At 37.6% G+C, this 72,089-nt stretch overlaps 3 protein-coding genes across 3 annotated transcripts; 1 reads left to right on the plus strand and 2 right to left on the minus strand.

Moving 5' to 3' along the window:
* Positions 1-37,454: 37,454 nt before the first annotated feature.
* On the minus strand, positions 37,455-37,805 carry LOC138910197 (uncharacterized). Its single transcript, XM_070201418.1, has one exon. It carries the CDS (start codon positions 37,803-37,805, stop codon positions 37,455-37,457), a length of 351 nt encoding a protein of 116 aa, XP_070057519.1.
* Positions 37,806-41,610: 3,805 nt separating this feature from the next.
* LOC104113430 (somatic embryogenesis receptor kinase 2) lies at positions 41,611-50,286 on the plus strand. Its single transcript, XM_070200043.1, has 11 exons — positions 41,611-42,232; positions 42,692-42,824; positions 42,952-43,023; positions 44,645-44,788; positions 45,698-45,769; positions 45,892-45,963; positions 46,052-46,164; positions 48,175-48,306; positions 48,438-48,779; positions 49,241-49,635; positions 49,788-50,286. Exons 1-11 carry the CDS (start codon positions 42,136-42,138, stop codon positions 50,100-50,102), a joined length of 1,887 nt encoding a protein of 628 aa, XP_070056144.1. The 5' UTR covers positions 41,611-42,135; the 3' UTR covers positions 50,103-50,286.
* A 1,321-nt stretch (positions 50,287-51,607) lies between these two features.
* On the minus strand, positions 51,608-55,658 carry LOC104088390 (uncharacterized). The gene is made up of 7 exons (XM_009593050.4): positions 55,550-55,658; positions 55,311-55,399; positions 54,957-55,089; positions 54,710-54,813; positions 53,106-53,277; positions 52,866-53,006; positions 51,608-52,794 (listed from the first exon to the last, which is right to left on the minus strand). Exons 2-7 carry the CDS (start codon positions 55,349-55,351, stop codon positions 51,793-51,795), a joined length of 1,593 nt encoding a protein of 530 aa, XP_009591345.1. The 5' UTR covers positions 55,352-55,399; positions 55,550-55,658; the 3' UTR covers positions 51,608-51,792.
* Positions 55,659-72,089: the final 16,431 nt, after the last annotated feature.

The following is a 72,089-nucleotide window of genomic DNA, read 5'->3' on the forward strand; positions in this document are numbered from 1 at the left end:
ATCGCGAAAGCGATGAACAATCTTCCACTGGCCCAAAATTCCTCCTTCGCGAACGCGAGGAGACTCTCGCGAATGCGTACCTTCCACTGACGGACCCTTCGCGAATGCGGGAACCTCTTCGCGAACGCGGGAACCTCTTCACGAACGCATAGGCTTAATGCCCGAAGCTTCCTCTGCCCCGTTCCTCTACGCGAACGCGAGGACCATATCGCGAACACGTAGGCTTAAGTTCCCACACCTTCGTGAATGCGAGAACAACATCGCAAATGCGAAGAACAACTTCATTGCCTTTCCCAGATGCTCTACGCGATCACGAGGCACCTCTCGCGAACGCGATGAAAGATTTTTCTGCAATAAAACACCAAAAATCTGCCACTTCTCTATGTCCTAAGATGACTCGTTGAGCATCCGAAACACACCCGAGGCCCCCGGGACCTCGACCAAACATATCAACCAATACTAAAACACCATACGAACTTAGTCGAGCTCTCAAATCACATCAAACAACGCTAAAATCACGAATCACCATCCAATTCAAACTTAAAGAACTTGAAACTTCAAAATTCTACAACCGATGCCGAAACCTATCAAATCACGTCCGATTGATCACAAATTTTGCGCACAAGTCATAATCAACATTACGGACCTACTCCAATTTTCGGAATCGGAAAACGACCCCGATATCAAAAATTTCACTACCGGCCCAAAACTCCAAAAATTCGACTTTCGCCATTTCAAGCCTAAATGAGCTACGAACCTCCAAAACACAAACCGGACATGCTCCTAAACCCAAAATCACCTAACGGAGCTAACGGAGCCGACGGAATTCCATTCCGGAGTCATCTTCATACAGTTCCAACTACGGTCCAAATCCTAAGGTTTAAGCTCTCATTTAGGGACTAAGTGTCCCAAAACACTCCGAAACTCAAAACCAATCATCACGGCAAGTCACAATAGCAGAAAAAGATTTGGGGAAAGCAGTTAATAGGGGATCAGGCTATTACTCTCAAAACGACCGGCCGGGTCGTTACAGGCCCGATCCAAAGTGTCGTGTACACTATCGAGGGACGTGCGGCATGATCCATAAATGCATCTATACTGCTGAGGCGTTCGACCCGCTCCACAAGAAAGGAGGACATTCTCTTATGAACCTCTGGAATGAGAAGTTATTATAAGGCTAACACATAAGGATGTACAATTTCTATTAACAGTCAAATAATTTGCACAAAATTTCAAGTATACGAAATTTCAGTCTTTTACTATTTCCTCTAACAATTTACAATATAATTCCAATATTTTAGTTAAATAAAAGATGCAATTATCACAAGTAATTCATGATTTGAGTCCTAAACTATCGGACATTAGCATAATTAGTAGCTATGTACGGACTCTCGTCACTTCGTGCGTACGTAGCCACCACAATTATCAACAGTTATTAATTTAAATCACCTAGGGGGTAAATTCCCTCTTACAAGATTAGACAAGAAATTTACCTTGTCTCATAGTCCACTTTCCAATCACAACGTCGCGTTAAAGTCTCAATTCGGTGCCGAAAAATCAGAAACTATCCAAATGTTATATAGAATAATTAATACATGCTCAAAAATTTGAAATTAGACTATTAAATTAATTACCCAACCCAAAATGGTAAAATTCCTAAAATTCATCCCGAGCCCAAGTGCCCGAATTTCAGAAATTTTTGAAGGAAACCGTTACTCATAATCTCAAGAACTCAAATATATGATTTTTACCAAATTCCATAACCATTTTCGTGGTCAAAACCCATTTTTATCCAAAACCTAGGTTTTTCATCTAAACCCTTGATTTCACCAATTTTTACATGTTAATCTACCCCTAATCTATGTATTTAACTCATGTTTTGTAGAAATTACTTACCTCAAAGTGCTAGGTGAAAACCCTCTTCCAAGAGCTCCAAAAATCGCCCAAGAGATGAAAGAAATGAGCTAAATGGCCTAAGTCCTGCATTTAATAAGTTGTGCACAGGTCTCAGATGTCGCATTTGCGACATCTGGTTCGCAAATGCGAAGGTCGCAAATGCGAATCTGGGCTCCCACTGCCAAGGTCGCAAATGCAACCAAGGACTCGCAAATGTGAACCCTGTCAAGGTCGCAAATGCGATTGATTTTTCGCAAATGCGAGCTATGCTCAGATCAGGCTTTTTCGCAAATGCGAACTATTTCTCGCATTTGCGACACCTGCAGCATCAGCAAAGAAAACACCAGAAAACTGAAGCTTCATCCTTCCGAACATTGTCCGAAACTCACCCGAGCCCTCAGGGCTTCAGACCCAACATCTACACAAATCTTAAAACATCATACGGACTTGCTCGCGCGATCAAAACACCGAAATAACATCAAAATCCATGAATCGGATGCCAAAATGCATGGATTAACTCATGAACTCCAATAACTTCTAAAATACTTCCGCGCGTCCGATTCCTATCAAATCAACTCGGAATGATACCAAATTTTGTGTGCAAATCTTAAATGACATTACGACACTATTCTCGGTCTCAGAATCCTATTTAGACCTCGATAACACCAAAACCTTTTCCAAACCAAATTTAAAGAACTTCAAAAGCCTTCAAAGAGCCAACTTTCACTATTAGGTGTTGAAACGCTCCTGAGTCATCCAAAACCCGATCCGAACATACGCCCAAGTTTGAAATCATCATACGAACCTATTGTAACCATCAAATCCCAATTCCAAGGTCATTTTTACAAAATATTGGCCAAAGTCAAACTTGGCCTTTTAAAGCCAAACTAAGGAATCAAGTGTTCCGATTTCAATCCGAATACCTCCAAATCCTGAACCAATCATCCTCGCAAGTCATAAATTAGTAAAAGCACATACAGGGAGTCTTATTCAGGGGAAGAGGGTTCTAAAAGTCAAAATGACCGGTTTGGTAATTATATAAATGACCTCGGAATCGAGATTTAAAGGTTCCAATAGATTCATATGACGATTTCGGATTTGGACGTGTGTTCAGTTTGAGTATCGGGTGATCCAGGAGCATTTCGATGATTATTATGGAAAGTTGGCATTTTGAAGGTTTTAGAATTTCATAAGATGGGTTAGAAGTGGATTTTGATATTATCTATGTCCGTTTGAGTTTCCAAGACTTGGAATATGTTATTATTGTTATTTGTGACTTGAACACAAAATTTGGCATCATTCCGGAATGTTTACGTATGAATCGGACGTGTTCGTCGAAGTTTGAATGTTTGAAAATTTAAAGAAGGTTTCGATAGTCGATTCATGGTTTTGATATTGTTTGGTATGATTTTAATTCTCAAATAGATCCGTGTTATGATTTGGGACTGGTTTGTATGATTGGACCGGGTACCGGGGGCCTCGGGTGTGTTTCAGATGTGTTTGGATGGTGTCGCGCTCTTATTTGATGTTTCGGCGTCATTTCTTTGGGCATAAAGGGCACTATATTGGTCAAACGACCTTTTGTTTGTGATTTGATTAAATCATTAGATCCATATTGTAATTACGGATTCATAGCAACATGAATCATTGAATTCCAATGTCGTATGAGAGAGTTATGCCCATTTCCGTGTTGGACATAATTGTTGGGTTTTGGTGCGAAGCTTTGTTCTTCGCGAACACGAGAGAGGTTCTGCGAATGCGAAGAAAGATTTTTGGGTTGACCGGTCAACGCAAAAAATTTCTCTTCGCGAACGTGAAGGTCTCCCGAGAAGGCGATGAAGAAAAATCATCTTGACAGTATTTTAAACCGAGAAATTTAGTATTTTGGACATATCTTGAGTTCTAAAGCTCCGTTTGAGGTGATTTTCGTGGTGTTGTTCTCATCTCAACAAGAGGGTAAATATATGACCTTTGTTTTGATTTTTCTTCATTATTATTTTCGTTGGTTATTATTTTTATTCGTGTTTGGATTGTAAAAATTGGGATTTTGCGCCCCAAAGTTGAGAAATGGTAAATCCTTGATTTGAGGGTCAATTCATGAACGAAATTGGATGATTTTCTGGATATAGATCATATGATTTATGGGTAATATTTATTTTCAATAACTTTCGAAATTCGGGCACGTGGGCCCGAGGGTTGACTTAATTGACTTTTCGAGCGGAGTTAGGAATTATTATAAATAAATTAATTATGATGTTGGAGTATATTTTTTATTAGTTTTACATGATTGCTTCACTAGTTCGGATCGATGGACATTTGGTTTGAGGTGTTAGAAAGGCGTTGGAGCCGGTTATGAAACTTCGGAGCGACGCAAGTCTCCTGTCTAACCTTGTGAGGGGGAAATATCCTCGTAGGTGTTATATTCTTATGTGCTACATGTTGTGGGAGCTATGCACGTATGAGGTGTGCGTATGCTATAATTGTACTATTGGAGTTATCTTTGCTCGTTTAAATTCCTTTATTTCGCGTTACGACTTGAGACTAGACTTGCATAGGGTGATAGACTCGTTATTGTAGAGATGTGATGAGCTACTTGATAATCTGCGGAATAATTTGTGCTTCCCTTATGAATTTCTCCTGCATTATGTGTATTCATCGCAAGGTTTTCCTTCAATTCATAACTCACATATTTATTCATGAGTGGGGTTAGGGATCCGTTAAAGCTTCTTATTCTGATGGGATCGTGTCGTTCGCCTCAGAAGGATTATGTACCACACTCTTTTGGGAGCGGACCATTCTCCTCGGCAGTATAATAGATGCATCTATGGTTCGTGTCGTTTGACCCTCGGCAGTACACACATTATGATGGGATCGGGTTGTTTGTCACGGCATTTCTATAAAATACTCTTATGGACTGGGTCGTTCACTTCGGCAGCGTGCATAATATTTGATAAGAAATCAGCGTATTCGTGTGTTTTTTTCCCGATTTGAGGGTTGACGACCTATCTGGTGAGGTCCATTTTATATATACTCCGGTTGAGGATGTTACTACTAATTGAGAGCTTGAGTTTACCGTTAAGAGGAGGATTGTACCTCATATTTATATTGGTTTATAGCGTTTGTTTACTCTTCCTCATACTTGTTTACTTCTTACTATACATGATTTATTGGACCACTAGCAAGTGTCGATGTCGACCCCTCGTCACTACTTCTCCGGGGTTAGGCTAGATACTTACTGGGTATGCGTTGATTTACGTACTCATACTACACTTCTGCACTTATTGTGCAGGTTTATATTTTCGGTGGTCTCTTGGGCGCAAGGCGCAGCTATTGCGGGGACTTTACGGTGAGCTGCATTCTATATTACGATCCGCAGCATACAGAGTCTCCATCAGCGTTATTTATATTCTCCTGTTTAACTTGTATTCCAGACAAATATTGTACTTTATTATATTTCCTAGTTGATGCTCATGCACTTGTGACACCGGATTTTAGGGGTTCCTACCGGATGTTTAGTATGATAGTTCACATAATTATTATCATTTCACCCTGGAATATTCATTTTATACTATTTAATTAATGGGAATTATGATTTTAAGTAATAAAAAGGAGTAATTAATTTGATCAATCACTGTTGTCTTGCCTGACGGCGATGTTAGGCGCCATCACGACCTATAGTGGATTTTGGGTCGTGACATATATGATTTTATTGTTGTACGTATATTAATATGTGACTTTATTCTTGTTTGGTGCCCTTTAGTATTATGTTGTGCCCTTAATTATTATGTAGTGCCCTTTAGCGTAGTAAAACTGATAATAAATTTTAGCTTATGGTAGTTGACTTTGTTTATGGCCATTTAGAGTAATGTTACTTTAGCGCTCTTTAAGATTCCGTTGTGTAGAATAAAAACTACGTGCTCTCCTTAACAAACTCGGATAGAGTACTCAATTATGGATTTAATGTATTGGTAGTTAATTATCAAATATTAGATATGAATCATAAGATAGTCAGTTGACATTACAAAAGAGACGTTGCCGAGAAATCTAGGCAAAATATGAAGTTAACAAACAAATCGTTACAAATGAAATAAATTCAATATTATTTACTAATAAGTTTGTACTATTTTTTATGTGAATAATTATTGAATATATCTTGATTACTTAAGAAATTTTAATATTTAATCTTTGTTATAATTCAAAAATAACTTTAAAAAGATGATAGTTCAAACAAAACCATGTAGAATTTTAGTAGAAAAATGTAGGAAACTAACATATAAAATATTAATATAGGAAATTTATCAACCTAAGTATTTGTTATATGAATAATTACTAAAATGTCTTTTTAGTTATTGAAATTAATTATTTAACTCTCTGTTAACCTCAAAATATCTGGGGAAAAAATGATAGTTCAAATAAAAACCCTCTCGAATTTTACTCAAAAAATGTAAGAAAATATCATATAAAACAACAATATAGAAAATTTGTCAACCTAAGTATTTTTATATGAAAACTTATTAATTATATCATGTATAGTTTTTGAAAATTAATTATTTAATTCTATTATACCCAAAAATAGCTGAAAAGATGATAGTTCAAACAAAACCCTGTCGAATTTTAGTCAAAAAATATAAGAAACTAACATATAAATTAATAATATAGAAAATGTATCAACCTAAGTAATAATATAGAAAAACTTTTGATTAAATATTAATATAAAAAATATTGCAATATATTTAAAGATGATAAATAATTAAACAGAAAAATACTTTAATTAATATTGTTCAATTTACATACATCGTCATGGAGCTTCCCCCTGTGCATCCCGGACCTGCATCTCGAGAACTAATGTTGCTACAGGGCAACCATAGGTCTTCACACATCTGGGATGGGCAGTGTCTGTCCTAGAAAATCCGCCCCAGACATATAGACAATATGTGGGAGTTCATTAGGGACCACCCACTGCAACCCCATATAGTTAGACGCCTTTAGGGAACGGGTTTTTATAGGATCATAGAGATCAGCTGGTTGCAGTTCGACTGGGCGTTGATCACAACTAATTTAGAGCGGTGGCAACCGGAGATGCACACATTTCATCTACCCATCGGTGAGGCTACCATCACGCTATAGGACGTGGAGGTTCTTTTCGGGCTTCATGTTGATGGTATACATGTAGCTTACCCGCATGCTCTTAGAGACTATACGAGAGAAGATTAGCTTCATATGTTGCAGTGGCTCACCGGTTTCCAGCTTGCGGAGCCAACTACATTCAGTGGGGCCAATCGATTGCAATTGACGCCTGTTCGGCAGCATCTGGTAGCGATGGACGCGGAGATTAATGATGATTCACTGCCAGAAGATATCGACTGGCACACGAGGTTGTTGTTGCTGATGATGTTTGGTGGTATAATGTTCCCGAACACTTCGGGAAACCTAGTCAGCTTGCGATTTCTACATCATCTAGAGTGTCTAGACGATTTATCTAGTTACAGCTGAGGTGCAGCTGTTCTAGCTTACCTGTATAGGCAGATGTGCCTGGCATGCATGGGCACCTAGAGAAACCTTGCCGGTTTATTACAGCTGCTGCAGGTGAAAACATAGTCAATTCTTTTCATGATTATAACATACATAGTAAAAAATGCCTTAAATTTTATGTCCATAATCTATATTAGGTTTGGGCCAAGGAGCGGATCTTGCAGTTCCAGCCACCTCTGCCACTGATAGCTCCAGATGAACCACCTCCACCATTTCTCCCTCTAGCTAGGAGGTGGGTTGATAGGCGAGGATACGACTGCAAGGTCAAGGCTTGACATCATCTCCCTTATTACAGGGATTTGTTGGATTTACTAGAAGGTCCTCAAATACATATATACTTAAGTTTACTTGGCCTTACTTAATATGTGTTGCGTTTACTCACGATTCTTGTGTTTAATAAATAGTTCTTATGGAGGCCATACAGCGACGCGCTCATAGCTAGATTGCCAGATTATTGCTCTCGCGGTCGATCTATGTGGAGCTCTTCTGTCCCACTAATATGTCTCGATATTGTCGAGCATTATGCCATCGAGCGAGTCCTTCACCAGTTTGGTCGACCCCAGCTTGTACCTATGCTGCCCACTTGGCACATGACACATTACCAGCGGGATGATCGCTGCAGGGTCGACCAGACATACTTGGCCTGGCTAGAGGCACAAATTGAGGATTGGGACCAGAGTTATGGCCTGATTCCTCCATACCCTCCACCTGAGCATATGGAGGGAGAGCATGATTACATGGGTTAGTATCGCAGCGTTACCCCACTTCTCTTCAGGAATCCCATTCATCGCGCTGGTGGTCGGTACATTCTATACTCCGGGAGGCATGAGGCACTGGTATGTTATTTGTTATACTTACTTATAATGTTACATTAGCCTTCCGTAATTAATATTTTATATGTTATTGGCTTACACCAGTTCTACCAGTTGGGACTGGAGATACTACAGCATACAGGCGAGGAAGCGGCAGTTTTGCATGGGCTTGGCTGTCGGGTTACTGACCTTGCTGCTGCCACATTGAGACGTGCCAGAGAGGATGCGCGCTTAGGATACAAGGCTGCTTATGTGCCGCTCGAGGAGTACCATCATGGGCCACAAGTGGCCCCTGAACGTGGTAGGCATGGCAGGCATGGCCAGAGAGGAAGGGGTGGCCCACGTGGTCGTGGTGGTCGGCAAGGATGGGGTCCCCAGCAAGGGGCGTTGAGGCACCCGTGGAGGATATTATAGATGATCGATTGGGTGACCACCCTGAGCCACACGATGCTCCTCATGATATGCCGCCATTCAGCCTTCATCTATTACCAAGGACTTAGCAGGTGCATAGTGGGTGACGACTGAGTTATGTCTCATCACCGAGGGATGCTGAGGATCTTTCACATACTTCATCTACTCCAGTGCACCTCAATGTTCCGACAAAGCATTGTGGTTCTACTCAGGCGCAGGTTTGTTTGTATTACTATTATTTCAATTTGTTTTTACCTTATAGATTAGTTAGTGATATCTAAAGAGTTTTTATTTTTTTAAAGATTTCATCATCGCCCATCACGGAGGCCACATTGTGTGATACTAACTTGCCGGAGACGGATGATCTTATTCAGGAGCCCGCTGAGACCATGGTATGACCATTAAAAAATTTTACTAACACGTACGTTAATATTTTATATTTCATATACTAAAACATCTTATTATTCTGTAAGTTACTGCTGGCCCAACGACTGCTTATACCGAGCCTACCAGCTTTATTGACCAACATGTTGTTGCGCATGCTCCGATAAAGAGGCGACGAGATGAGGATGATCCCGATAGCGTAGCCGGGCGGGATGGGATGCGCCATAGGCCAGCCAATACTTTAAACCATACATGCTATGGGACTCATTGATACGTATTCTTAGCTGTATATATGATATTTAATATATAATCGCAAAATTATTTATGTTTTACATAATTTGCGCATGTATTTTTATTTTTTGGGTTATTTATTAGTTTAACACTAGAACACACAAAAGAATAAGAAAACTTAACATAAATTTAAATTTGTTACCAATTAAATATAATACATGACACGTACAATATAAAAGTAAAATACTACACTAAACGCATCAATGTATTTGTTTAGTCATTATCGCCCATTATTCTATGCTTCAAACACTTAAATTTCTCTTCCAACCGATTATTTTCTTCTTCTGCCTCTTTTAGTTTCTCCTTCTCTGCCGCAAGTTGTTCTTGTAGTTTCAAGATCTGGAGTTCATACTCATCGGTCAGATTCCAAATGTTTAGCAAACATGATTTGTAGTATTCCTGATTAATGGGTTCATCATACCATTCATCAAAATCACATTTTTTTCGTCCTACCAATGAGAGAATAACACAAGACTATTAATTACGATGTTATATAAAATGTATTAACAAACATTTCATCCAAGAATAATAACTTACAACTTGTTTACACATCCAACGTCTGCGCCCCAGATTGTAATTTGACCGACATGGCTTCAAAATCGCCTGTTTTCCACAGTAACACCTTGGTACGTAATTGCGTCCAAACAAGTCGTAATGCTTGAAAGTGAAAAATTAATGGAAAGTTTTTCTATCCATTTCGTTACGACGCAAATAATAACTAAAATGCGCGAGGTTTTTATAGGCAGTTAAGAGTGATTTTAGGTTACATAACGCATATTGAGTTTGCTCTACTGAGTCATAAGCTCTACTGAGTTTGCTACAAAAACCTCTAAATACAATTGTTTCAAAATAAAGATAAAACAGTTCAAGTACAATAACAGAAAGTGACTCTGAGGCCTGTGAATACAGCAGCAGGTTTACCTTGATTCTCCACATCAATATCCGTATAACTAGCTAGCGATCAACCAACTCTGAATTTCCTAGATCTGCACAAATGTGCAGAAGCGTAGTATGAGTGCACCACAGCGGTACCCAGTAAGTATCAAGACTAACCCCGGTGGAGTAGTGACGAGGGACAGTCAAGACACCTATTGGAATAAATAACCTAGACATGTATAGGTGTAGAACTAGCAGGGTACCATATCTCTATAAAGCTAGGCATGATAACAACAATAGTACGATTCTTGCAAGAGGAACTAGAAACAACAATTAGCAACTGGGCACAACAAGTAATAACATTGTAGAGTAAGCTGGACACAGTTTAAATCCAGTGGAACCAAATAAGGGAAAAGCTAGTGGCAACTCAGTAAGAATAACCGCTCTCACACAAGTCTATCCAGTAATCTCCACGAGGTACCAAACATCAAAACTCAATCCACGGGTCCCAATTCGTGAACCCTAATCACTTGGCATCTTGTGCCCTCATTACAACTGATAATTGCACGGATGACTCGCATGCCAATAGAACAATTCTCACAGAGGAGACAAGTAGACGGAGTACGCATAAATGGTCAGTAACATCAGTGTTCATTTTCTTAAACCGATAGGGTGATAAAGTATGTGTATGCTTGTGCAAGTGTTCTATCACAGTTCGGGCTAACGAATAAGATTAGAGAAAAATAAACAGCAAATAAGAAATGATCCCCACAATTTGTACAAAGTAAAACTCACACAAGTTAGGCACGACACTACACAAATATCAAAAATAACAATGCCCCTAGGCCATCCTAAGTCATTGCAAATCAATCCCTGATATATCCCACCTTGTCTTGCCACGTACGCAATAAATATGAAAATGCCCGCCTTGTCTCGCCGCACGCGCATATATATGTTCCCACCTTGTCTCGCCATATGCGCAAACACACAGATATAGCCCGCCTTGTCATGCCGCATGTGCATCATCAATAGTAATAATAGCACGGCAGAAACCTCGTGCAAAACACCCGAACAAAACCTCTCAACAATATCACATGCCAAAAACACAACATCATAATAGAATGAGTTTCACAACATGTGCCCATATTCCACAACATTTCCTCTAAACAATGCCAATACCACAACAGTGCATAGCCCTCGGCTCAATAACTTGAGTACAACAGTAACAACAACAACAACAACAACAACAACAATAATAATACGAGAATACGGCAAGTAAATCAACTCAAGAGCTTTGGATCACAAAGAAGCAGTCGAACGAGGTCACAAAGAATAAACACAATAGGTAATACTAGTCTCAAAAGGAATAGCTAAGCAAGGGAGAAATAATATGTAACAAATGATTCCATAAAAGTACAATTCGACAACAAGGGAGATACCATAAGTCAATAATTCCAAATAAGGATGAGGCAACTACGATAAAGGATAACTAAACTTCATCTAGGGTTGAGCAATTGAGAAGAGATAAAACAAATTCAATTAAGGATAAGCAACGAAAAAGATAATCATAACCTCAATTAAGGATAGACAATTACAGAAGAGATAATAATAATTTCAATTAAGGATAAGCAATTAGGAAAGGATAGCATGGCAATCGAAGAGGCAACCACTTCGATTAAGGCACACAAGAGTCGAATAGGCAATAAGAGTGGCACATGAACCAATTAATTCCAATTAAAACACGTAGAGGTGAAACTAGTAAATGGGGAAACTTAACATAACAAACAACTTCATATCTAATGAATATAAAAAACTAAGAGCCCTAAAAGGTCAACTTTCCACAAATAAACCCGAGCACGTACTCGCCACCTCGCGTACACGGACTTCACATGACACTATTAGCACCAAAGACTCGAATCCTAAGGGGTAGTCCCCCCTCCCCCCACAAAGTTAGGCAAGATACTTACCTCAAAGAAGCAAGACTTATACTCTAAAATGGCCCTCTCAAGCGAAACAACCTCCGGACGGCTCAAATCATGCCAAAATAACATCAATCCATAAATAAAACTCATAGAAAATAATTCTGGATAATAAAATTTCGATCTTTAATTAAACCTAGAAGGTCAAAGCAAAAGTCAACTCCCCGGACCCGCACATTGGAACCCGATAAAATTTACAAAACCCGAACACCCATTCCGATACGAGTTCAACCATGCCTAAATTATCAATTTCCGACATCAATTTGTCCTTCAAATCATCATTTTACATTTTGAAAGGTTTCTACAAATTTTTCCCAAATTTCCAATTTAATTCACTAATTAAATTATGAAAATAGCAATGAGTTCATGAAATATAATCACTTCCAGGTATAGAACACTTACCCAAGTCAAAGCCGTGAAGAAATCCTCCAAAATCGCCCAAACTCAAGGCTTTCAATCTCAAAAGAAAATGAAGACAATGGTCAATTTCGACCCCTAAATGTTCTGCCCAGTTCCACTTCTGCGAGGATTTCATCACACCCGCGGAGTCACTTTTGCGACACAAGCGTCGCTTCTACGAAGTACACTGACCAGCAGCCCCATCACACCTGCGGCAGTGGCTCGCTTCTGCGCACGCACAGGTGCGTTGATGGATTTCACTCCTGCGAGCACACGCCTAGCTCACCCAGGCCCGCTCTTGCACCTTCTCCTCCGCTTCAGCGAGCCCGCACCTGCGGTCCCTAAATGTGTAGGTGCAAAGGCATCAGCAAGCAGAAATTCTAGCAGTTTCAACAAGGCGCCAAATGATCTGAACCCCGTCCGAAACTCATTCGAGCCACTCGGGACCCCGACCGAATATACCAATAAGTCCCGTAACATAACGCGGACCTACTTGGGGTTTCAAATCATATCAAACAACGTCGAAACTATGAATCGCACCATGAATCGAACTTATGAACTTTCGAATCATCTAACTTCCAAAACTCGTGCCGAAACATATCATATCAACCCGGAATGACGTCAAATTTTGCATGCAAGTCCCAAATGACATAATGGAGCTAATCCAACTCCCATAATCGAAACCCAACCCCGATATTACCAAGGTCAACTCTCGGACAAACCTCTTAACCTTCCAAAAACTTTAACTTTCCAATTTTCGCCAAAATGCTTCAAATTACCCTACGGACCTCCAAATCCAAATCCGGACGCACGCCTAAGTCCAAAATCACCATATGAATCTATTGGAGCCATCGAAATGCCATTTCGGAATCGTCTATACAAAATTCAAAATTCCGGTCAACTCTTACCGCTTAAGCTTCTAAAATACGAATCCTTCTTCCAAATCAATCCCGAATCATCCAAAATCTGAACTCGACTACGCACCCATGTCATAACACATAATACGGAGTTGTTCGAGAGCTTAAACCACTAAACGGAGATTAAATACTTCAAACGAGTCGGGTCGTTACATTCTCCCATCTTAAACAAACGTTCATCCTCGAATGTGTCAAGAATCGTCCAGAAGTCACCAAATCACTGAATGCATTCATCCTACATATACCGCGGGTGACCCCACGTCACCCCAATCCACATGAGCCCGACGACACCGCCTCAACTGAAAATTTCCTCTTCCACCAATATCAGTAAGCCTTAGAACCAAAATTCTCACCATCCAATCATCTCCAAAAGACTTGATTCCTACATCCACAAGGTACAACCACACGACGTAACACATCACACATATTCCCATAATAACATCTCTGATCACCATAGTTGCCCGTAATCAAATCGAGTACCAGCAATTAGCCTCATATCCGTTAGAACCCTATTTCAAACCTCCACAACACTAATAACGATGCAAGAAACATGAAGACCTCATAAATATTTACCTGAATCAATAAGTCATATCTAACGCCACCAGGGCACACACCTCGCAAGCTAAAACTCAATAAGCACAACACGAATACGGCTAAATATGCAATGAGGAACATATAAGAGAAATATCAAACAAGCCCGATAGGAACAACCCCCTATCAGTACCATACTACGAATCAATTACACAAGGGAGAATCAAAGCATATGAATAAATCACAAGGATCTCATCCTAATATAACTCCACCACGGCCCCCATCCCGATTCAAACATATCAATCATATGAAGATACGGGGATCCCATCCTCAGCTTTGAATCGCAGGTAGCATACACATCATACCAATCGAAACCTTCCACTAATTCAATTCCGCCGAAAAAATCACAACACATACTGAACTCTCACACTGGTAGAGCATCTAAATCACAAATCGTAACCCCTCACACAGAAATCACATCAAAACTGCCGAAATGAGGAACAGAAAGTCACTCAAAATCTCATAACTCTCAATAATGAAATAAAACAAAACGGTAGACACGGGTTACCACTATAGAATCTCTTAACAAGGATAAACACATAAGCAGAGTGCTAAATCACAAAACTCACTCACATGTGAAGCAAAATAGGAGGACGCATCCCGATAAGAAGAACCGAAACAAAATACGAATGATGCTCCTCTATAGAAAATCGAAACTATACATGTACGACATCATCTGGTGCATCAGCCTCAGGCCTACTATAGGAAACACATCAACGGGTCGGGCCTCCCCCTCCTGGGCTCCCTCTACTCGCCTGACATGTACACCACTTTGGCGGTGCAGGGATATTAGTAGCTGGAACCAAACTCATAGCCTGAGTACCCCGTTGTGACATATCTGTCCGGAGTCTGGGACAATCTCTCACCATGTGGCTGGTATCTCCACACTCAAAGCAACCTTTTTAGTGGCGTGGCTGTGGAAATTATGCAATACGGGTACTCTAAGACACATGGGTACCTGAAACACCGTGCGAAGCCTGAAGTGAAAACTGAACTGGCTGACCCACAAAACCTCTTCCATGCCATACCATGCCTCCAAAATAAGGACCAGCATATCTCTCCAGTTTGTGAGACCTCTTAGCCTCCTTGTCCTCTCTCCTGACCCCTTGTGTCCTCTCTCTCCTGGCCCCGTCTCTCCTCTCTTTCCTGGTCCCACATACCCTCTAATTGGTGGGTGATCTCCACCACTTGCTGAAATGGAACATCTGACTCTACACCCAAACTATTTTGAACTGGATGTCGTGTCTAAGACCCTCAATGAATCTACGGACTCGCTCTCTAACTGTAGCGACCAAACCACGTACATGTCTGGATAAATCACTAAATCTAACGGCATACTCTCACACGGACATAGTGCCCTAGAGCATTAGCTCAAACTCCGCGGGCCATGTATCCCGAAGGGTCTGAGGAACAAACTCTCTCAGGAATATCTCTGAAAACTGAACCAATGAAAGTGAAGCTGCATCGGCCGGGCTACCCAACTCATATGCTCGCCACCACTGATATGTCGTTCCTTTAAGCTGGAACATAGTAAAAGCAAACCCACTTGTCTCCACAATACCTATAGTGCGGAGAATGCGGTGGTACTTCTCTAGAAAACCATGTGCACCCTCTGAAGCCAAACTACTGAAAGTAGGAGGGTCAGACTTCTTGAACCTTGCAAGTCTAAGCTGCTCTTCCTTAGATGTTGCAGTCCTAACCATGGGCTGAAATAGGACCACAGGCTGAGTCGCCATGACACCTGGAGCCTGACCAATATGGACTCGCTGCTCGAGAGTAAAGTGCGGTGGGAGTCTGATTCCCTCCCCCAATTTGTGAAGTAGATGGTGCAACCGGAATCAACCCCGCCTGAGCCAATGTACCAAACAAGCTCGGGAACTGTGCTAAAGTCTCCTCGAGTCCGGGGGTAACAACAGGCGCCACTGGTAACCGTCCCCCAACCAGAGCTACTGGCAGCTTCTCAATTGCTACTCTGGTAGGTGCCTTAGCTATGGCATGTGCTCCTCCTCGGCCTCGGCCTCTACCTCTGCCCTTAGTGACACCTACTCTGCGGTCAGCGTCATCAGTAACTATAGCTCGTGTCCTCACCATTTGTGAGAGAATAGAATGATAAAAGCTCAAACTTCGGGATCAATAAACTCGCACGATAGGGAATGAAGAAGTGAAACTGTCCTAATAGTTTCGTAGCCTCTCGAAGATAAGTACAGACGTCTCTGTACCGATCCGCAAGACTCTACTAAACTCGCTCATGACTCGTAGCACCTATGAACCAAGAGCTCTGATACCAAATTGTCACGATCCCAATTTCCCTCTGTAGGATGTCGTGACGGCACCTAGTCTCTAAGACTAGGTAAGCCTAACACTTACTGAATTAATAGAAGAATCAACCATCAACGAAGAATATGGGATAAAAAATTATACACAATTTCAATTCCCAAAACCGGTAGTACAAGTCATAAGCTCTTCTAAGTTTGCTACAAAAACCTCTAAATACAATTGTTTCGAAACAGAGATAAAATGGTGCAAATACAATAGCAAAAGGTGACTCTGAGGCCTGTGAACACAGCAGCATGTTTACCTTGAGTCTCCACAGCAATATCCGTACAGCTAGCTAGCGATCGACCAACTCTGAATTTCCTGGATCTGCACAAATATGAGAAAGCGTAGTATGAGTACACCACAGCGGTACCTAGTAAGTATCAAAACTAACCCTGGTGGAGTAGTAATGAGGGACAGTCAAGACACCTACTGGACTAAATAACCTGGACAAATATAGGTGTAGAACTAGAAGGGTACCATTTCTTTATAAATCTAGGCATGATAACAACAATAGTACGATGCTTGCAAGAGGAACTAGAAACAACAATTAGCAACTGGACACAACAAGTAATAACATTGTAGAGTAAGATGGACACAGTTTAAATCCAGTGGAACCAAATAAGGGAAACGCTAGTATCAACTCAGTAAGAATAACCGCTCTCACACAAGTCTATCCAATAATCTCCACGAGGTACCAAACCTCAAAACTCACAATTCACGAGTCCCAATTCGTGAACCCTAATTACTTGGCATCTTGTGCCCTCATTACAACTGACAACTGCACAGATGACTCACATGACAATAGAATAATTCTCACATAGGAGACAAGTATACGGAGAATGCATAAATGGTTAGTAACATCAGTGTTCATTTTCTTAAACCGATTGGGTGATAAAGTACGTGTATGCTTATGCAAGTGTTCTATCACAGTTCAGTAATAAGTAAGAGTAGAGAAAATTGAACGGCACATAAGAAACGATCCCCACAATTTATACAAGGTAAAAATCACACAAGTTAGGTATGCCACTACACAAATATCAACAACAATAATGCCCCCAGGCCAACCCAAGTCATCGCAAATCAATCCCCGACATAGACCACCTTGTATCGCTATGTGCGCAATAAATAAGTAAATATCCGCCTTGTCTCACCGCACGCGCATAAAAATGTTCCCACCTTGTCTCGCCACATGCGCAAACACACAGATATAACCCGCCTTGTCACATCGCATGTTCATCATCAATAGTAACAATAGCATGGCAGAAACCTCGGGTAAACACCCGAACCAAACCTCTCAACAATATCACGTGCCAAAAACACAACATCACAATAGAATGACTTTCACAACATGTGTCCATATTCCACAACATTTCCTCTAAACAGTGCCAATACCGCAATTGCGTATAGCCCTCGGCTTAACAAGTTGAGTACAACAGCAACAACAACAACAATAACATAAGAATACGACAAGTAAATCAACTAAAGAGCTTTGGATCACAAAGAAGTGGTAGAACGAGCTCACAAAGAATAAACACAATACGGAATACTAGCCTCAATAAGAATAGCTCAACAAGGGAGAAATAATATGTAATAAATGATTCTACAAAGTACAATTCGACAACAAGGGAGATAACATGAGTCAATAATTCCAAATAAGGATGAGGCAACTACGATAAAGGATAACTAAACTTCATTTAAGGTTAAGCAATTACGAAGAGATACAACAAATTCAATTAAGGATAAGCAACGGAAAAGATAATCATAACCTCAATTAAGGATAAACAATTACAGAAGATATAATAATAATTTCAATTAAGGATAAGCAATTCGGAAAGGATAGCATGGCAATCGAAGAGGCAACCACTTCAGTTAAGGCACACAAGAGTCAAATAGGCAATTAGAGTGGAACAGGAAGCAATTAATTCCAATTAAGACACATAGAGGTGAAACTAGTAAATAGGGGAACTTAACATAACAAAACAACTTCATATCTAATGAACATAAGAACCTAAGAGCCCTAAAAGGTCAACTTTTCACAAATAAGCCCGAGCACGTACTCATCACCTCGCGTACACGGATTTCACATGACACAATTAGCACCAAAGACTCAAATCCTAAGGGGTAGTTCCCCCACACAAATTTAGGCAAGATACTTATCTCAAAGAAGCAAGACCGATACTCTAAAATGGCCCTCTCAAGTGAAACAACCTTCGGACGGCTCAAATCTAGCCAAAATAACTTCAATCCATAAATAAAACTCATACAAAACAATTTCGAAAAATAAAGCTTCGATCTTTAATTAAAACTAAAAAGTCAATCCCTGGGATCTTACCTCGGAACCCGATAAAATTTATACAACCCAGACACCCATTCCGATACGAGTTCAACCATACCAAAATTATCAATTTCCAACATCAATTCGTCCTTCAAATCATCAATTTACATTTTGAAAGGTTTCTACAAATTTTCCTCATATTTTCAACTTAATTCACTAATTAAATGATGAAAATAGCGATGAGTTCATGAAATATAATCACTTTCGGGTATAGAACACTTACCCAAGTCAAAGTCGTAAAGAACTCCTCCAAAATCGCCCAAAACTGAGGCTTTCAATCTCAAAAGAAAATGAAGACAATGGCCAATTTTGACCCCTAAATGTTCTGCCAAGTTCCGCTTCTGTGAGGATTTCATCGCGCCCGCGGAGTTACTTTTTCAACACAAGCGTCGCTTCTGCGGAGTACACTTGCCAGTAGCCCCATCGCACCTGCGGCAGTGGTTCACTTCTGTGCAAGCACAGGTGCGTTGATGGATTCCGCTCCTGCGAGCACACACCTAGCTCGCCCAAGCCCGCTCCTACGCCTTCACCTCCGCTTGTGTGAACCCGCACATGCGGTCCCTAAATGTGCAGGTGCGAAGGCACCAGCAACCAGAAATTCCAGCAGTTTCAACAAGGCGCCAAACGATCTGAACCTTGTCCGAAACTCATCCGAGCCACTCGGGACCCTGACAGAATATACCAATAAGTCTCGTAACATAACAAGGACTTACTCGGGGTTTCAAATCACATCAAACAACGCTGAAACTACGAATCGCACCATGAATTGAACTTATGAACTTTCGAATCTTCCAACTTCCAGAACTCGTGCCGAAAGTAATGACATCAAATTTTGCATGCAAGTCTCAAATGACCTAACGGAGCTAATCCAACTCATGGAATTGAAGCTCGATCCCGATATCACCAAAGTCAACTATCGGTCAAACCTCTCAACCTTCAAAAAACTTCAACTTTCCAATTTTCGCTGAAATGCTTTAAACTACCCTATGGACCTCCAAATCCAAATCCGGACGTATGCCTAAGTCCAAAATCACCATACGAAACTATTGGAACCATCAAAATGCCATCTCGGAGCCATCTACATAAAAGTCAAAATTCCAGTCAACTCTTACCGTTTAAGCTTCTAAAACATGAATCTTTATTCCAAATCAATCCCAAATCATCCGAAATCCAAACTCGACTATGCACGCACGTTATAACACATAATACAGAGTTTCTCAAGATCTTAAACCACTGAACAGAGCCTTAATACTTCAAACGATCGGTCGGGTAATTACATGGGTCGATAGTTTTTCCAAGTCGACATGACAATATATATAACGCATATTGGCGGTGCGCGATGTTTCACATGATAATAACTCTTTAAAGTACAAGTGGGTGCAGCTTTTCAGATCGACTGCTTTTTCAGGTCGATAACTTTTTCAGGTCAACATGACAATACACATAATGCATATTGGTGATGCGTTATGTTTAATATACAAGTTCGTGCAGTTTAGTTCTTCTTAAGTTGAACCAAGAGATCAGTATTCAAAGACCATTTCAAGAACCATTACAACATCCATTTTAGAAATGCCACTAACATTTAATAAGTGGTTTAAGAAGAGGCAAAAAGATGAAGGTAGTTTAACAGATCCACATGGAACGCGTCATAACATAATCGATCCCTACCTTGAAAAATATATGCTAGGTTGCTATAATGATTTGGTTGATGACAAGTAGTATGGTGTTCTAACTTCTACGTCCCTTGGAAAAGCGGCCTATCAATATACACATTGTTCTCAAAGTTGCAGGGCACATTATTGAGGGCGAAGCGCATTCTACAAAGCCTGAAGGTATGCGAATTTGAGGAGAAAAACTACAATGGGTTCCCCTTTACTCAAAACGGTGTGATTATGAAGTACTATGCCACTGGCATGGGCTAGTTGTACCACAAGCACTATCTGCAACCTTCCAAAAAAAACACATAAAGATGAACCATAAGTGATTCGGCATTTGGTACATGAGATTTTAGAGATTTAAAAGGCACTAGGCATTCATCATGCACTAGATGATCTTAACTACCTGCAAGGAACTGAGGATCAATATTGAGATTTATTAGAAAATAAAAAATTACATATCGACATTAATTATCCTATTTTCCCAACAGTTGTCGAGTGGGAGGGACTACCTAAGTTTCTACCACAGGCGATGGACGTAGGAGTCTCATATTGTTGTAGAAATCAAGCAAGTGGTCTTATTGATGATAGCAATAAAATACAAGAAATGTGTGTCAACTGGGGCCTAGATTACGATGCCCTCGGTCCAAAAGGGTGCATACAAGATGTTGACGAAGAATATGAAGACAATGACAATGAAATAGTGCTAGACATTGATGATAATGGCGAATGAAAATTGTTATTTATTTCTTGGGGGATATTTTAAATTGTTGTATTGAATCTTTAATGCTAAATATCAATTAGATTTAACCTTATTGGAAATATAATTTTATTTCAGAAATTTTTGTAAACTGAACCTTTATAGACATTTAGTACAACAAAAATACTGCAATAAAACACTATGTTTATCCTTGATAATTGGGCACATTGGATAAATTACCACCTGGAGTTGACCTACCATTGCTTCCCAAACTAGCTGAAGGACATTTATGGCAATCGTGTCCTGTTTGGGAACATATGCCACATTTACGCGCATAAACCGTTTCACCAACATCCATTTGGTTTCGTATTTGCATTTTTTTTTTTGCACTTGCCGTTGACGCGCATAATCCTTGTTACACACCATTTTAAATAGTTTCGGCGGCCAATAATGCTCATCACCCACTAGCTACAACTGTCCACTATACGTGTTTACATATGCAGCAACATTATATTCTTTATCAACGTACCTCGTTGCCACGAAACATGTATGTTGAAAGCACTTCAAGGCATGTGAGCATGGAAAGTGATAGATTGACCATTTTCCACACGAGCATAATCTTCTAGATTTATTGATGTTGTGTGTATTATTCTCGCGGTTGTGATACAGACCAGTGTGAACTTCAAAAATATTTCACTCGTTGCAATACTGCAAAAATGTATGGCGTTGTGCTCGCTTCCTATATTTCTCAAATCATTTCATTGTCTGTGGCATAAATTCAACAAACCCTTTCCATCAATGACGATGCACCTCTAGATCTTTGAACAAACCTCTCTACTTGAATGACATTCGTACCATGGCAGTGACAGGCAATCCATGTGCAGACTTCAACAACCCGTTGAAAGACTCTGACACATTTGTAGTCAAAATTTTCCATCTTCTACCACCATCCTTATGCAAAGTCTACTTGTCAAGCTCATGTCACATCAACCAACAATAGGCTTATGGGTCTTCTTGCCTAATCAATTCCATTCATCTCCTGAATTTACACTCTTGGTGATCTATTGCAGCCATCCACATTAAATCATGTAAGTCCTTGTTCGGATGAGCCCTCTGAAAGTTGGCCTTCAAGTGCCTAACACAGTAACGGTGGTAGTCATATGGTTCCTGCCATGCACGCAAATTATGTACAGAACTTAAAATACCGCCATGCCGATCAAATATTAGACAAATACTTGAACGTTGTATGACAACGTGCTCCTTCAAGTGGTTCAAAAACAATGTCCACGTCTCTTGATTTTCATTGGCAAAAATAGCAAATGCGAGGGGAAATATGCTTCCATTAGCATCTACTACAACGGCGATTAATAACTTAATATCATACTTTCCATAGACATGAGTGTCGTCAATGGATCAACAATTTTAAATGCCCAGAACACATATCTGAATATGAATTCTTGTATTCCCGGAATCCGCTCAAGGTTTCATTCAATAACAGTCTCGGGGTTAAAGTGTTGCAATACAACCATGTACCTGGGTAAAGTGGCAAAGGACTTATTCCAATTACCATAAACAATCTCAAACGCACGTTTATGCCCGATAAATGCCTTTCTTTTGGTAATGGTACATCCATATACCTGGTGGACAGATGTTATACACTCTTTAATCTTGTACCTTATGGACGATTCTATGTGTAGAATCAAGACAAGAGAAATCAGGTCAATATTCAAGTTAAAAAGATTCCCACTGAATGTGCTCATTTCACAAGTGTGGGTGCCAATGTATTTCCCATAATCCACATATTTGTTTTTCAACTTTCTTGCACACAGCATCCATGTACAACCTTGAAACCATCGCACAACCTTGTATACTTCTGGAAATGACTCATGAACTATGATCTCATGACACTCTTTTATGATGTTCATTCGCACCGCCCTGCTTAGAGGTGCTTTATCAGCAAAAAGCATATTCTTTACAGCACCGTTGATCTAGATTCATCCCACATTGTTGTCCGAATGTCGTCAAGATCTCTTGTTAGGGCATCCACATCCGGCATACTGGACAACTGATCAAGGTAAGGAATCTCCCTTGAATGAAACGGCATATATGACTCGTACACTTTCGGTCTAACGGGAGGTGGAGTCTGCATATATGGAGCATGCTCATTAGTGGCATCACGTTCTCTCGTCAAATCAGGTTCATAATCCTTATCCTCAACAGGGAAGGGTGTGTCATCTCCAAAATCATCAGCATTGTTTTCATAATCACTATCATCTTCCTGACTCTGCGCATCTACCAAATCCCGATTAAATATATCGTCTTCGGGAAATTGAGAGTAAGGACAGGACCTTCAAGTTGCTCGTTTGCACTACACAACCAATAAAATAATGAGTTTCTCAAATTCATCCAAACATTACATATAGACTTTATCACTTAACTTACAAATCATAATTTATTGATATCATATTATGCACATTATCCTGTTGATGATGACTCCCGAATTGACCACCATGATCCAACACACCAAAATTAGGCATATTCCAACTATCAGTTAGTTCATAACTTGTAAAATTCATATCTGGGTGATAGCCCCTTTGAAATATATGAGTGTTAATACAAATATAATACATAAAAAATATCGTAATACAAAGAAAAAATAAAATTTACCACTCGGCTTGTGGATTATGTAAACTTGGGAAAAAATTATGTCCTCGTTCCTCGTTCGCCCATGGAGATAAGTTTAGATCTGGCCAAACTCTTTCAAACGGAACCTGTTCGGATAAAACTGCTCCAAAAAAACCACCTGATGATTGAGGGTTATCCTTATTTTGCGAAACCTCAATATTGCGATTGTCTTCAGCCTTGACGTACATTTCCAACATTTTTATCACAATAAGTTTCCGGTGTTGATCTGGAGTCCTCAAAAAATATGTCAGAGTTTCATCATCTTCGATGTTAAACTCAGCATAATAAGCTGCCCCTTGCGGAGTAACAGAATACGGATATCTTCCAGTTACTTTAATATTAACTGAATGTTTCCTCGCACTCATTTTTTACAGATGCCAATCTATCATACTCCATTGTAAGTGGCAACTTAACATGACACTGTGGAGAACAACTATAGCGTACTGAGTTATTTTCTACCACAACCTCACCTTCCCCAATATAATGCAACCCTAATTTGTCGCTCTTCGGACGTTATGACAAAATACAAAATAAGTTAAGCAAACAAATATTTCGGAAGACCTGAAGGATCCTGAATGGATTTTTACCGAAATTCTGAAACTCCTTAAATAAGCAAAAAACCAATCTGGGAGTACAATAATTGAGGGTATAGCGCATGCATAATTGGCGTTATATATGTAACGCGTATTATGCATGCGCTATACCCTCAATTATTGGTAGGTCAGTAACGTTCAGATTAATTATTGGTGGGTCAGTAAAGTTTACATATAGCGCATGTAACCCATGCGCTATATCTTAACGGACAAACGTGTCGTTAAGGTATAGCGCATTGAAGAAATGTGTTATATATAAAATGGTTCTCAGTTATTTTTCACCTATTTTTGTGCTTCTTTTTTTTTTTGTTTTTTATTTTTTAAAACCCCTCCCAAATTAGGAGGATCTATAGTAATTTCACACTTACCCTCCAGTGTGACTCGAACCCAGAACCTAACGGTCGTAGGTGGAGGTACTTTTACCAACTGAGCATGCCTCACTTATCTATTTTTGTGCTTTGAGTCCAAAAAGGTAACACTTTGGTTCCGGACTCCCAATAACGGTCCTTGTGATGGTGGCAATAGATGTCTGCTGGCTTGATTGAGAGTGAATTCAATCAGTTTAACCTAAAGGTGTGAAATGGACGGGTTATGCCGAATTTGGACGTGTCAAAATAGGCCGAGTCAATAAATGTACTTGAGCTGAGATGATTTGTTCAAGATAGACTAAAATTTGAGTCATAGCCCAACCTACCAAACTCTTACCAAGCTAAAGTTAATATGATTTATTTTCTTATTAATTGTATAATTACTAAATAAGATTTTTTTTCTTTTGTTGTGGTCATATATATAACATATAAAGCAAAAAAGAATTATTTTTAAGATATTTTGACAAACTTACTCATAGATCAATTTGAGTTAAAAATTGGCCCAACTTTAAATAGGTTGAGATGCGTTGAATCAAGATGAACTGAGTTCAATAAATGGGCGGGTCAATAAATAGCTCAACCTTGTGCAGGGTCATTTGGGCTCGAGCCAAATTTGGCCGTCCTAGTTAAACCGTTCGTTCTAGTGCTTTGTTACTGATTTGACCAACTTTTATCCTTAATTTAGGTTCGACCGCCAATATGGTTCAGGATGTAACATCAACTGGATGGAGACCTTATCCATGTCCCTTCAAGTTTGTTTCTTAGCTACCATTTGTTAGCATAGAACAAATCAGGCTATTTAGCATGTAGCCAGTTTCATGTAAATAGACATCATGATCTACTATGAGTTGTCAAAAGACTCAAAACCAATTACATAAACTAGATGTTGTACATCACTAAAACTTGCATACAGCTAGCAATGGGGTAAAGTTTAGGAGAGGCTATTGTTGCTTGGTTTAAGAATTGCATATTTAATACAAATTCAGAGCACCTTTCAGTAATAATCTTTACATTTATCATGGCAAAAAAAGACAATTTTTTAACTGCACCATCTAATTTCAATCTTACTAGTTTTCCTATTAAAAGGCAAAAACTGCCGTAAAGCTTATCTAAGAGAACATTTATTTTCTTTATACTAAAATAAGCAGAAGTTTTTGATAAATAATTTGTAACTTTATAGGTAAAGATTAAAACAAAAGAAAAAAGGAAAAAATCATAAGGAAAGCTCAGATGGTATTTGTATAACGTAGCAAGTGGTAAGTAAGGTTACCCTAGGCATAATAATGACAGAAAATAGCAATAATCAAAGTCACTTTGACCCTTTTGAAAATCTAGAGAATAAAAGATTCCTTATTACATGATTATCCTATGTCAACTTCCCCATTGTCATCATTTTCCCACATTCAGTCATATCTTGAAGAAGATGATACAAGACTCGTTTTAACAAAAAGAAAAGCTACCAATTAGTGTCATTCAACTTTATTTTATTTTCTGCTGTTTATGTTTTAGTCAAAATAAAAGTCTTATTTTGAACACTGAACTCTGCTTTGGTCAACAATTTCTCCTCCTTAAATAGGGAATATAAATGATTCTTAAGCATTTGCCTTCTCTCTCCACATGCTAGCATTAAAGTTTTTTCAAAGCCAATGAGGAGAATTTGGGCCGGGCCTTAACTTTTAAAAGTTATACTCCACTTTATGATGGGGTTATCATATTTAGCCCTTTCAGGTCTTGAATGCAGTTACTAATAGCTTGTTTAGAGAAACTTTTAAATCAGTTTATTTTGGAAGGCGTTTTTCTCATAATTGCTTTTTAAAAAGAAGAATTAACTCAAATTGTTGCCTACTCAATCAGTTAAACTAAAAATTACGTGTTGAGGTATAAATATGCATAATTTATGTATTATATGTTTATAATTATGTATAAACTATGTATATGGCTAGAAAAAATAAATAATGAATATGACTGGCTATTTATGTAAAGATCCTTTTTTAAAAAGTACTTTTTGATTAAAAAAAACAATTTGTGCTTGGTTGATTAATTTAAAAAGTATTTTTGAGCAGTAATTAGTGTTGACCAAACTTTAAAAAAGTGTTTCTAAGTGTATTTTTCTCAAAAATACTATTCAAGAAAGTATTTTGGGGATAAACTACTTTTTCCTTCCTCCAAAATCTGTGCTTCTATTCAAAACATTTTTTTCTTTCTAAAAGTTTGGTCAAACACTTTAACTGTGGCAATAAGCATTTTGGGCAAATAAGAAGCTTGGTCAGGCTATAATTCTTCTTCCTTTTTCCCCTCTTTCCTTCGGTTATCATTTTCTGAAACGTCACAGGAAAATACATTAAGGGTTGAAGAAAATTAAAAGCTCAAGGTATAGAAAAAATAATTTCAAAATCTTAATGTACGGTGAAAATTGTTACCGCGTGAAACGAGCATTAAAGGTAAAATTCCAGCAAATTCAAGAGCTTAAAAATAAGTGGTAACTCTATCCATAGCCTAGTTTTTCATTATACAGTTAAATCTCTCTATAATAGTCTCGTTGTTCCAGATATTTTTGGATGTTATAGCGAATTGTTGTTATAGAAAATATATATTATAACGGAATATAAAATTTGGTTTCGAAAAAATTTGACTTTTATAGTGAAGTGTTGTTATATAAGGATGTTATTATAGAGAAGTCTGACTGTAACTTACTCTAACGCATGAAATTATTGCATTTTATGAAAGAAATGTGTTTGAAAAACATGATGGGACAAGCTTATAGTATATAAAAACATTATGCATTTGATAAAATGTTCACTTTGTCTATTGAGATGTATCCCATGCATGACTTCATGATGAAATCAATGCATGTATTTCACATGAGATCTTTATGTAAAACCACTTGATGACGCAAGTGTTAATATGATTTTGACTTGAGATTCATATGTATATGTATAAAACAGTGATTCAAGTGTAATTCTGAATAAGATGAGAATAATAAGAATGTCTTTAGAAAGTCATTGGGAGGAAGCCACTAGAGATGACGTAAAGGGACTTTGCCAGCCGTAGTGAAGTTGTGGATGAGATTATGGACATGAGCTATCCATAATGAGGCCGTGTGGACGAGATATGAACACACATTACTCTAATGAAACCGTAAACAATAGCAAAGACACGAGCCAACCATTCATGACAAATACGGAATCAAGATTTGAAGTTATGAGTTTTAAATTTATCATTCAAGTTATTAGATTCACAATTAAATATTTTGTATATATTTAATAAATTTTCAAATATAAATACGAAACTTAAGTAAAAATTACTAAATTCGTCCGAACTCGTATATATTCTAGCGCCCCTTCTTGGAGGAGGCCATGGACGAGAACGTACCGGTATAATAGGTTTGTTGTACAATAGAGTGCCTGTACGGATTAATAAAAAACTTGATTTTTTACCGTGTTCCTTAAGCGTAAAGAAAATAAGCAATACAATGAACACGGTGATTTTTACATGGAAAATCATCCGGCTCAAAAGGTGCAAAAACTACGACCTACCACGTAGCATTTTCAACTCTAACTCCACTAGAACAATGAGCCAAAAATTATCAATTACAAGACTGTAATTTAATACTCTCCAGTACTCCTACTACTCCTATTCGATTGACAAGTTACTCTAACTTGTAAAGCAAAATATTCACTCCAACTCACTAATTGTTTATGACGTTTGATTATAACTCAATTTCCTAAAACACATTCACTAGACTGACTCGGAAGAATACAAAGAAAGTACTCAACATAAGTAAAAATAACTTATGACACTTTAGTTGATGTGTAAAGGATAGTTCAGAAGTCCAAAGTCAATCCTATTTAAACACGACTTGAGATCTTCTCGGAGTCCTATTAATAGTCAGCTTCCTCTTTAATAGGACTCCTACTGTTCCAAGGATTCCACAAGCTTTGGGACTTTTGTCTCTGATTGAATTATCTGTATATTCTTGAGCAACAACCCTTATCACTTATAGCAGCAATCTTCCACCAAACTCACATCTGGGTAACTTTGAGATAAAGTTACCGTCTTGTACATACATATAAGTATCAATCACGAGGAGTTGGTTCTTCACAAAAGTTAAGCAGCTACATTGAGGACATGGTTCTTTGAGTAGTTAGTCACACTTTGTTAATCATCAAAATTTCAATACTCAACAAATTTTCCATTTTTGATGATGGCAAACTTTGTACACAGAACCAGGTAATCACATCAAAGAACCAGATGATCACAACAAGTACTTTTGACAAATATGTATGTTCACAACCCACCAACCTTCCAACCTTAACTTCCCCCTTTTGGCATCATCGAAAAAACACAAACGCATGTTAGACATTAAGCACAGATAATGTAAGATCAAACATGCGACAACATAAGCATAAGAAAAGACAAATAAACTAGGTTGATGATCCAATAGAATACAAAGCAGTAAAGCAGAGCAATAGGAGATATTAAGTAGTGCTAAAAGAAGCCCAGGGCCTTGTCTTCATCAGTAGAACAAAATAAACTAAGCATACTGCCAATTACTCAGACTAAGATAAAAGTAACAAAAGATAAGGTATCATTAGAATAGCAAAAGAACTAAGGGCATTGGGAAGGAACAAGTTCAAGGGTGAGAAACGGAGGGGGTCAAAGCTTTAAAGGGTAGAAATATGTTGAGCATGTGCCTTCCTGTCTCCTCTGAGCTCTTCCCTGAGTTGTTTTGTTTCCTTTCTCAGCTCATTATTGTCTTCACGAAGCTTGACATTCTCTTCAACAGCCAACTCCAACCTCTTGCTGAGTTCTGCAACACTACTGCTCCCAGGAAGAATGGCCGATCATGTGGTCCTCTAGCCTTAATCTCCTCATAGTCACACTGCTTGAGGGTAACAACATCCAAAACATCATTGTGGTTTCCAAACTTAAGCACAGGCAAGGCAATGTTGAGCTTTTCAAATAACTAAGTCAACATGAAACCATATGGCATAGCATGTTTAGTTTGGAAGTATCTGCATCTCTTGTCATGTGCTGAATCATCATGCTAGGAAGATTGATAGGTCGACTAGTGTCAAGCAGTTCCATCATAGCCATGTCTAGCAGAGTAGCTTCATGCCTTCTCTCAGACCTCTGAAGAATGCAAGAGTTGACAAACTGAAATAGTAGCTTGTGAAAGGGAGTCATATCAGTCTTGTACACTTTCTGGGGAGCATCTAGTTTAAACTTTTGGGAGAACTTCCTGGTGTCCACAATGACAGTGTCAACATCATTGTCTATGGATGGCTACTTCTTCTTCAAATAATTGTCAAATCCAAAAGAAGGGATATTCAGAAGCAGCCCAGTTCCTCAACTTCAAACTCCATATCGAAGCCCCTTACTTTACTCTTGACTACCTTCCCATCAAAAGTGAAATTTGTGTAGAACTCCACCATGGCAGGAACACATACTGGGGGGAAAGCTTTGACAAACATGTGCTTCCACCCATGTAGCTCAAGTTTCTCAACCAGTTGAGCCATTCTCTTCTCATCAGTGTTCGCAAGAATCTTCCCATTTAGCATTTTTCTATTCCTGAACTCTGTGAGTCGATCAACTGCAAGTGGCACATTCTTTCTTGTCTTACCCCTATTATCCCTTGCAGAAGAGGTAGCAAGTTTGGTGTCTTTGGCTCATTTTTTCTTTGGTGTGACAGACTTTGTTGGCAAGGTTGAGTCAGATTCATCTTCTCCATCCACCTCAACAACAGGTTCCATATAATTGAAACCTTTTTCTTTGGCTTCTTTTCACTTCTGGACTCCTTCATAATTTGCGCATCAACAACCTTTCTTTTACTCCTTGTGAGGGGAGTTCTAGCAGGAGGAACCACTCATTTCCTTGTTGAGACTATTGTCTTTGTAGCTATCACAGTGGTCTTTCTGGACTTCTTCCCTACCTCAGATAGTGGCATATCATATTCATCATTGCTAACTTCTTTATCTCTAGTGAAAGGAGTTAACAAAGACCCAGGTTCTTGAGCCCTTGTCTATTCACCAATTTCTTTTGAAGGGGCTATGATAGTATTTTCAAATGTCCTGGAACCTTCAGATTCCTCACTCACATTCCTCTTTTCTTTCTCACTCTCGTCGTCACCTTCTTCACTCTCACTTACCTTTTCTTGATCATCACCCTCACTTTTAGAAACTTCTTCTTCTTCACTCTGATCTTCTTCTTCTGTAGAATTATTAGCATGTTCACCTGTCTTATCCTCTGTATCACTCTCCTTCTTATCTCCAGATACTCCCTCATTCTTACTCTTTTCTTCTTCATTGTCTATGTTTTAAGCATCGTGTTCCTCTTGACCGTTCACAGCTTCTTCTTCTTCTTTTTCACCTTCATTATCTTCCTCATCCTCAATCCAACTAAAATCAAGTCCATCAGAAGCCTCATTTTGCACTGGTTTTTTTACGTTATTCCCCCTCAACCACAGGCTCCACAGTCGTTGTATCTACCTCCTTACCCGGATCCATGTATGCTCTTCTACCGTGAATTTCTCCACTGGTGACTTCTCACTCATATATGGAAGAGTATCTAGGGGTGCAACATCTATAGCAGAAACCAAAATATCTAATTTGGAAGTAGGATATGGTACCTAATCAGTAGTGCCTATACTTGATTTCCCCTAAATCACAGATTTCTTGACTCCAGTGTCACCCTGTGTAGCAGCCTCAGGCACTTTCTTGACAAATTTTCTTGAAGTTGCTTTGATCTTTGCTGACTTAGAGGTATTTTTTGTAGGAAGCTCGGGTGCATGGGTAGTTTTTTTTGAATGAGGGGATACAGTGGAGATGGGAATAATAGGAACATGAGCAGTTGGAACAATGGAGGATGAGGTAGGTATGGTAGAGGATATCGAAGGAGAAAGAATAGGTATGGGTGTGGGTGTGGGTTCTCTTGAACGCTTGTCATTTTTCTTCAATTTGGGCTTCAAGATTTTGGGTTTTGCTTCAGCCTTGGTTGATGATTTAGCTTTAGAGGGTGTTTGACTGGCTTTAGGCATGGTGATCAGATGGGAGACTCGAAGAAGAGAAAAAAAAGGTTAGTTCTTAATAATTGCTTTCGATTCTTGCTTAGGGTTTGAGAGAAATAGTAAGGTTAGAGAAGCTGATCATAAGAGCCTTTTAAAGGTGTTACTCCTTATTTGACTGGAAGAGAGAAAGTGACTGAATTTGAGTTCTAACAGGACTCTTATAACGGTTACTTTGACTGTAGGATTTTCAGGAGTAATTGATCTCTAATTGCACAAGGATTCCCCCTTACTCTTTGACTAGAAAACGATTAGAAGTGATGCCAACGAAATTAAAATTCTGAGTATAGCAGTAATTTTAGAATATAAAGTCCTAGTGACTTAAGACAATATGGCACATACCTGAGTCAAAGAACCAACTCCTTAGCAAATCCTTATTCATTTTTGCAATAAAATTTCAACACTTCATATTAGTATCATGCAACATATTTATCATCCATATTTTATAAGCAAGTGTGTGAGCTTAATACAAGCACAAAGCTGAATCAAAACATTGTACTTAATTATCTACGTCTTATTATGATTTTTCTAACCAATCACTGGGAGTCAACTTAGTGGAAGGAGTTGATTAGACCTAGTTCTAGTCTATTCCTTTCAAAGCGATCCCTACTTAGAGCTTTAGTAAAAATATCAGCAATTTGATCTTCAGTTTTATAGAAGTTAATTGAGATATTCCCATTTTCAACATTGTCTATGAGAAAGTGATGTCTAATGTCAATGTGCTTGGTTCTCTTATTTTGGCATGGATTTTTAGCAATGTTTATGGCATTGGTGTTATCATAGAAAATGGGAACACAATCAACAAATATACCATAGTCCCTTAGTTGTTGTCTTATCCATAGTAACTGAGCACAGCAGGATATTGCCGCCACATATTCAGCCTCAACTGTAGATAAGGCCACTGAGTTTTGCTTCTTGGTTCCCCAAGACACTAGACAAGAACCTAGAAAATGAGTTGTTCCTGAAGTGCTTTTCCTGTCAACATGAAAACCTGCATAGTCAGCATCAGCATAACCAACTATATCAAAGATGTACCCTCTGAGATACCATAGACAGAGGTCAGGGGTCCCCTTGAGATATCTTAGTATTCTTTTGACATCCTTCAGGTGAGATTCCATGGGATTTGCCTGAAATCTTGCACATAATCCCACACTAAACACTATATTAGGCATGCTTGCTATGAGGTACAATAGTGACCAATCATTCCTATATATAGCTTTTGTTCCACACTTTTCCTTTCTTCATCAAGGTCCAGCTTTGTTGCAATGGCAATGGGGGTATCAATAGACTTAGAGGAGTCCATGTTGAATTTCCTCAGTAACACTTTGATGTATTTCTGCTAATATATAATGGTTCCAGTATGTGTTTGCTTGATTTGCAGCCCTAGAAAGAAGTTCAATTCACCCATCATGCTCAATTCGAACTCCGTTCCCATCTCTCAGAAAATTCCTTGCACATTACTTCATTAGTGGCCTCGAAGATAATATCATCCACATACACTTGCACAATCAGAATATTCTTCCATTTGCTTCTCATAAATAGAGTGTTGTCCACATTTCCTCTTAAAAGGTTGTTGGTTAAGAGGAATTTTGAGAGCCTTTCATACTAAGTTCTAGGAGCCTGTTTCAGGACATAAAGAGTTTTATCCAGTTTGAACACATAGTCAGGAAATTCTTCACTTTCAAATCCAGGAGTTTGTTTGGCAAACACTTCCACTTTCAGGTACCCATTCAAAAAGACACTTTTTATATCCATCTAGTATAAAGTGAATTCCATGTGGGCAACAAAGGCTATCAACATTCTTATAGCCTTCATTCTAACTATAAGTGCAAATGTCTTATCATAGTCAATGTCCTCCTCTTAATTGTATCCCTGAACCACTAGTCTGGCCTTGTTCCTTGTGATATTTCCTTGTTCATCCAACTTGTTTCTGAACACCCATCTGGTACTTATGACAGTTCTGTTATTGGGTTTCTGTACCAGGTGCCAGACCTTGCTTCTCTCAAACTGATTTAGCTTCTCTTGCATGGATATGAACCAGTTTGGATCCTTTAGAGCTTCTTTAATGGTCTTAGGTTCAACCTGTGAGAGGAATGTTGTAAGTGCACATAGATTTCTTAGAGAAGACCTGGTTTGCACCCCTGAATTTGGATCAGAGGTGATATTCTCAAGAGGGTAAGAGATTTGATGCTTCATGGTCTGATATGTATACCTAGAGAAGATTCACTTGAGGAGTGACCCAAAGGAGAATGTTCAGTAGGTGTGGCTTCATTTTTCTGGTCAGCAGTTAGAGTAGTTCTTTCTTCTTCTTGTTCCTCATAATCACTGTCAATTTCCTTGTGGTTTTCAGATCCATCTTCATCAGATTCCTTTGTATCTCCATTATCTTCATCCTGCAGATCTTTCTCAGCTAAATTGTTAGATTCATCGAAAATAACATGAATATTTTCTTCCACACACATAGTTCTTTTATTAAAAACCTTATAGGCATTACTATGTGGAGAGTAACCCAAGAAAATTCCCTCATCACTTCTATCATCAAACTTACCTAGAGCTTCTTTCCCATTATTATGCATAAAATATTTGCACCCAAAGGCTCTCAGGTGAGTGATGTTGAGTTTTCTTCCTCGAAGTAACTCGTAGGGAGTTTTCTCAAGAATGAGTCTGACCACGTATCTATTTAACAAATAACAAGCAGTATTGATTGCCTCAGCCCAGAAATTCTTAGGCAGTCTATTGGCAATCAACATGGTCCTCTCCATGTCTTCTAAGGATCTATTCTTTCTTTATACAACCCTATTTTGTTGTGGAGTTCTAGGTGCAGAGAAAATATGGTCAATGCCATGTGAGCCACAGAACTCAAGGAATTTTGAATTTTCAAATTATGTTCCATAGTCAGTTCTTATACTTAAAACATTACATCCTAGCTTTTATTGAATCATTCTGACAAATACACAGAAAACATCAAAGATTTCATCTTTGGATCCCAAAAACAAAGTCCATGTATACCTAGAGAAGTCTTCAACAATCACAAACACATACCTCTTACCTCCTTTGTTCCTTATTCTCATTAGTCCACATAGATCCATGTGAAGGAGTTCCAGAGGTTTAGAAGTACTTACAAACTTCTTAGATTTAAAGGATGACCTAACATTTTTCCCTCTAACACAAGCATCACATACCTTGTCAGAGGTGAACTCGACTTTAGGTAGCCCAAAGACCAAGTTCTTCGCTGCCAACTTATTGAGTTGAGAGAGACTGGCATGTCCCAGTCTTCTATGCCACAATAGTGGATCATCTTCCACTACACTCAAACATGTGTGCTCACTTTGGGGAAGTGACATACTCGATATCTTGTAAGCATTGTTATGTCTCTTATCCTTTAGCACAATTTCATCAGTATCAAGCTTAGTGACAATGCAGATTTTGGAATTGAATTTTACCTCATTTCCTTTGTCGCACATTTGAGAGATGCTAAGAAGATTGCGTTTAAGACCTACCATATAATACACATCTTCTATAACATGAGAGAGTGACTTGCCAACCTTGCTAATACCTGTTATCTGCCCCTTTTCCTATTTCCAGATGACACACTCCCTCATTGGAAGGTTGTTAGTGAGAGAAAGTTGTTCTTTTCTCCAGTCATATGTCTTGAGCATCCACTATCTAGATACCAATCCTGATTGTTTTCTCTCACCTTAGCCTGCACCAAAATTCACAAGTTAGTTTTGGGAACTTAGACTAGCTTGGGTCTCTTTTTTGTTGGAAAAAAAAGGAATCAGATCCCTTCTTGCCCATAAAGGGGGAGGATTAGAAGTTATTTTCTTGTTAACCTTAATCCACTTAGTATGGACATGAGGATTAACCTTTGGCTCCTCTTCCTTCTTAACATTTTTAGCAATACCAAAGGTGTTTCTAAGTTGAGCATGAATTAAGGCAGGACAAGTGTCTCTAAACCGTCCTACTCTTCTACAATGAGTGCACATGTTATTATCAGAAATTCCTACATACTTTGGGTCAAACTTAGGGACATATTTTCTGTAGCCAATTCCAGATTTGTTAGAGCTACAATTTTTATTCAGCCAATTCAAGGCATAAGAAGATCTATGCCATTTGCTTAGTCTAGAGAGTTCATAATTAGCCTTTTTTAGGTTTTCATGTAGGACTTTATTTCTACATTCAGCATCACAAAGATTATCATGAGTAATTTTTAATTTCTTTTAAAGTTTATCCCGCAGATCACTCATTTTTCCTTTTCCATGTGTATCAAGAGACTTTTCATTCTCAAAAGTAAGTTCAAGAACCTAGTTCTTAAGGTCTATGACCTGTTTCTCTAAACTAGCTTTGTCAGATTCAAGCTCTTTAATATCAAGTTTGACACAAGAAACGTTGTTAATTAGTTGATCATTTCCATTACTTATTTTATCCATTTTATTCATTAAGGTCACAATTATGGCCATCAGTTGCTTTTTGGATATATCATGAATATTTTCTTTCAAGTCAGTTATACTTACCTGATTTGCCTCATCTTCAGTTTTTGAATTACTCATGGCCATCATTCCGATCATTTATTCCTCTGTTTTTGATTCTTCAGTCACCATCAGAGCCACTTTGATGTTTTCATTTCCAAAGTCAGTTTCCAAGGTCCTCCATATATCATGAGTAGAGATGCAATAGGACATTGTAAGGAGGGTGTTTCTAGACAGACTTCTGTAGAGCAAGTCATTTGCTTTAGCATTTTTCTGAACTAGCTGACGATATTCCTCACCGTATTCCTTTTCTTTTTTGTAGCACTTGTTGCCTTCACCATCCAATTTGGTTGGGAAAATTGGTCCATAACTGGCAATTACCATAGGTCAAGGTCAGTAGTCTGAAGAAATATTTTCATACGCAGCTTCCATTCATCATAGTGATGTTCATCAAACAAAATGAGGTCTTCCAATGTGCATTACAAGTTGTACTGGGGGTTCTGTCTTCACAACTTGGTGTTTATCAATCACAACATAGAGACTTATAGCCTCATCCTCCTTTTCTTCCTCTTGATCACTCCCACTATCCTCATATGCTGCCAAGAATGCATGCTTCATTGTTTCAGTAAATCTCTTGCCTAGGATTTTTCCTTTGTTGGAACCTTTTTCTCTCATCTTCTCTCGTTTCTCCTTTTCAGCTCGTTCTTTCGTCCGCTCGATTTCCCACATTGGGCAGTCCTTTACTATGTGATCTAGCTTGCCACACTTGTAGCACCCATCATAGTTAGCTTTGTTGATCTAGTTGTGCTTACTACTGGTCTCTCTCTTGGATGCACTTTTGGAATTCTTTATGAACCTCTTGAACTTGGAAGACATTGCTAGATCAGGATCATCATAGTCAGATTCATCATCCTTAGATGCTTTAAGAACCAAGGCCTTATCCTTCTTTGGTTCTTCTTTGCGCAGTTCTATCTTTCTCATTTTATGAGTTTTTAAGTTTCCAACCAACTCATCAAGTGAGATTTTATCCAATTCATTGGCTTCCTGGAATGCAGTGACTTTTGATTCCCATGAAGCTGGAAGGATTCTTAGAACTTTCCTAACCAACTCTTCTGAGGTAAACACCTTTTCAAGTGATTTCAGTTCATTGGTTATTATAGTGGACCTAGTCATCATATCCTAGATGGGCTCAGACTCCTTCATGAAGAAAAGCTCATAGTTTCTCATGAGTAGTTCAATCCTTGATCTATTTACTTGATTTGTTCCTTCATGAGCAATTTGGAGTGCATCCCATATCTGATTTGCATTAGAGCACATAGAAATTCTATTGTACTCATCAGGACCAAGTCCACAGATAAGGATTTTCTTAGCCTTCGCATTCTTCTCCGTCATTTTGAAATCCGCTGCCACAAATTCGGAGGGGTCCTTAGGAACTGTTTCACTTTGTGCATTTTGTGTAGTAGGAATAAAAGGACCTTGGCTTACTATGGTCCATAGTTCAAGGTCTTCAGCTGTCAAGAAATCTTCCATTATTACTTTTCACCAACTGTAATATTTTTCATTGAATAGGGGTGGTCTGGTAGTTGTTTGTCCTTCATTAATTCCAGGTGGAGCACTTATCTTTCTTCAAGATCTCTCTAGGTGTTAGCAGTGTAAATGAGAGAACTTGCTCTGATACCAATTGTTAATTTGAGTGCCCGTATGGATTACTGAAGAACTTGTTTCTTTACCATGTTACATAAGCGTAAAGTAAATAAGTAATACAATGAACATATTGATTTTTACATGAAAAATCACCCGACTCAAAATGTGCAAAAACCATGGCCTACCACATAGGATTTTCAACTCCAACTCCACTAGAACAATGGGCCAAAATGTATCAATTACAAGACTATAATTCAATACTCTCCAGTACTCCTACTACTCCTATTTGATTCACAAGTTACTCTAACTTGTAAAGCAAAATATTCACTCCAACTCACTAACTGTTTATGACGTTTGATTACAACCCAATTTTCTAAAACACATTCACTAGACTGACTCAGAAGAATACAAAGCAAGTACTCAACACAAGTAAAAACAACTTATGACACTTTAGTTGATGTGTAAAAGGATAGTTCTAAAGTCCAAAGCCAATCCTATTTAAACACGACTTGCGATCTTCTACGAGTCTTATTCATAGTGAGATTCCTCTTTGATAGGACTCCTACTGTTCCAAGGATTTCACATGTTTGAGACTTTTGTCTATGACTGAATTATCCGTATCTTCTTGAGTAACGACTCTTATCACTTATAGCAGTCATCTTCCACCAAATTCGGACTTGAATAACTTTGAAATAGAGTTACTGTCTTGTACATACGTACAAGTATCAATCATGAAGAGCTGATCCTTTAACCTGAAGAGCTGATTTTTCACAACAGTTAAACAACTACATTGAATACATGGTTCTTTGAGCAATTAGTTACACTTTGTTAATCATCAAAACTACAATACGATGGACTTAAAAGCAAAAATTACTGCTTCGCGGAGGCCACGGACGAGAACCTACCGGGACAATAGGTTTGATGTACCCAATGAGAGAGTTGGCGTAGCCTATAGATTTCTGTTATACTCCCTTGGTAAAAAAAAAACGGATAATATATAGATTTCATATTAGAGATAAAGCAATAATCCACTATCACATTTCTTATAAGATTAAAATGGTATTTTGAAATTGCATTTGTGCTTATATACAATATAATGCTACATTGAATATGTTTAAATTTTCAGATTTCAAAATGCATGATTTTGTGAACCTTAAATTGTCACATAATCTGAATTTGTTTCTATACTTTTTAGAAATTGTTAATAAATTATGGCCGATTGAAGGATTCAAGTCTCAACTTTTATTATGACAAGGACAATTACCACACACACAAAAAAAAATGATATTGCAAAAAACGGGACCATTGCCTTTTGGTCATTGACCTTAACAAACTTCATTTTCAAAAGAGGAACTTCAAAAGCCATGATGTGATTTTAGTTCACTAGTCATAAATCACGAAATTCATCCAAACGACAAAAGACAAATCAAAATGCCAAAACCAAGGGAAAGAAAAAAGAAAAAGGAAAAAAAAAAATCAAAAAGCACAAATACAATAATGTCCACAAATTAAAACACATAAAAGAATTTGGGACTATACAAAATATGTCACTTTTATTTGGGTTTCTAGTACCCTTTTGTTTTGAGCAATGGAAGTGTCCCGTTCCGTAATTGTCCTAGCTCAAAACGGGATGTTGACTAGATTTCGACTAGCAATTTTTGAAAGAAGATATCGCAGTGGAATGATAAATATTTTTTAATTTTTAATTTGAGCCTTGAATATAAAATCTCTTTTGTTCGAGAGTACTTTATCTATTATGTGCGATTTTTTAATTAAAATTTGAATTTAATCTGACCATAATAAAAATATAGAGCACACAAAAAATAATGGTAGACCTCACAAATGTTTTGGTCCTTTTTCAGCTCACACAGTCCTGTCACTGTCCCATGATTTCATTTTTGGATATTTGATGTAATTCCCCCCACCTCAAATATCTTTCTTTTTCTCAACAAAAAAGTCACTTTCCAACTAAGTGGTAGCACATTTTATATTTGGGAAAATTCTTTATCGTTTTCTTTCTTTTGGGGGCTAAAGTACAAAAGAAAATTTAATTGCTAAAGACGTCTTTGTATTTGAAAAATGCAATTAGCCCACTTAAACTATTTAATCCTTATTCTTCAACTAGAATTGACTATTAGTACCCACACGTGCAACCTTATTTTATTTATTTATTTTTGTCAAAACTAGTCATACTTTGGTGTCTAAAAAATTTCAGAGTTTACACTTTTTCAGCAAACCCCTTTTAAAATGCAAACAAAAGAGGGAAATAAGTGAATTTAAGAGAAAAAAACTATAAAGCTTATGAATTAAGGATATAACATGCTTTAAAAAAGAGAGTGTGTTCAAGGTCCGAATAAAGGTGACAAAGTTAGTAGTATGGTCCGTAAAATCCGTAATATTCATTTAATGACTCTTACTTAAATAAAAAATATTCTAAATTAATGGTTTCTGAACAATATATATCCATAATATTTTATTATTATGGATATATATTATGGTTTCTCAATAATATTCTAATTTCTTTTTCATCTCAAAAAATAATATTTTATTTAATGAAAAAACAAATGTATTTGTCTCATAAAATGATTGTCAGTGGATAATCCTTTAGTTCAGCCATGATGAGGATTTCTAATTTCTTAATCATGACATATTTATATGAGATGTAATAATATAAATACAAAAAATAAATGAATAATTTTGTGATTATAAAAAAAACGTCACAAAAAAAATACGCTATCCAACTATTTTGTCAAAACTTCATTAATTCTTGCTGCTTTACTGAAATAAAATTAAAACTATACAACATCAATTTAAGCGAAATATTAAGTTAGAAAACTACTTATTTCACATGATGGTAAAAGTCAGAAGACCCTACCTTTTGTTTTAGCAAAAGAATAATTTAATAACACATTTTTTCTTTTAATTAGGAAAAAATGATTTAGGCTAATCTGTGATAAGTCATGTTAAAAAATAAAAGAAATTGTTACAAAATCATGAGTTCATGACGAAGATATCGAGACTAAAAAAATTTCTAAGTTAAATTTAATTGAGTTAATATCTAATATCTATTTTAGTATTTCTCGTTTTAACATATTTTAAAGGTTTTTAATAATTATTTAGTATTTAAAATTTTCTATATCGATTAATTTAAATTTGGGTCGCATAAAAATAATTAAAAGATGAAGCTTTCTATAATAGGATGCTCTTAAATCCCAAAGTCAAACTCAAACACTTCGACCAAGGGTGAATGATTTCTATCAATCCCACAATATGTTAGATTGTGATAGTAAAAATTAAGAATCAATGATCTAGGCTCACAGATATATTAATTTTATTTGTGATTTTGTATTTTTTTTAATTTCATAGAGCCCTATACGATGTGATACAATTTGATTAGATATGAATTTTATAAAAGATAAAAGTGCATTTAAAACATGTCTTCAAAACAAGTTATATAGAGTTATATAAACATAAATTATTTAATTAAAATAAACAAAAAGTTAGAATTAAATTAATTTTAATTATAAAATATACGTACTTATTTTGTTAAAAACCGGATTAAAAAGAAAAATAACTCACTAAATTAAAGTTAACAATTTAAATTTGTCAAAAGTTGACAGGAGTCAAAGATAGCGCGAAGCCGTTTTGGAGTTAAGGTTTCGGGCAGATGGGGCAAAGCACCGTTCGGGCAGCTTAACACGCCCAAAAAGAGACGATAATAATCTCTCTCTCTCTCTTTGACCTTTTTCTCTCTCTCGGGCACACAACACACACTACTCAGTAGAGAGAGAAACAAAAAGAAATAAAAAAACAAAACAAAAGCAGTACAAAATGTGAAAGTTGCAGCAGATTAAAAAAAAAGGGGTTCATCAGAAGTAGAAGAACTCAAACTGAACTGAGAAACACAAAAAGGGTCACATGTACAGAGTAAAGGGGTTACAAAATCCTAAAAAAAGTGAAAAAATTTGGTCTTTTTTTTGTGGGTTATTTCAAAAGATCGGTTCTTGGATTTTGAGCTTTGTGGGTCATTTTCTTGGTTGTGTTATGAAGCTATTTTGGTATGGTAATGAGGGCTAGGGTTTTCTTGGATTTTTGGGTAAATGCTGGCTTCTTTGAGTTTGCTTTACTTGGATCTACGAGATTGTTTAATGAGCTGGCTGTTTGATTTGTAAAAGAACATTTATATATACAGATAAATCTGTATGTGTATTATTTGATGATGAAGGTGATGAAGAAAGATGCTTTGGTGTCAATGGTGGTGTGGCTAATCTTGGTTGTACATCCTCTTAAGCTCATTTTTGCTAACATGGAAGGTTTGTGGGGCCCATCCTCTTTTTTAGTTATTTTTGAGGTTTATCTTTGTTGTTCTATTTTGTGAGATGAGTTCCAAAAAAAGTTGAAGTTTTTGGTGCTAGAAAGTCAATATTTGTTTGAAAATGAAATGAAGATGTGCAAAATTGGACTTTGAATTTGACTTAATGTGTTAGTTGTTGAATTTTCCCAAAATGGTAAGCAAGATAAGCAATGAGCTCCCTACCTTGTTATAGTAGCAAGCAGTTCAGTTCTTTTATATGTGATTATTGCTATTCAATCTTGGTGCATTTATCATTTCTTGTACATGCTTGAATAATTTCTAGTGATTCAATTTGCTTTTTTTTTTGGGTGGCCAAAATCTTGATAAATTGCTTTGTTCGGTCAGTAAATTAAATATTTGTTGTGCGCTTAGATGGATTAAATATTGTCTATTTTTTCCTAAATGCATGCACGAACAGGTGATGCATTGCACAGTCTACGGACCAACTTACAAGATCCTAACAATGTGTTACAGAGCTGGGATCCTACCCTTGTTAATCCTTGCACATGGTTTCATGTTACTTGCAACAATGATAACAGTGTTATAAGAGTGTAAGAATCTGTTGTTCGCTTTACCTCCGCTTTCATGGATTTTGCAATTCCACTTTCCTGTGGTGGTGAGCAGATCACATTTCAGTTTGTGGTTCCATAACACTTGTTATATATTCAACTTTTCCAGTGATTTAGGAAATGCTGCTTTATCTGGTCAATTAGTTCCACAGCTTGGCCTTTTGAAGAATTTGCAATACTTGTAAGTCTCACTTTTGTGAATTATGTTTGCTACTTTCGTGTTGCTTTACAAATTTAGACTTGGCAAATGGGCATTAGGTGTATTGGTTTCTCCAAATGTTGAAGATTTTGCATTTTATCTGTTGAATTTGTTGCATGGAAATGCCATGGATGGCTGGCATTAATACTTTTGTATGTAAAAAAAAGCTGCTGGAAGTGGCAAAGCAAGCAGAGAACAACAAATATCTCCTCTCCATCTCTCGTTTCACTTGGAGAGTGTTGTTGTCGATGCCATATTTGTTGATGTATTCCATGAACAACAAATATTTTAATTTGTTTGTGTCACAATTACGTACTAATGAATTTGGAAAGTTGGATACTTGGTTGAGACTAGCAATGGATTAATTTAAGTGGCAAAGTAAGTGGCTTTAAGCACTTGGATAAATATTACAGTTGAACTTAAATTTATGTCGCACATTTACCTATCAAAAGATAAGAAGTCATTGACTTTTTGACCAACTCTTAATTAGCATTGCAATCCTAATCTATGTGTGCCGGATCCTCCAAAAGTTATGCAGTTTAAGACATATCATTATATATCCCAGCACCCTAAGCACTCTTAATTTGGACTAGCAAACTTCCGCTCAGATAGTTCTTTATTCGCCCTTTCCTTTTCCCAGGTAACTGCTATTAACAGAAATCCTGATTTAGGTTTATGGGATAGGAAACAGCAAACAAGAGAAAACAAGCCCGTTAAAAATATAAAGTAAAACCCTGACCTATAAAGAGGAAAAGTGGCTAGATGATTGATGATGTCTTGGAGGAAAAAATCTGAAGTTTTCTGGTCATACATTCGATGCTAATGCAGTTAGTCACCAAGAAAATGTAACTTAATAATCTTAGCCTTGTGTTTGAATCAACAACTTAATTAAGCATAGTTTTCTATACAAGTAAATAAGCTTATTTTGAAATTTTGAAGTTTGACAATATGGATGTTCGTTTGAGCTCAAGGTATATTAGTTTCTGCACTCTTAAATTGTGAACGTATAGTCATATTCTGTCCCAAACTGCTTGTTTGGAGCTCTTATTGATTGTAACCCGTGATCTTTTGAAATTGCAACTATATGGAAGTTCATAGAGATAGTAAATGCATGTGCACCAGGTGAAGCTGGGCATTATGTGATTTTTAACTCATGCTTCAGGTAATGTGCTCTTTTGCTTGATGCTCATGCAGTACGTGTAACTAAGTATGTATTTCCCAAGTGTATGTAACTCACTGTTCAGATGAACTTTGAAGTTAATAGAAGTATAGACATTAACTGATTGATAAGTTACAAAGATTGTTTAAAATGTGACAGGGTAATCATTTGCTGCACATGGAAGTACAAAGGTTTATATCAAGCAAAATGCTTGTGATAGAAAATTCCCCCATGACAAAAACATTGCAAATAGTTATAAATGTTAACTTGAATCTCTTAGTACTTTCTCGTTTCTTGACTTTTAACTGTGGCATGCACCGAAAATCAGCTGTCGTGCCCTTTTTGATGAATGTGAGAATTCTGCATCATTATCTTGGTTGACCCATTAACCTAGGGGGATGTCATCAGTATGATATTGACTCATCTCTGGTTTGCTTCTCACAGGGAGCTTTACAGTAATAACATAAGTGGTTCAATACCGAGTGATCTTGGAAATTTGACTAATCTGGTCAGCTTGGATCTCTACTTGAACAGCTTCAGCGGCCCCATCCCAGATTCTTTGGGCAAGCTGACGAAATTGAGATTCCTGTATGTACTTTTATCCTACTTTTGATTTCTGTGGATATTGTGATGCCAAATTTCTATGTATTAAATCAACTATCCAGCCTCAAGACGGATGAAGGATGACCTACTCTTGCTGGCATGTCGAGAAATGAAAGAAAGTCTGATATTTTTTCTAGGTTTCACATAAGATGACCTCTATTAGTATTAGGTATCACGCGAAGTTTTGATGGTAGAAGGTAATTGAGGACTACATGGACCTGATATCATTCAAATTAAGCAGATGTTGTACATACAGTCGTCTTATTTTCTCCCTTTGTTGTAATCCTTATCTGAAGGAAAAGAAGTCTAGAGGCCTATGCTTCCGCTGATATTTGAGATCTATTTCCTGGTATTATTAAATTAAGCAGCTTTTAATCGTTGATGTTTATTTTCTCTGTTTATTGTAATCCTTTTCTAAAGGAGAATTTAAGTTTAGAAGCCTACGCCTCATACTGCATCTTTCACTGCTCAAGTTTCTCTTGCTTAATGCTCCACAAACTTTTTTTTCTTCTTTTGGCTGGACTGCCTAAGAAGTATTCCAAATTGGAGTTATTATGCAGACTCAGCTCGTAACCTCAATAAATGCATTTTGGCACTGGCTATAGAACTATTGCAGTATTGCCAATGATGGCTGATAGAATTTAGTCCAAATGGTGTTTGTTTGTCAGGGGGAAAATATTTGAGGTTTTTTGTTATGGTTCTGAACTGAGAACTTCATTTCCAGCTGAAGTACTGGTTTTGGTTTGAAGTTTCTTAATGTTTCATATCCACATTAAAATATCATATTAAGATGATTTTAGTGTCAGCCTTCACTTATGTTTTATTCTCCAATTATTTTACTATAGCAAAAATAAGCTCATTCCTGTATACCTTTGTATCTTTTGGCAAGGGTAGTCGGCTCAACAACAACAGTTTGACTGGTTCCATCCCGATGTCACTGACTAATATCTCATCACTTCAAGTGTTGTAAGTACACTAGCTCTTTTGTGGCTATTACTTGGAGTCATTCTCTCTGTTTTTTTTTCATTCATCGACCTTTCCTTCCACTGCATATACTCATGCTCTTTTCTTGTCTCATCTGTGTACAGGGACCTGTCAAACAATCGTCTTTCGGGTGCTGTTCCAGATAATGGTTCCTTCTCTCTATTCACGCCTATCAGGTATATTCCATAAAGGTGGTTCAGTATCCAATTGACTGGTGGTTTCAGAATTTTGCTATTTGCTAACATAGTTCACTTGAATTTACAGTTTTGCAAATAATTTAGATCTTTGTGGGCCTGTAACTGGACGCCCTTGCCCGGGATCTCCTCCATTCTCTCCTCCCCCTCCATTTGTTCCACCACCACCAATTTCTGCTCCAGGTAATTCTCTAAATGTGTCGGGATAAATGTTTTCATTTTTTAGCTTGCTCGAGTGTGGTGATTTCAGTTATAGTTTCTCCATCTTACCTCTCATAGTTTTCCCAATCCAAGTTAGAATTTGTGCTATAACAATACTGGCAGAAGAAGGGGAAAAAGGCCAAAAGTCATCTTTGCTAATCAGGCATTTTGGTTACTTGATTTTAATGAAAAACTGGATGTGCGAGGCTACATTTAAAGTTTCTAAGCAGTCTGGTGTCTTCATACATTTTTTCCCTTGGTCTATATGCATCGGTTGTATGTTGCTATCTGTGGTATTTGACATAGAATATATGAGGGTCTTACTGCTTAACATGCTCTATAGTAAAGTTTTGATCTGTGTGAGGGATGCAAATTTTGTGCGCTTCTGTTTTGAAAGCGATTCAAGATGATATAGGGCCAACACTTTTCCTTTGGCAAAATACATAAGCGGCCCATTTAAGTTGTCCTTAACGATCAGACAGACATACACCTCAACTCAACTGACCACTTTACCATTTAGGCACTTCAAGTGACTATTAAGTATATCAAGTAAACACATGTTGCTGATGCGGCATATGCGTGTTTGCTAACAATGTCTTGGGTGCGTGAAGTCATTTCTTCAGTAGTCAGAAAATTTAAATAATTAATTAATTACAGAAAAAATTAGAAAAATTTGCTCGAGTGCTTTGTTATGCATCTTTATTCTTCATTATCTGGTGCTAAAATTCTGAATTGATCTGAATTTAATCCTTGCCATTGCTCTAGACTTCAAATTTGGAACGAAGTCCTCGAAACCCAACACAACTCTTGAAATCCGAGTTTGTGTTCCATCGTTCTTCATTGTCCAATATTGTGGAAGAAGCTGGGTTGTTTCCATCTGAATATTGGAGGTCGAAATTGATTGGGTGTTTGAAACCTTTGTTGAAACTTTCTTTGTGAAACGGAATCTATGGATTTAGGTCGATTGGAGTTGATTCGTTTGGCTTTGGTTCGAAAATTTTGAAGTCTATTCGAAGAAGACTACGACGGGGTCTTTTGATTTTGTTGTTGCTTGTAAAAATTGGGTACTGGGGTTTGATATCGGTGTTGATTAGAGTTCTCATTTCAAGTTGGAACTCATTTGGTGAAGTAACGACTGAGATTGAATTTGAAAAATCTGAGCAAGTAAAGCTGCTATATTCTTCAACTCCTCCGTTCTTCAATTTTTGAAATTGGGCTTAAAGTAGCGTAGCTTACGCATCGCCCCTATTCCTAATGCGTAGCCAATTACAGTAGCTACGTTTAATTTGCTGGACTTGGGACGAGGGTGGATTTGGGGAAGGGGGATGGGGGACGCTGATGGGTGAAAGCAAGAAGATCAAAAGAGTTTTTTTGGGTGGGGGGGTTGGGGGCAGCGCTGGTTTGGTTAAAAGTAAGGAAAAATAATTTTTGTTTTGTTTAAATGTATTTTTTTTTGTTAATTCAAATTACACGTGTCGTTCTTTAATTGGTTCATTTGACACGTCATTAGCAAGTGTAACTCACGCATATGGTCTGATGCAGTAACTCACGCATATGGTCTGATGCACTCGGGTTTTTACTTGATACACTTGATAGCCATTTGAAGTGTCTAAATAGTAAATGGGTCAAGTTGAAGTGTTTGTTTGATCGTTGAGGACAACTTAAAGGGGCCGTTTATGTATTTCGCCTTTTCCTTTTTGAAAATGGCACAGATAATGTTGAACTAAATTAATCAAATTTATGCTAGGTTCTGTGAAGATTTTAGGATCTTTGCTGTGTAAAATCTGTCCTGGAATTTAGATCTGAATGACATCCAATTTTTTGCCTTTTTTTGTGTGGAGTGATTTAGATGTTGAAGGGCCAAAGTTGTGTGTTAAGATAGTGTGGATAATATGAAGGAAATTAATCAAATTTATTCCAGTGGAGTAAGCAACAGTTCTTGAAACGAGAAATTGTCGAACTGATGTATAAATATTTTGAATGAAACATCAGGAGGAAATGGTGCAACTGGAGCAATTGCCGGAGGTGTAGCTGCTGGTGCTGCTCTACTATTTGCTGTTCCTGCCATTGCATTTGCCTGGTGGCGCCGTAGAAAACCACAAGAATATTTCTTTGATGTACCAGGTTAGCAGCTTACACACTGTCCCACCTCAAGTCCACAATTCCCTACCTACTTCTGCATGTGTGTCTGTTCTCTTGCATGTTACTATATTTTTTCAGCTCCATATTACTATGTTTGCTTAATTTTATTGCAGCTGAAGAGGATCCCGAAGTTCACTTAGGTCAACTGAAAAGGTTCTCCCTCCGAGAGCTACAAGTTGCAACTGATAGTTTTAGCAATAAAAATATTCTGGGTCGAGGTGGATTTGGTAAGGTATACAAAGGACGCTTGGCAGATGGAACATTGGTGGCTGTTAAACGGCTAAAGGAGGAGCGTACCCCTGGAGGGGAGTTGCAATTTCAAACAGAAGTTGAGATGATTAGTATGGCAGTGCACAGAAATCTTCTACGACTGCGTGGCTTCTGTATGACACCAACTGAAAGGCTGCTTGTCTACCCCTATATGGCCAATGGAAGTGTTGCATCATGCCTGAGAGGTGATGCCTACTGAAATCTATTATTCTTTCAATTTATGTGTCTTAGTTTGACTAGGATCGGATTTTAAGAGAAGTAAGGAAAACTTATAAATCTTGTGGTCTTAAACTAAAGATGTGTGTAATATACCAAAATGCCCTTGAATCTTATGGTGTTAATTATACCATGTGGAATGTTGTAGTTAAAGGGTTACTAAATATAGAAAGGCACAGACAAGAAAAGCAAAGTTAGACACATAAATTGAAACAGAGGGAGTAGTATCTGTGGATGTTTTCTTTTTTGGTTCTGAAAGGGTATGTTAAGTAATAGACCAAGAACATCTTTCGCAGGATCAACGTTTTATCTGCCGTAACTTCTTTTCTCTAACAAAATGTAAATCTTCTATGATCTATTCGTGTAACTTGGTAAAAGGCAGGAAATAGTAGTTATTATTCATCTTCTGAAAAAACTGTTTATTTTGTAGAACGGCCACCATCTGAACCACCACTTGATTGGCCAACACGAAAACGCATTGCTCTGGGATCTGCGAGGGGATTATCATATTTGCATGATCATTGTGACCCTAAGATTATCCATCGTGATGTGAAGGCTGCGAATATATTGCTAGATGAAGAATTTGAGGCTGTTGTTGGAGACTTTGGTTTGGCTAAACTTATGGATTACAAGGATACACACGTTACTACGGCTGTGCGCGGAACAATTGGGCATATAGCTCCAGAATACCTTTCCACTGGGAAGTCGTCCGAAAAGACTGATGTTTTTGGGTATGGGATCATGCTTCTGGAGCTAATCACTGGCCAGAGGGCTTTCGATCTTGCTCGGCTTGCGAATGATGATGATGTCATGTTGCTCGACTGGGTACGTAGTCATGTCTGCTTTAAGTGAACATGACACGAGTACAATAATGTGCTCTTTCTTTATCTTTCCAATAAACCTTTTCGCCTTTAGCTGGAATCTTTATGTCTATGATCTGGACTTCAAACTAATGTTGCTGAGGTCCTTGTTTTCAGGTCAAAGGACTCCTTAAAGAGAAGAAACTGGAAATGCTGGTTGACCCTGATCTTCAGAACAAATATGTGGAGGCTGAGGTGGAGCAGCTGATCCAGGTAGCATTGCTTTGTACGCAAAGCAGCCCAATGGATCGGCCCAAGATGTCGGAAGTGGTGAGAATGCTTGAAGGTGATGGCTTGGCTGAAAGATGGGATGAGTGGCAGAAGGTAGAAGTTCTCCGCCAGGAGGTGGAACTCGCACCACATCCTGGTTCCGATTGGATTGTTGACTCAACGGAGAATTTACACGCAGTTGAATTATCGGGTCCAAGGTGACCCTTGTACCCAAGTAAAAAGGCAAGCAAATTGTTAGGAACTCTAATTTTGTTGATCTTGAAAGTTTTTCTTGTGAAATTTAATCAAAATCTCCTGTTGTAAGCCGATGAATTGTATTTGTTACATTGTGCATACGAATTTGTACCGACAGGAATTCTAAATCTATGCCCTGACAAATTGAACATAGGCGTAGTGGCTATATGCGGTAAAATTGTCCTAAACAGTAAGCTGTTAAGCTGAGTCTTGTTTCCAGTGACATTGGTAATGCAATCAATTTGACAAAGTTATTTACAAGATTTTGGTATTTTACAATCAAAGTATAAAAGCTCTTCATGTTCTCTTATGGCATCAACAAATATATGGTTGAAGGGTATTATCTAAGCAATATATATAGGAGTAATTGAGTAGAATGGGCACCTAATAGTATTGCAAATGAAAGAATATATGTGATAGGCTAGTGGTGTACATATGTCGGGTTGGTTCGGATTTTTTAATTATCAAACCAAACCAATGGTGTCGGGTTTTTAAATTTATAAACCAAATCAACAAAGTCGGGTTTTTCAATTTCGTTTATTCTCGGATTTTTCGGGTTTCAGATTTTTTTCCGATAAAGTTTTCATAGCATAAAATATGTAACTTGTGCTCCAAATATTTCGTAAGTCCTAGTAAAATACAACCATATAATGTATTTTTCAAGAAACTAACACAATAATATGTGATAAGTCATAGCATTATACTAAAATATTCAATAACAAAGATAAAATAATAAAATTACATAAAACAAATATTGCTAATTAATAAGCCATAATGAAAATTAACATTATCTAAAAATACTATATAATGCTAAAATAAGTATAGCTAATAAGTACTAATATTAATAACATAATTAAGTACTAAAGAAAAAGATAAACTAATTATGCATTTTCATTATAAACCAATGTAAAATTATCCAACACTATCGTTATTCCTAGTATTGAATTGAATTTCTTTTGTTAGCATTAGTATTGATTTGAACTTTGTTTGAGTTACTACATTTATGGGCTATAAAATTTATTTACCATTCAAGAATGTTGAGTCTAAACTTGAAATAATACGTTAAAAGATAAAAATGTGAAAAGTTCAAGAAATATTTATAAATTACATTACAATAAATATTTATATGTATAAAATATTTTTAAAAATTATATAAATGTACTATCGGATTGGTTTGATTTTGGTTTGACTTTTTTTAGTTAAAACCAAACCAAATCAATTATGGTCGGATTTTATTTTCCAATATCAAACCAAATCAAACCAAACCACATCGGATTTTTTTTCCCGGTTTGACTCAAATTATCGGTTTGGTTTGGTGCGATTTATCAGTTTTCTTTGTACACCCCTAGTGGCTACTTGCAAAGTTTGTCCTGCAACTCTTTACCTAAGTTTTGGGCTCTTTTTCGTTATCCTGATAATTTCATGCAACGCACCAAGGCTTTAATATCAGAGTACAAGAAGACTCAGTAATATATTGATCAAGTACCTCGTTATTTTTTACTCCAAAGTAAATTCTTACATGCAAATTCTTGAACTGCATACTCTTTAATATACAAGGATTGTTTGAATGTACTACATGCAAAAGGGGGTAAAGAATCTTCAAAACTCACAACCAGCAAACAAACCAGAGCCAGCAGAAGGGGTAAAGAAATCCACTTTACTTATCATGGCTGGGCCTAATATTATCTTTGAATGACTGTGAACGAGAACTGGGATTAGAGCCATTTGCCGTAAACAAGTTAAGATATGAATAATATGTTTCATCGTCCAGGGACGGCAATCTCTGCGGTTGGTGAAGAGCAGTTCCCTGAGCAGGATGATGATTAGTCATGGAGGACTCAAAACCTACTGTTGCATTATATGAAGGAATATTTGACACCTGATGCTCCGATGGGCTGCCATGAAGTGGACTGGGGATACCATCAGAGTTTGACAATTGATGTTGGAGGTCAAAGGGAGCCTTTTCTAGGATGTGAGATTCCTGTTCCTGTTTCTCAGCATAAAAGGGGTTCTCGCTGGGGCTTCCAGGCACCTCTTCACTCCTTTTCCTGGTAAGCTCACTGATTCTAAACTGAGCAAGGCTAGCTGCTGAGCGAGCAGCAGCAGCTGCACGTTCAGCTGATTCAGCAGCTGCCTGGGCAGCAGCCAATACATCCTGCAAATCTATGTCTGTCTCAACTTTGGTCTTTGTAGTAGAGGGGGGTTGAGTACTTTTGGTTGTGGTACTTTGTGTTGATGAGAATGGAGATGATTTTGGCGGGGGGACCATGAATGGCAAAAACTGTTTCTCCTCTTCAGGTGCAGATAAAGTTTCAGGTGATCCTAAATCTTTTGAAACTACCTTCTCTTGCAAGACTTCATCTCGCTCCACATTTTGCTTGTGAGATTTGATCTCCGCGTCTTCAGAAGGCTTAGCTATCTCCTCATCGGAGTCAGATAGAGCGGAGGCCGGGAAAGGAAACATTTCGGGGACTGAAACTCCACCGGTGCTAGGTCGTAGTGGCTGCTTAGGAACTTCTGGAAAATCTAACGAGTCAAATTCGGACTCAGATTCTGTTTGTTTATCAGAGACTTGTTCTGAAGCAGGTTGCTGCAACTCATCAAACCTTTCCTTGGGAAGAGGGACCTTAGCCCCACTACCGAATTGTGTGGAGCCATTCTGCACAGCAGAGGGAAAAGATCATGAAGATTGAAGAGAACAAAATCAAGCCAGTAAAGACTAAACTATACCAGTAAGTCGTCATGTGACTTCAACAGCTCATTTTCAGAAGTACTTGGATCCCAATCTAGCTCATTCTCCTCTGCAATTTCCTTCAGCAGCTTCAATTTCGCATCAGGAGCAGGTGCTCGAATAGATAGCAACTCTATCAGCTGTCAGATCCCCAAAAAAAGAGAGAAAGAAGAAACTAAGTAATAAGAAACAGTTCTTCTTTATGGTTTAGCTATGTCATAAAGGACAACAAAGGTAACCTGGCGGTTGACACCACATTCTGGCATGAGCTCTGTAGCAGCAGCGACGAATTCTTTCCCATATTTACCGACGAACAGCATCTGAACCTGTAGCAGTTCGGGAAGATCTGCACATCTTGGTGCAGCAAAACATACACTTGAAATAGCTTCTTTCAGATCTAGAGGGCATTCCCTGGACATTGTAAAACCTTTCGGGCTTCAGCTCTTATCCAAATATTCAAGTTAAGAAATTCATTCAACAAAATCTAACTAGAGGTCTAGAACATTAAGAGTTGGAAAGAAACCCCACAATATTACACGAGAGCTCAGGTTCATAAGTCCCACTTATTAGTTTCATTCTAGCTAACAAGTGCTAGTTCTCCAAATATAGCATGAAAACAAGGATAAAATGTAGGAGCATCACCATTATACTTCATCATTCTGTTTTTTTTTTCTGGACAAAGGTATAAGTTATGTATTATAAAAAAGAAACCCAGCACATGATTCTGTTTCTTTTTAAAAGAAGAAAAATCAAAGATAAAACGCTTTAGCTCCATCTAGGAACTAGAGATCCAGGTTTATGGTCTTATCATAGATGACTGAACTTCTTTATGGTTTCACCTCCCATAACATAAGCAAGAAGAGCTGGTTAGCTGTATTCCCTACATACTTACTGGTCATATCAGCAGAAAGTTAACCCGTACTAGATCCTTCCTTCACTACAAATGTAGAAAGACCAAACATGGTGCTGCTCGGACACATTCACATAATTTCATTTAATCAACCTACAGCCTGGATAAGCGAATTTACATTACTTTTAAAACTAGATAACACTTTTTTTAATACATGTAAGTTGCAAATTAAAGGACTAGGATTCTAGGAATGGACCAAAGTTGCTCCATGTTTTCAATATAGTGAAGATTATTCTCGCAAAAGAAGTAAAGAATAGCTAGGGTGGACAACAATAGATCTGAGAGTTTGGTGCTGAAGGAGATATGGAACTAAATGTTGAAAACAGCAGCAGCAGTAGATGGAGAACGCGAGAGGCAAGCAACGGAGATGGAGAGGAAGATTTGATCTCCTATACCATTACAATTATAATTAAACTTCAGTCAGCTAATTTTCTTCTAATCTTTATATCAGGTGTAACCCAATTTAATGACATATTTGCAGCTCGAGTAAAGTTAAAGGGCTCTTACCGCTGCAAAAATACACAAGACCAGCATAAGTTGACTAAAATGCAATACTACAGGTAGGTCAACCTCACAACTGGGATTTAACATCTGAAAATGTGTGAAACAAATTATATAACCAAGAAAAACAAATATTAACTGTTTTATATGCACTCTTTGACAAAGCACAACAGGTGATCATCTAATGCATCATATAGGAACCCTCTTATATTTTTTACCGTTCACCGGTATATTCTTAATCCTAAGATCTAATGTAAGCATATTCAGTTGCTCATCTATAAACTGAAGAAACAACTTAGGATACTGCAATTGTGTCCACAATATAGAATATCTCAAAAACATCAATATACACACAACATCGAATCTCAAAAACATCAATATACACACAACATCGAATCTCAAAAACATTAACACAAGGGAGTATCACGCTACCTTTGTGCTTCGATAATTGGAAGACGAACAGATATAAGCTCGCAGAATAGCTCGACTATCTCCTGTGCTGCCATCATTTTCTCTTCTCTTATTATATGCTCTACCTAAATAAGAAAACATCAGAATCAAGCTCAATATGCGACAAACCATCTACCAAAACAAATATGACCTTTCAGTATTTAAATGCAACAAACTCACACGTTTGCATAAATTACATCAGCACCAGAAAATAAGTTTCAGTATATACCCGAATCCGAGCAGTAGCTTCCTGACCAGTCTCTAGTAGCTTAGCAATTTCTTTTCTCATCTGCCTCAGCTGCATCTCCCTACGATTCCTTAGTAGTTTGATACGAGGAATCGTCAATTTCAATAGGGTTTTACTGCAAAATAATTAGTAAAATAAAATCAGCAAAATTATTGGTACAAGAATTGGAAAGACATCATTTTTCTCCCAAATTTTCTTAAAAAATGGAAATTTCAAAACCCCATTATTTCAAGTTTGTCAAATTTACATCATAAGTACCTTAACAAAAAAATTCATACAATTCCAAAACAAAAAACAGGAAAAAAATAGCAAAAAGAGGGGAAATTGAGGGGTTACCATTTAGCAGCTTTGAAACCTTTGCTGAAGAAAGAATCCATCAATAGACTAGATTCAGATCTTCAATATCTGTATGAATTATCCCTTACCTAAAACCACACACAAAAAAAAAACGAAGTTTATAATATGAGAATAATTAAACCAAACTTGGTAGTATTTTGGATTAAGCAAAAATATTTCTCTTTATTTTTTAAATATTAAAAAAAGGGAGATCAAAGACAAAGATGATGACGAAGTACCAAAGAAAAATAGGAAGATGTGTTAGATAGAAAAAGCACAAAAGTGAAACTGCTCCGCTATGTATATAAAGCCGAATGGGACGCGTACAAACTATCAATGTCGACGACTTTTCCTTAAGCTGTAAGCATTATTGGGTTTCAACTTAATTTTAATTTTACTCCAAATTTGGGATAAAAATTACGGATATTTTCTGAATTTTGGAACTGTGTAGACTTTTACCTTTCGATTACGATTATTTACTAAGCGAAGAAAGAAGATGAATTTTGGGTTGGATTTGGGCCAATTGCTGACGGTGAAAGAAGAAGATTTTTCTCAAAGGGATGGACCCCTACATGTTTATTATAGAGAATTTTACATTTTTCTTTTCGGCTAAAAAGATGATAAAATCGACAACACACGTTCAATTTTTAATGTTAGCTTTAATATTATTTTTTTAAATTGTTAAATATATATTTACATTAAGGATATACTATAAAAAGTATTAATTTTATATAGTTAAGCATATTCAAATATTTGAAATACAAATAGTCGGTAACAAAAATAAATTATTTGCCTCCCCGAAGTAGCATCTAACAAATTTGGGATATACTAGTAAACATGTGCTCCTTAATTGCGTAAAGGCAAGAGAGGTCCGGAGAGTGTGGCAGTACGAGCTGGATGTGAAAAGGGTTAGTATGGCTAAGTTTCTTAGCTCTAGCTCGACGGACTTGTACAATCTTTTGGAAAATTTGGGACACGAGGATTTGGAGGCGGATTTAGAATTTCGGGAGAATGTGTGTACCATTGATTTTAAGATAAATATTTAGTTTGATGATATAAAATTTAAAATTGTACTCGACGAGTTTCATACTTTGAAAACGATCTATAATGTAACATTATTTTTTACATTTGCAAATATCTTACACTCTATATTTCAAACTAAACAACCATTCAAAAATTCTTCACTAATGCTATTACGTAGATCGATTTTTATGAGCTTCAATGCGACTCAGAGCATTGCAACTTCCTATTTTTTATTCAAAAAAAAGAGAAAAATATATCATGGTAAACAAAGCTAATAACCAAAATTACAAGGCCAAGATCTGAAATCAAAAGAAAATCCCCTTTATTCAACATTTAAAGAGAAAAAAATCTCACAATTAGAATAGAGTTAAAAAAAACCTATTGATTTGTTTAGAAAAAAATTGGACCTTACCCCGAAGGAAAATAGCTATTGCACAAGGCCACAAGCAGTCAATGAATGTTGAGATTAAAAGATTGATGAATGAAAAATGAAGGGAAGAAAGTTGAGGGAAAGTGAGCTCCCTTTTGCTTTGGAAAGAGAAGTGTCCCTCATTGGTGATGGAAAGAAAATTAAATGTGCTTATATTGAGAAAGCACTTCTCTTGGCGTTAAATGGGTTGGAAAGAAAGTAAGCCTCGCGCCATTGTCATCGTCGCTCGGCTCGGCTTCGGCTTCGGATCGAGATTGATCTTTTTGGATAAAATTTCTTTTAATTATTTAATTAACTAATTTAATTAATTAACTAAAATTCAACCCGAAATAATCCAGGACCCGCGACGCGACCCAGTCTATTTCTTTCCCGGATTATTTTAAATCTTTTTTTCCGGAATTCAAACGGGAAACGTTCCCACCTGTTCTAACAGCCATGGCTGTTTCTGAAAGGTTGCAAACCTTTTCAGAAACAGTGCCAGAAAATGGCTATAAATATGCCTTGATCCGAGAATCTTTCCTTACGAAATTTTCTAAGCTTCTTCTCCTTCTCCTGCACAATTAAAATTTCAGCGTGGTGTAGCCTTCGAGTGGTTCGCTGTTTCACCGGCATTTTTGGTACCAACACTCTGGTGAGTTAAATCGTTCTATCCTGTGAGGATAATATTCCAGCATCTCGGGTACTTGAGGGGAATAATTTTCTTAAGGACACACTGTGCATTCAGTGGGCTCGATTTTATTCCGAAACTATATTTCAGATTCAGCTTCATTGTTTCGATAATCTGTTGCTGCTAATTTTCTATTTCAGAAAATTTACTGTTTCGTTATTTATTATAGTAATACAGATTGATTAACAATCTTAAGAAAATTATTTTTATATTGTAATCTGTATTCTGTTTTGGGAGGTTAAAACCTGTATAGTTTTCTACTCCTTCTGAATTTTTTTATTTCTGATTTGAAGATATAAAAACTTCATCGGAGTATTAAAATTCAAAAATGATTTGAAAAACATAAAAACTTCATCGTTTTCTGTGAAACAGTATATAAAAACTTCAGTTTTTATTTATTAAACGTACTATTTATCATTAATTACAATACTGTTTACTGTTCTATTTTTTGCCATTAATTTAACTCTTCTGTTGTTGACAGTGAGAAATGGCAATTGATAATGAAAATTCTTCTGTGACTGTTGCGGCAACGACGATAGCCTTGTCAAGCCAAACTGTTGTGCCACCGACCGAGAAATCGGAGAAATTTTTTGGAGCCAACTTCAAAGGATGACAACAAAGGGTGTTCTTCTGGCTTACCACGCTTGGTATGCAAAAGTTCACCAGTGAAGACTCTCCAGTACCTGCCGCCAACATGCCGGACAATAAGAAGTTTATAATTGTTAAGGCGTGGAAACATGCAGACTTTCTTTGCAAAGGGTACATCCTAAGTACTTTGGAGGATGACTTGTACAATGTCTACAGTGCTATAAAAATTTCGAAAGAATTATGGGACGCACTTGAGAAGAAGTACAAGACTGAAGATGCATGCTTGAAAAAGTTTGTGGTTGCCAAGTTTCTAGACTATAAAATGATAGACAACAAAATCATTGGAACCCAAGTTCAAGAGTTTCAACTTATTTTTCACGACCTTATTGCTAAAGGTATGGTAGTGAATGAAGCATTTCAAGTGGCTGCAATAATTGAAAAATTACCTCATTCGTGGAGAGATTTCAAAAACTATCTAAAGCATAAGCGCAAAGAAATGAAGTTGGAAGATCTTGTGATTCATCTCAAGATTGAGGAAGACAACAAAACAGCCGAGAAGAAGTCTCATGAAAATTCAACGATTATGGGAGCTAATATCGTTGAGGAGACTGCTTCAAAAAGTAAGAAGAGGAAGAGGTCTTCTGGACAGATTAAGGAGCAGAATAAGAAAAAATTCAAGGGCAACTGCTACAATTGCGGAAAAGCTGGTCACAAAGCCCCTGATTTTCGTCTCCCGAAAAAGGATTAAAAAAAAGGACATGCCAACATAGTGGAGAAGAATGATGACATTGATGATCTGTGTGCAATACTTTCGGAATTTAACCTAGTCGGAAATCCGAAGGAGTGGTGGATTGACTCTGGAGCCACTCGACATGTTTGTGCTGTCAAAGAAGCATTTGCGACTTACTCTACTGCTGGTCCTGAAGAAGAGCTTTCCATGGAAAATACTGCAACAACCAAGATTGAGGGTTATGGGAAGATATTCCTGAAGATGACTTCCGGCAAGGTGTTAAAGCTCAACAACGTTCTTCATATTCCTACTATTAGGAAGATTTTAGTTTCAACTTCTTTACTTGTTAAGAATAGATTCAACTGTGTATTTATATCTAACAAAGTTGTTGTAAGCAAGAATAAAATGTATGTTGGAAAGGGCTACCTCACAGAGGGCCTTTTCAAACTCAATATAATAGTTGTTGACAATATTAATAAAATTTCAGCTTCTTCTTATTTGTTGGAGTCAAATGATTTATGGCATATTCGTTTAGGACATGTAAATTACAAAACCTTGCGAAAGTTAATTAATTTAGAAGTATTGCCTAAATTCGAGTGTAATAAATCAAAATGTCAAATATGTGTTGAATCTAAGTTTGTAAAACATCCTGATAAGTCTGTTGAAAGGAATTCAAATACCTTAGACTTAATTCATACTGACATTTGTGATATGAAGTCAGCACCATCTCGAGGTGGAAAAAAGTATTTTATAACTTTTATTGACGATTGTTCTCGATATTGTTATATTTATTTGCTTAATAGTAAGGATAAAGCAATTGAAGCATTTAATCAATACATGAATGAAGTGGAGGATCAATTGAATAAAAAAATTAAAATGATTAGAAGTGATAGGGGTGGAGAATATGAATCTCCGTTTGCAGAAATATATTCGGAATATGGAATTATCCATCAAACTAATGCCCCCTACACACCTCAATCCAATGGAATTGCGGAAAGGAAAAACCGGACATTAAAGAAAATGATGAATTCTTTATTAATCAGTTCTGGATTACGCAGAGTTTGTGTGTGTGTGGGGGGGGGGGGGGGGAGGGAGCTATCCTTACAGCTAACCGAATACTCAGCAGAGTACCCCCACAACAAAACATAATCTATTCCATATAAAAAATGAAAAGAAAGAAAACCCAACTTGAAATAATTAAAAGTGTGGGGGTGTTTAGCAAAGGTATAAGTACTTTTACCCAAAAGAGTAAAAATCGGACCAAAAACTGTGGATTATATTTTCATTGGATATGCTACAAATGGTAAAGCATGTCAGTTTTTGGTTCATAAATCTGATAATCCTGAAATTCATGCTAATACGGTAATTGAATCAAATAATGCTGAATTCTTTGAAAGCATCTCCGTATAAAATTGAATACGAGTCGTTAAGTGAAAGACATAAACGACCATGGGAAGAGCCAAAGGAAAATACTCCAAGTGAAGAGGATCTAAGGCATAGCAAACGTCAACGAATATCTACTTCCTTTGGAGTAGATTTTGTGACATTCTTGCTTGAAATGAACCTCAAACTTTCAAAGCAGCTATGTCATCTTCTGATTCAATATTTTGGAAAGAGGCAGTTAATAGTGAGATTCAATCAATTTTGGATAACATTACATGGGAATTGGTTGATCTTCCTCCAGGAAATAAGCCTTTAGGTTCGAAATGGATCTTTAAACGGAAAATGAAAGCTAATGGCACTATTGACAAATATAAGGCAAGACTTGTTGTCAAATGTTATAGATAAAAGGCAGGCCTTGATTACTTTGACACTTACTCACCAGTAACGAGGATAACATCTATTAGGGTGTTAATGGCACTCGCAGTCGTGTATGGTCTTGAAATCCATCAAATGAAAGTTAAAATAGCTTTCTTAAATGGAGAATTGGAGGAAGAGATTTACATGGAACAACCTGAGCATTTTGTAGTTCCGGGTAAAGAAAAAAAGTGTGCAAACTTGTTAAGTCACTTTATGGACTTAAACAAGCACCCAAATAATGGCATGCCAAATTTGACCAAACAATGTTGGCAAGTGGGTTTAAAATCAATGAGTGTGACAAATGTGTTTACATTAAAAACACTTCAGGTCATAAAGTCATTGTTTGTTTATATGTTGATGACATGCTGATAATGAACAAAAATATGGCAAATATAAATGCTACTAAGTACATGTTGGATAGAAAATTCAACATGAAAGACTTAGGAGTTGCTGATGTAATCTTAGGAATCAGAATTCACAAGACTCCACAAGGTCTAGCATTATCACAGTCTCACTACATTGAAAAAGTACTTGACAAGTTCAAGTATTCGGATTTAAAGATTGCCAAGACTCCAATTGATGCGAGTTATGCACTTCAAAAGAATGAAGGTGAAAATGACTCACAACTAGACTATGCAAGAGTATTGGAAAGTTTGATGTATATCATAAATTGTACGCGACCATATATAGCATGTGCTATTAGCAAACTGAGTCGGTTTACAAGTAATCTCAATCAAATACATTGGATGGAAATGAAACGAGTTTTGGGGTATCTGAAACATATCCAAGATTATGCTCTGCATTATAACAAATATCCCTCCATGATCGAGGGATATAGTGATGCAAATTGGATCACCGGATCATCCGAAGTTAAATCCACGAGTGGATATGTTTTCACAATTGGAGGTGGAGTAGTGTCTTGGAAATCATCCAAACAAACGTGCATCGCCCATTCTACAATGGAATCTGAATTCATAGCTTTAGACAAGGCCGGTGAAGAAGCTGAATAGCTCCGAAATTTCTTGGAAGATATTCCATTTTGGCCCAAACCTTTGGCACCTATATATATATATTGTGATAGTCAAGCGACAATAGGAAGGGCAGAGAGCGTTATGTATAACAGAAAATCTCGTCACATACGACGGAGACACAATACCGTTAGACAACTACTTTCTAGTGGTGTTATCATGATTGACTACATAAAGTCAAGAGATAACGTGTCGGATCCACTTACAAAAGGCCTATCTAGAGAGGCATTTGAAAGATCATCGAAGGGAATGTGGTTAAGGCCTAGGACAAGTCATCATGGCGGTAACTCTACCTAACAGACTGGAGATCCCAAGAGCTAGGTTCAAAGAGATCAAACAAAGTTATGAATGACGGTTTAACATTGTCAAATAACTCAATCCATTCTCTTGATGAAGACAATGTTCAGAAATCAGGATAAAGCATAAAGGCTTTTTGATAAGTCTGTTGATACCCAATTTTGCCCTCGTATTTTTTCAAATAGTATATATATATATATTCTCAAAATGTCATTCTGCATCATTACTCAATTTACAAGATTTATAAAGACATTTTTTTATAATTTTTTCATGATTCTTAGGGCTTTAAAATTAATTTTCTTGTATTTAAATTATTTAAATATTTATTAATTATCCCTTAAATGATTTTATGATGACTTAATCATCCAAATTACTATTTTGCATCCACATATATGTTTCATAATATTTTACTTCATTTCGTATAACTACATTTGTATTTTTGTTTTGAGCTATTTACATAATTTTGCAAAAATGACCTATATTCTATAAATAATTGCATTTACTATATTATTTATGCCAAAATAGCATTTTTATATTTTTATAATATTGAGTTATTATTTTAATAGTTTCACAGCATAATTTTTTTTTACCATTTATTAAATATTTTAATAATTTATTTTATTAATTTTAAAGGGGTTTCAAGAGCTGACCCAAAATAGGCTAATTTTCGGACCAAATTTGGCCCAAGCCATTAACCCAACACCCCAATAACCCTCCAGCCCAATACCAGATGACCTTTTTAGCCCAACTCGGTCGTGACCCATCTTATAACCCGCCCCATCTCCCTTTTAATCTTGGTCGTTGATCTTAGAGATCAACGGCCCACAAACCATCCCCTTCTTTTTATCCACCAAACCCCTAGCCATAAAGACCACTCTCTCATTTTACTGCCCCCAGAACCTCTCGAACCTTCCTCCTCACAAACCCTAGCGGCCGCCTTCCTCAATCTTCTCCCAAATACGATCAATCATGGATTCTTCCTATGATTCTCTTACCTTTTATGGATCATCTCATCGTTTCTTACAAGACTATGGTGTTATATAGTACTTGCCTCAATTTTGGCAAGTACCAATCCCCAAATCGGGTGCCACTGCCTTCAACCTTTGAGATTTAGAAGTTATTTCGTCTATATGCACTAACTACCAGGCTATATGGTTCGATTCAGGGAGATTTTTGACCATCTGTGCTTTCCTTTTGAACTAGGGTTTACTGGATTTTCTCCCTAAACTGATTCTAATTGATTTTGCATGCTATATTTTCCTTATTTGTGTTTAATCTACTATCTTTCCTTACTGGGTACTTAATTCTGATGCTATATAAACCCCTCCCCAATTCCCTTTTGAACGGACGAAAAATCACTGAAGAACCATTGTTATTCTCCCATACTCTCACTCGCTCGATACTATTCTGAATCTATTTCTATTGGCCGGCTGAAAGCCAAGGCCATCAGAATCCTCTCTAACAACCTCCCTGGTGCGAGCACTACTCGGGGTCCATTTGAGGCTCTTGTGAACTCTGACGCACTAGGATTTGGGTCTTTTGGTTGTTATCTTTGCTGGTGATATTCGAGCTATTTCTGACACCTAGACTTTCTTTCATTTTGTTTGTTGAATTTGCAATTGGTTAGTGCTTTTGACTCTAGCAATCCTATTCCCTTTTTCTGCTTATGTTCATGTTTTGTATACTAATATTATTTGAACTTCTGTGAGCCAACATGATTTGGATATTGTGCTACCTTTGTATGCAATTCTATTCGTCTTAATGTTATTATGCAATTCTAGTGTTCTCTAGTATCAAAATCTATTTAAGTCTTAAACTTTCAGAATATGTTCACTATGCGTGGTTAACTGGTTTGATCCCTGACCTCCTTGGGTTCATTATATTTATGTTAAACTTGATTGTTGTATTTGTTGCCTGTTATGAGTTGATCTTCATGCCCTGCTTTGGATTTTATTTTTTGGTACTAAACCTTCTTAGGGAAATTGATGTTTTAATAATTCATGTATAACTTGCTAATCTTCTTAGAGTTAATTCATGACCATACCTAACTTAAACTCTCATGCTTAATTCCATTGCTATAAGAACTCTTGTTTGATAGATTTTTGCAATTAAACTTTACTTATTCTGAAAGTCTATCTCTGTGATTCTATCACTTTGAATCTGTTCGTTACTACTCATTCTATGTGTTTGCTAAAGCCCTTTGTATGTGCTCGTGTGTTCTTCCACCTATTAGAAATCACCTTTAGTATGGTTACTTAGAAATCTTGCTACTAAGAATCCATAGGTATGTATCCTTGCCCAGACTCTATGTCACCTGAATGACTGGTCAAACTTATGTTCCTATGTTCCTGCTGTTTGTTAGTGGGTAAGCGAGACAATTGTCTCCATGTTTGGGCCTGGTTTGTTGGGCCATGTTGTTGTTGGACCTGAACACTGAATTCAACCGTGCTTTAATCATCCCTAAGTACTGGAATTTAGGACTGATGGTTTATACGAAGATTGGGGCTTGTGAAGGCCCAGAACCATCACTGGGTTATTTTGTATTTGTGTTGGGCATGTAATTATTCTATTGGGTACGTAATTATTCTACTTGTGCTTATAATTACTCTATATGGGTCTGTAATAATTTGTAAGAACAAAACAGATGGGGAAATTAGTAAAACGAGGGATAAAGTACTTTCATTCTCATATAAATGTGTAAAAAACGTGCCTATAGGATTTATGTGGTCTATTTGCTATTACATGCCTTAGTTTTATGTGTAGAAAGCCTGCCTGTAGGAGTCACATGCGCACACATCACTTAACTTGCCAACGCATGCTATTTCAAGTATTTTTCGTATCTATTTCTTCTATTGTGCTTTCTTAGATAGCATGTCTATAGGGCATAGCAATGCAATATTCTACTTATTTATGTGCCATGATTATAGGACTTCGAATGACTAGTCTATCAATTGCCTCAATTATCATTGTACTGCTCATCTAGATACCATGCCTATAGGTTTAATAATCAATTAGCTGCCCATATCATTTGTATTGCCTCGTTTAGATAGCATGCCTATAGGGATAAAACTGTATAGAGTCAATTTCCAACTATAGATATCATGCTCCTAGGACATTGTCACCTGTCTAAGAAACTCGTCTATAAAATCAGCGCTGGTAATTCATGATTCTGGGGTCTTTCCCTGCCTTTTGCGCAAACAATCTAGAAATTATGCCTATAGGTTTGTAACCTGCAAATCTGTTGCCTGCGTATTGCTAAAATCAGAATCACTTAGAAACCATGTCTATAGGACTTATAATGATTTAATCTGTACGTTAGCCTAAAATGCAGCATTGCCTATTTGATATTGGAATCATATAGAGATCATGCATATAGAACCAAAAGATTCTGAGTCTCAAGTTCGAAACGTTCTATTGCTTAATCTGAAAATCAATCTGTGTGCTCCTCCGTTTATGTGTGAAGGCTAACATGAGCCACTCTCTGCTATTAGTTTTATCATTTTTGAGCAGCCTAAGTAAGTCTAGAACCACCCAAATAGAGGTCCAAAGCCTCCTGGACCATAGGCATGGGACGGGTAGTGCACGCATAAGCCGAGACTTAGAATTGAATTAGAACGCTTTAGGTAAACAACTTCAACATAGTAATCGGGTAGCAGGAGATGATAGTCTGTGCCTGCTGAATAATATGAGCAACTCCTATTTAAATGGAGTTGCGAAGTATTATTTATGTTACACCGGGTGATCCTTTAGGCTAAAAAACTTTGGACCCCCTCCTTTATATACTTGCTATTCACACTTAGTCATTTAATATAGATCATTGTAGTTGTATCCCTGTAGTCTTTAAGATTTGTACCAATTCTCATTGTGTTATAATGAAACTTCTTAGACTTTTATATTTCATATTTATCTGATCACCTAGACTAATTACGTAATACACATAGTCTTAAGTTCGGTCGGGACCCACAGTTATGGACCTCGAAGAGTGCCTAACACATTCTCTTTAAGGTAATTTGAGCTCTCACCCGATCTTTGATGGTGTTGACTAGTCAAACAGATTTATTTGCATAATAGGTTCCCTAATGCATCTTAAAATCGTTAGGTGGCGACTCTCCTCTTTTAATACCCTCCCCTTTAAAAGAGTTATCCCACGTCAAAGAGCGCTCTCGCGAGAAAAAAATGGGCACGACAACATGGCGACTCTGCTGGGGACTATACTTAGGCTCTTACCATAATGAACTTGGCTTATATGGATTACTTTCTTTATTGCATGCACATCCCTTCCCTTCTTCACCTTTATTTTTTTAAATTTGCTATGACATGCACATCCCTTCCTCTATTCACCTTTATTTTAAATCTGCTATGACATGCACGTCTCTTTCCCTATTCACCTTTGTGTACTATGACCGCCCTTCATCTCTTTTCATCTTGTCTAAGACTGCTATATCACGCCTTTTCCATTCCTACTTCCTTACCTGCTTTATTACATTCCCGTACATATTTTTACGAACTAAACTAACTCCTTCCTTTTGTCTTTCTTCTATATTCTTTCCATGTTTACCTTTGCTATATTATTTACTGCTTTTACATATCATGCGAATACTTGACAACGTGTTATTATTTCTACATAAAGCATGCTCCACATCATACTCCACTCGTGCCAACTATCAACATAGCGGCACTTGATGAGTGTCCGCACTCTTCCAAAAATTACCCTTTTAAATCAGAAAAGCTTATTTGCGGTAGACTAGTCGATCAACGGTGCAATCGACGGTCCCGAGCCTTTCCCTCTCAAGTTGTCCACTTGGGAGTACCAGTCTAGATCATTCTAGAAACCCCACTCCAGCTTGAAATGTACATGCATCATACTAAACCTAGTACGGGTTGGAACGTTATTAACGTAACAACCCGCTAAGATGAACCTTGTCCAAAGTCCGATAGGATTTCCATAATCCCAATGGACACTATCATATTATGTGCATTACTTGGAGAAAATACGCCAACGTGTTGATCATTATTGCATAAGTAGTCAAATCTGGGGGGAAAGGGGCTAACCTTTGTTTGCTTGCAGAAAAATGAAGCATGAAGTCCCCAGGTTCGGTATGGTCCAAAACATCCCACCATTGCTACTTGACTGGTGGAAAGACCTTTCACCTTGCGACAAGAGTCATGTGAGAAGGGTATTGGGTGACCTGTCATCTTTGCAGAACATTGGACCAAATAGGGCATTGATTGAGGCCGCTACCATGTTCTGGGACGAGAAAAGAGTCGTTTTTCGATTTGGCAATATAGAAATGATCCCCTCCTAGAGGAAATAGGAGGCTTCGCCAAGTTACCATAGGATAGTCCGGGATTACTGGTACCAGAGAATCGCACTCCTTGCGGTTTTCTAAAGATGTTGGGTTTTAAGAAAAATGACGAGCTGCTCTGTTTAAAGAAGTCATACATCCTTTTTCAATTTCTTTATGAGCGTTATGGGCATAGCAAGTCATATCGTCTTCATCATGAGGAACTTGCCATTACTTCCTTGGGTTGGACGCACCGCCGGGTTTATGTGTTCATCGTCTGCTTCTTGGGGTTATTGATATTCCCAACGAAAAGGGGAAGGATTCATACTCGCTTAGCCATGGTCGCCAGGACTTTGATGGAGGGCATCAAAGGACAAACTTATACCATCATCCCTATGATCTTAGTTGAGATGTACCGCGCTCTAGATCGGTGCAAGCAGGGATTTGGATACTTTGAGGGTTGTAATTTGCTACTACAAGTTTGGCTGCTGGAACACTTTCAAGGAGGAGAGTATCGTCAAGAACTTCTGCGATGGCCGTTGAATGACTACATAGCTTACCACCACCCAAAGAAAATGACGTTTATCCCAGATAGGTTTTCACAACCTGGAAATGCTGTAAGTTGGGTACGTTTCTTCAGCAATCTCACGGACGAACATGTACATTGGATGTTTGAATGGTTTTCTAGCAGTGAGTTCATCATCAAGTCAATAGGGACTACTCATCTGGTACTGATTGGGTTGTGAGGCATCTATCCTTATGCTCCCATAAGGGTAATGAGGCAAGCAGGGAGAAAACAAGTCATACCTCAGGTTTCCAACATGGTCTAGTACAAGTGTAATGACCCGACCAGTCGTTCCGAAAGTTATAGCCCTGTTTCCTCATTCCTTCTTCTTTATGTGTTGTTCAGCGGTGTTGAGTTGTATCGAATTGGTAGGTTTGGGTTCGGAGTAGTTTTGGAGTGAAATGAACACTTAGTCTCTTAGTTAGAAAGTTAAGTTAGAAAAGACAACCGGAAGTTGACTTATGAGTAAACGAATTCGGATGTGGATTTTTATGATTCGATTAGCTTCGTTGGATGATTTTAGACTTAGGAGTGTGTCCAGAATGTAATTTGGAGGTCCGTGGTAGAATTAGGCTTGAATTGGCGAAAGTTGAAAGTTTAGAAGTTCTTAGGCTTGAATCCGAGGTTGATTTGGTGTTTTGGTGTTGTTTTGGGTGTTCCGAAGGTTCGACTAAGTTCGGCTAGTGATATATGACTTGTTAAAATTATTAGTTGAGGTCCCGATGGCCTCGGGTGAGTTTCGGATAGGTTTGGATTGTGTTGCGCTCGTTTTTCTTATGTTTCGACGCCGTTTCTTCAAGCATAAATGATATCATATTGAACAAATAAGCTCCGATTTCTTTTTTGATTGAAGCATTAGATCTGTATCGTAATTACGGACCCGTAACAAAAAGAATCATCGAATTTGGACATCATATGAGGATTTATAGTCATTTTACTAGGAATTAGGTTGCCACATTTTTCAGATTAATTACGAAATTGTCACTGACGGTGTATTTAAAAATCTGCATGATTTGCAAATATTAAAACCTACATATCTCCTTCATTATAAAGTCAAATTGAGTGATTCAAAAGCCTAACTTGACTAAAATGTCACAAGGAATCCATTGGAGGCATAAAAAGCGAGTTTTGGGATCGTTTGACATGAGAAATGAGGCAGAATAGCTGGCAGAAAAATATATAAAACGAGGGTTTGTTCATTCGGTCATATTTTAAGTTGGGGAGCTCGGATTTGGGCGATTTTGGGGGCGATTTTCACCATAAGGATTGGAGTAAGTGTTCTCTACTCAGTTTTGGTTATATTTCACGAATCCATCTTTATTTTTGGGATTTGATTGATGATTTCAAAGTAAAATTGAGGGAGTTAGGGTTTGAGTTTTGGAGAGTTTAAGTGAGGATTTGAGGGACCAAACGGAGTCCGATTTTGATGAATTTTATATGGTTAGAATCGGTAGAGGACGAGGTTTATTATTCTGCCATTTTTGACTTATTTCGAGACGTGGGGCCGGGGGGCGAGTTTTGGCCGATTTCGGATTTTTGGCATATTTTGTAGTTTTTATTGTGGAATTCGATTCGTTAGCCTATGTTGATGGTATTAATCTGATTATTGTTAGATTTGGAGCTTTTGGAGACCGAGTCCATAGACGAGGGCATCCCGGAGTAGAATTTTACGCTGTTAAGGTAAGTAACAGTTTTAAATCTGGCTTTGAAGGTATAAACCCGGAGAATTTGATATCATGTGACTGTTTGGAGGTGATACCCATGCTAGGTGATGGACGTGTGGGTGTATACCTCGAGGGATTGAGACTTAGTCCATCCCGTGAGGCCTCATGGCCATCATCTGTGTTTACGTAGTTACTTGTTGTTGAACTTGTCTGCCTTCATATTAGAGATCATGCTTAGGCTTTATTCATGCTCACATTATTTGTACTCAGTCATAAAAATTATTGTACATGTTTACCCCAGTCTCAATTATTTGCTAATATACTGTGATACTTGATGTGGGATGTGTTCCCTTATTTATTGATGATAGTGAGGCTAGTGAGGTACATGATTGAGTGAGGCCGAGGGCCTGGTTGTGAGGATATTAATACCATAGCACGTGAGTTTTTCGCATAGTACGTGAGTTGACCGTGCGGGTCCAGGTATTGATACCATAGCGCGTGAGTTGTCTGCGTAGCACGTGAGTTGACCGTGCGGATCCAGGTATTGATATGATGGCACGTGAGTTGTCCGTGCTTAGCGCTTGGGCTTTGGGAGCCCCTCCAGAGTCAGTACACACCCCAGTGAGCACAGAGTGTTAAGTGTTTTGAGTGTTGAGTGCTAAGTGCGAGTGATGACTGATGGAGTGACATTGTTGTGAGGTTGTATTTATTTGTGCTATTGCTGCATTTATCTGTTAAACTTCTTTGTGGCATTTACTGAGTTATGGAATTTACCTGTTTATTTCTGTTTATTTTTAAATTATGAAAATAAATAATTGGACTGTTTTACTTAGCTCGTCACTACTGATCAGTTCCTTAGTTATTTCTGTTACTACTGAGTCGGTTGTACTCATACTACACCCTGCACTTTATGTGCAGATCTAGGTGAATTAGAGCGCGACGATCGTTGAGTTCAGACCAGCTATCTGTGGAGATTGCAAGGTAGCTACTATCGTCCGCAGGACCTTGTTACTCCTTTTGTCATTTCTTCTTTTGGACAGTTAGACAGCTTATATATCTTAGTTCATAGTTTTAGATGCTCATGACTTAGTGACACCCCGATGTTTGGGGCTCGTATCCGTATTTTCTATATTATATTTAGAGGTTATTTAGTTTATGAGAAATTTAAATGTTGGTATTGTTTTATTTAAATTCTTATAATCAGTTTAGTAGTAATATTTTGGGAAGTAGGCTTGCCTTGTAACACGACAGGCACCATCACGACCATGGTTAGATTTTGGGTCGTGACAACAAGGCAGATTTCAAAGGAGACGTCATTCCATTCAAGTTCGACGCACAACATATGTGGAACCAAAAAGTCATTGTGGAAAAAGAAACCATTGAGCCAGACAGGTTTCACGCCGGTCATATATACTACTATCTATCATGGTTGGAGGATGACGTAGCAGGAGATGTCCAGCCGGGAGTCAATTTGACAGATAGGGTCATAGATGAAGTAGCTGAAGCACAGGTTAAGTATAGAAGGCTATGCAAAAGGATGTTCGAGTCTGAAGCTAAATATCTTGAGCAGCACAGAGTGAACATGGAAGCGATAGAGGAATGGAAGGGTATTGCTACTAAGTCAACGGAAAGATTGGAATACTTGGAACAAGGATTGATGGAGCTCGAGGGAAAGATGAGAAAGAGACTCTCAGATTGTCAAGGCACGGATGGCAGTGAAGGAGGACATCTAGCAAAAGCCTACTTACTGTTGGATATGCGCGATCTGGGAAACCTGATTGATGGGGTCAAAAGAGCTTAGCACGGAGAAGGTCCTTCAGGGACTAAGTAGACTAGGAAATGATGTTCTTTACAGCTTTCTAGCTTAGCTTTAGATTTCGATTGTAATAAGGCTAAATGCCATTAGTAATGTTTATTATTGTCGATTTAGTAAAGATTTGACTCATTTTTGGCATTAATGAAATGACGCAAATATTGGCATCAATTTTTCTCCAAGTCTATGTGTCGCTTAGGCCTACCTCGGGCACAATGAGGTCCCCAAATTAAGATGTGAATTATTGCCTGACTTTGTGAAACATGTTTAATACCGCAAACATTCTTTCAATATCCCTTACTAACTTGGTAACCTTTTTGCTTTTTCTTTCTTTTGATTATTCCCATTCTCCAAGGTTGGTTCGTGTATACTGGCATCATCAGCATATCACACTAGATCCAGAGGTCCTCCACCAAGCGATCCTAAAGGCAAAAACAAAGGAAAAGGGAAAATGGATGATTTGAGTGGTATCAAAAAAGACAACGTCGCCATGGCAGAAAACGTTGAAACTTCAGATGGCCGAAGTACTCCGGCACAGAATGAGTTGGCCTTACGTCTGGAACAGAAAATCCTGGAACTACAAGGCGGGCTTGAGCAGGTTCGAAATTTGGCAAACCTCTCCCTCACTCTCAGTGTCCCCGACATCAACCAGCAAAATCCGACTACCTAGAAACAAACACCACCGTAAAACACACAAAACCAAAACCCATCACCCAATCCTCCTACGCCATACCAGTATCCCGCACCTCCCCAGAACCTTAACCCGCTACCAGTACCAACCCCTGAACACCACCACCATCATCTAACTCAATACCCATAAACTACTACTTATCACACTCCCCAGAATGCGCCACAACCTACTCCCGATCCCTAAAACTCAAACAATGAC

The sequence above is a fragment of the Nicotiana tomentosiformis genome, chromosome 4 (genome assembly GCF_000390325.3).
Source record: "Nicotiana tomentosiformis chromosome 4, ASM39032v3, whole genome shotgun sequence".
NCBI lineage: Eukaryota > Viridiplantae > Streptophyta > Magnoliopsida > Solanales > Solanaceae > Nicotiana > Nicotiana tomentosiformis.

Coding starts and splice junctions, on each gene's coding strand:
- LOC138910197 (XM_070201418.1), bottom strand. CDS start 37,805: ATGGAAGATTTCTTGACAGCTGAAGACCTTGAACTATGGACCATAGTA.
- LOC104113430 (XM_070200043.1), top strand. CDS start 42,136: ATGATGAAGGTGATGAAGAAAGATGCTTTGGTGTCAATGGTGGTGTGG. Junction 42,233..42,691: donor CATTTTTGCTAACATGGAAG/GTTTGTGGGGCC, acceptor ATGCACGAACAG/GTGATGCATTGCACAGTCTA. Junction 49,636..49,787: donor ATGTCATGTTGCTCGACTGG/GTACGTAGTCAT, acceptor CCTTGTTTTCAG/GTCAAAGGACTCCTTAAAGA.
- LOC104088390 (XM_009593050.4), bottom strand. CDS start 55,351: ATGGATTCTTTCTTCAGCAAAGGTTTCAAAGCTGCTAAATG. Junction 55,090..55,310: donor GGTTTCAAAGCTGCTAAATG/GTAACCCCTCAA, acceptor ATTATTTTGCAG/TAAAACCCTATTGAAATTGA. Junction 53,278..54,709: donor CCAATTATCGAAGCACAAAG/GTAGCGTGATAC, acceptor TACAATGTCCAG/GGAATGCCCTCTAGATCTGA.